At 36.6% G+C, this 71,293-nt stretch overlaps 11 protein-coding genes across 12 annotated transcripts; 5 read left to right on the top strand and 6 right to left on the bottom strand.

Moving 5' to 3' along the window:
- Positions 1-22,807: 22,807 nt before the first annotated feature.
- Positions 22,808-23,424, top strand: LOC129745024 (adult cuticle protein 1-like). Its single transcript, XM_055737847.1, has 2 exons — positions 22,808-22,856; positions 22,920-23,424. The coding sequence occupies exons 1-2, from the start codon at positions 22,851-22,853 to the stop codon at positions 23,364-23,366; spliced, it is 453 nt and encodes a 150-aa protein (XP_055593822.1). The 5' UTR covers positions 22,808-22,850; the 3' UTR covers positions 23,367-23,424.
- A 7,689-nt stretch (positions 23,425-31,113) lies between these two features.
- LOC129741210 (histidine-rich glycoprotein-like) lies at positions 31,114-31,647 on the bottom strand. The gene is made up of 2 exons (XM_055732919.1): positions 31,642-31,647; positions 31,114-31,572 (listed from the first exon to the last, which is right to left on the bottom strand). Exons 1-2 carry the CDS (start codon positions 31,645-31,647, stop codon positions 31,114-31,116), a joined length of 465 nt encoding a protein of 154 aa, XP_055588894.1.
- A 553-nt stretch (positions 31,648-32,200) lies between these two features.
- On the top strand, positions 32,201-32,855 carry LOC129745027 (histidine-rich glycoprotein-like). Its single transcript, XM_055737850.1, has 2 exons — positions 32,201-32,313; positions 32,382-32,855. The coding sequence occupies exons 1-2, from the start codon at positions 32,308-32,310 to the stop codon at positions 32,820-32,822; spliced, it is 447 nt and encodes a 148-aa protein (XP_055593825.1). The 5' UTR covers positions 32,201-32,307; the 3' UTR covers positions 32,823-32,855.
- Positions 32,856-40,059: 7,204 nt separating this feature from the next.
- On the bottom strand, positions 40,060-40,901 carry LOC129745016 (uncharacterized histidine-rich protein DDB_G0274557-like). Of its 2 annotated transcripts, none has more exons than XM_055737840.1 (2): positions 40,833-40,901; positions 40,060-40,603 (listed from the first exon to the last, which is right to left on the bottom strand). In XM_055737840.1, the coding sequence occupies exon 2, from the start codon at positions 40,583-40,585 to the stop codon at positions 40,127-40,129; it is 459 nt and encodes a 152-aa protein (XP_055593815.1). In that variant the 5' UTR covers positions 40,586-40,603; positions 40,833-40,901; the 3' UTR covers positions 40,060-40,126. The 2 variants fall into 2 exon arrangements, with proteins under 2 accessions (XP_055593815.1, XP_055593814.1); XM_055737839.1 differs by lacking the exon at positions 40,833-40,901 and adding an exon at positions 40,670-40,706.
- Positions 40,902-41,419: 518 nt separating this feature from the next.
- LOC129745029 (histidine-rich glycoprotein-like) lies at positions 41,420-42,027 on the bottom strand. Its single transcript, XM_055737851.1, has 2 exons — positions 41,988-42,027; positions 41,420-41,919 (listed from the first exon to the last, which is right to left on the bottom strand). The coding sequence occupies exons 1-2, from the start codon at positions 41,991-41,993 to the stop codon at positions 41,485-41,487; spliced, it is 441 nt and encodes a 146-aa protein (XP_055593826.1). The 5' UTR covers positions 41,994-42,027; the 3' UTR covers positions 41,420-41,484.
- An 8,079-nt stretch (positions 42,028-50,106) lies between these two features.
- On the bottom strand, positions 50,107-50,623 carry LOC129741209 (adult cuticle protein 1-like). Its single transcript, XM_055732918.1, has 2 exons — positions 50,618-50,623; positions 50,107-50,550 (listed from the first exon to the last, which is right to left on the bottom strand). Exons 1-2 carry the CDS (start codon positions 50,621-50,623, stop codon positions 50,107-50,109), a joined length of 450 nt encoding a protein of 149 aa, XP_055588893.1.
- Positions 50,624-51,393: 770 nt separating this feature from the next.
- On the top strand, positions 51,394-51,980 carry LOC129741208 (histidine-rich glycoprotein-like). The gene is made up of 2 exons (XM_055732917.1): positions 51,394-51,428; positions 51,495-51,980. The coding sequence occupies exons 1-2, from the start codon at positions 51,423-51,425 to the stop codon at positions 51,978-51,980; spliced, it is 492 nt and encodes a 163-aa protein (XP_055588892.1). The 5' UTR covers positions 51,394-51,422.
- A 6,580-nt stretch (positions 51,981-58,560) lies between these two features.
- Positions 58,561-59,159, bottom strand: LOC129745026 (adult cuticle protein 1-like). The gene is made up of 2 exons (XM_055737849.1): positions 59,116-59,159; positions 58,561-59,047 (listed from the first exon to the last, which is right to left on the bottom strand). The coding sequence occupies exons 1-2, from the start codon at positions 59,119-59,121 to the stop codon at positions 58,604-58,606; spliced, it is 450 nt and encodes a 149-aa protein (XP_055593824.1). The 5' UTR covers positions 59,122-59,159; the 3' UTR covers positions 58,561-58,603.
- A 790-nt stretch (positions 59,160-59,949) lies between these two features.
- On the top strand, positions 59,950-60,585 carry LOC129745015 (histidine-rich glycoprotein-like). Its single transcript, XM_055737838.1, has 2 exons — positions 59,950-59,994; positions 60,063-60,585. Exons 1-2 carry the CDS (start codon positions 59,989-59,991, stop codon positions 60,540-60,542), a joined length of 486 nt encoding a protein of 161 aa, XP_055593813.1. The 5' UTR covers positions 59,950-59,988; the 3' UTR covers positions 60,543-60,585.
- A 5,029-nt stretch (positions 60,586-65,614) lies between these two features.
- On the bottom strand, positions 65,615-66,203 carry LOC129741207 (adult cuticle protein 1-like). Its single transcript, XM_055732916.1, has 2 exons — positions 66,119-66,203; positions 65,615-66,061 (listed from the first exon to the last, which is right to left on the bottom strand). The coding sequence occupies exons 1-2, from the start codon at positions 66,122-66,124 to the stop codon at positions 65,615-65,617; spliced, it is 453 nt and encodes a 150-aa protein (XP_055588891.1). The 5' UTR covers positions 66,125-66,203.
- Positions 66,204-66,999: 796 nt separating this feature from the next.
- Positions 67,000-67,791, top strand: LOC129745014 (uncharacterized). The gene is made up of 2 exons (XM_055737837.1): positions 67,000-67,073; positions 67,172-67,791. Exons 1-2 carry the CDS (start codon positions 67,068-67,070, stop codon positions 67,715-67,717), a joined length of 552 nt encoding a protein of 183 aa, XP_055593812.1. The 5' UTR covers positions 67,000-67,067; the 3' UTR covers positions 67,718-67,791.
- The last annotated feature ends 3,502 nt before the right edge of the window (positions 67,792-71,293 follow it).

Below are 71,293 nucleotides of genomic sequence, written 5' to 3'. Positions count from 1 at the left end.
AGAACGCTGGTACAACGCCGGACGATATGTAAAACGCCGCTTGTTTTTGCGACAGGTTTGAGAAGCCCACTACAGCTTTCTCAAGCAGCCGTTCATCGACCGTTGAACCCGCCGTGACGATCCGGAAACCTCCCGAGACGACCCAGAACCCACCAAGGCAACCAGGAAACCGTCGGGTCGAAACAACACCCCGTAGCGAGCACGCAGCAGCGCCAAGGGTTTAGCATTTACAACCACCCACGCAAAAGGCTTCGAATCTACGAAATCTTCGACCAGCTGTGGCAGCCGGGAGATCTCGGCAAAAAGTTTTGCTGAACGCATGGGATCACATTAGATCCAACCACGCGTTCAGCCATTATCACCTGCATGATTCGTCATCTTCACCGATAGCCCGTCACCAGCACATCTGCCGGGAGAGCAAATCGGCGGTTCACCGCGAGTAGCAGCAGAACCGGGGAAACATCAAAAACCCCCGTTAGTATAAGGAAATAACGTGAGTACTCACCTATGGCCAACTTTGTTTATTAGCGATGTACATGTACATTTTTCATGAACGGCATGCAACTATAGCCGCTTAAGTTGCAATTTGCAAACTTCGTCCTATAACGATAATTTCACGTGCAATCGATGCAATTTGGACTGGTGAGCCGGAAAAGTAGCCTATTTCCACCCCCGCAAAGAAAATTCAAACCATTTGTATGGGGAAAATTTGAACGATCGAGCGCACCGTAAAGGGACGAAAAACCAAGCGTCTCCACCAGCACTAACAGTAGAAAATCGAAACAGACACACAAAATTGTAAAACGAACACACGACAGTAGAGGCCGAATAAAAAAGGATCCAATGAATGTACCTAACTAAATCGTCTCAGGTATTTGGACCGGAAACACTAGAGGGATGATGACATAATTGGGGCATTGGGAAGGGGGTCACAGGTTATTCGTTGTTGCTTTTTATTCGTTTACTGCGGTGATTGGCTGCGAATCCAATCACGGTCTTTTCTCATTCCTGATCAGGTTAAGAGGGTGGGAGTTCGTCCGTTAGTTTTCAGACTTCTCTGGTTCAACTTTTTAGCGAACAACGAATAATCCCCCTTTCCGTGATTTTGCGGGCTGTTCTCGTTTTCGGGGCGGATTCGAATTCGAAGCCGAAGTACGGATCCCTTTTCAGAGACCCTTCTGCTTCTTTCCCAAAATAGGGAACCAAAAAAGGAACTCACGTCCGAGTCTCATTCAGCTGGGCAAACCAAGACTAGGTGGGTGGTCTTCCGTAAGGAAGTGGCGCTTAAGCCACCCGCTAACGAAACGGAAGTGTGTCGGGGCTCTCGTTATAGTATAGACCAGCTTTCTCTCCATCGTACCACGCAGTTATCATAGAATCCGCTTTAGTCCCGCCCAATGCGCATCGGAAGGCGTCGCTTGGAACTTGCTGAATGCGCTGACCGCGGCACAAATGTCCGGCCTCGTTGAAAGAGCCAGATACTGCAAACATCCTGGTAGTTCCTTGAATGAATGATTGGATGTTTCACCATCCTTCGTCATCGCCCACAGCACATTAGGATCCATTCATGTACCTATAGGATTACTATCAAACATGCCAAAACGTTTAAGTATTCTCTCGGTGTAACCCACCTGAGAAATTTCAATGGTTTGTTTTTGAAAATCTCTTGAAAAATCCATTCCCAAGAAATGTTCATTAAGATCTTTCATTTGGAATAACCTTCCAAGTTCGGTCTTAATTCAGACCAGGCCATCTTTTTGCCAACGATGAGAAAATCGTCAACATAAAGACCTAGGGTTAGCTCTCTAGCCCGTGATTGACAGACGCAACAGTCACTTTTCAGCGAAATAAAACCGAGTTTCTTTACAACTTCGTCGAATCGTTGATTCCATGACCTGCTAGCATGTTTCAAGTTATACAGGCTTTTCTGCTGTCTGACGAGTTGTGAGTTACCCATTTCGTCGTTCGGAAGTCTCATATATATCTCTTCCTCAAATTGACCATTGAGAAAGGCTGTTTTTACGTCCATCTGGTGAATGGTTGAATCCAGACTGGTTAGCTAAGGACAAGATTGTATGAACGCACTCCATTTTAGCAACGGGCGCAAACGTTTCAATGTAGTCATAACCAGGTCGCTGTGAGCAACCTTTCGCTACTAATCTTGCTTTGTATCTTTCATCTTCTTTAATCGAAAATACTCATTTCGATGAGATCGATTTTCGTTCTTTGGGTAAGCGCTCGACCGTATTCCAGGTTATATTTTCGTTCAGGGCTCTCAATTCTTCGCTGATAGCATTTATCCACTTTGGCCAGTCATCCCTAATCTTCAACTGATCGTAACATCGCTATTATCTATTGCTATCTTGGCAGTGTAAAATTCTGGCGCTCTTCTATCGCGCGTACTTCATTTGATCGGCGAACCAAAAACGGGATTCGAGTCAAGATCTTGTGCGCTATCATAATCAGATTCATCATTGTCAACCACGATGACTTCGGGCTCGTCTTTAACATTCTCGTTACCCATGAGATGCTCATCTTCGTTACCCACGAAGTTTTCAGACGTTTCTGAACTTCTTGCTGGAGATTCGGATTCTATTGCTGGCGTATTTTGGGTTGCTCGTTGCGAAATTGTAGAATGAAGAAGATCATTTCGACGATCTTGCAATTCTTGCTCATCAAAGACTACGCTACGGCTAATCTCTACAGTACGTGAGGACTTGTTGTATAACCTGTAGCCGTTGTTTGCGTAACCCGCAAAGATTAGTTTCTTCGTCTTTGGAACCAATTCCAGGCTTCTTGTCAAGTCAGGCTTCTTGTATCCACAAGAGCTCGTGTAGGCGATCGATTTGTGAGATAAGCTGCGCAGTTCACAGCTCCTCCCCATAACGATTTCGGAATATCGCATTCGTAGAGCATTGCTAGTACTTTGCATCAACGTTCTGTTGATTCTTTCGCTCACACCATTCTGCTGAGGAGTATACGGTAATGTTAGAACTAATTGGACGCCTTTTGCCTTGCAAAATTCTTGAAAATCTCGTCCAACGTACTCACGGCCATTATTGCATCTAAGTTTAACTAATACTTTTGATTGAAATGCGCCGTTGCCATCGCTTCAAACTCCTCAAACTTCTCAAAAACCACGCTCTTGCGTTTCATTAGGTAGATTACTGTAAAATGTGAGTAGTCATCCGTGAATGTCACGAAATATCGATGAAACGTGGATTCTTCCATGTATTACGCAAACGTCAGAGTGCACTTTTTCAAGTGGCCTACTTGACCTCGGTATTTGCCAACTCTTGAACTTTTTGCTTGACTGTTTTCCAGCTAAACAGCTTTCGCAAACTTCGTTTTTGTTGAAAGTCTCGATGCAAAACTCTTCTTCTTCTACCATCTTCTGTGTCATAAGTGTGGTTATGCCAGCATTACTTAGATGACCATGTCTCCTGTGACATGTATCAAAATCTAACCGGTTCTTTCCAAGCAAAGCCTTGGAATTTTCAATATCCGAAACAAATTCCGGGGAATACAAACCATCAATTACTGTCCCTTGAGCAATGACCTACCCCAAGTCTGTAATTGTGACCTTACTGTGGGGTCAGCATCGGAGTAGAAATCCTTTGTTGAGCTCTTACCTGGCTGAGGGACCTGATCCGAGATATACTCTTATGGTAACGGGCCTACCTGTCGTGGTCAGCTGCCGCGCGGGAAAGGGGTGAGATCGCTTGCGCCCTGAGATATCTGGTTGCTGCTGTTGCTGCCTGTTGGACGAGGACTGACTCAAGGAGGGCGAATTGACTACTGACTGGCTGACTGATGTGACAGGTGAACGCGGGCGAAGGGTAGACATGCGGATGGGCGAAATATTGGCTGACGAGGGGCTACCTGATGGAAAACTATGCGATTTATAAATATAATCAAACTATGATATATCGGCGCTCCACATCCCCCTTCCACTCAATAAATGAAAGTAAAAAAAACTACAAGAAGACTGAAAATTGTGAACACCCTTTAGTCATTTTATCATCTGTTTAAAGTTCAGAAATTGTTATTTATTTTGAATCAATTATTTCCATGTATAACATTGATTCTGTCACACCGTAAAGGAAGGTGACGAACAAACACGCACACTATTCCAGATGTCCTTATCCTAAAAGTAAAAAGGTAAACAAAGTCTACGTCATGTGTTTATGTATCCTAGGCGAGAATCGTAAACAGCAGTTGGCAATGATTTTTTTTATACAGTTTTCGCTGTTGATGGTTGTTTGTTTGAAAAAAAAAAAGGCAACTAAAGTCACGAATTGCCATGGTTACAATGTCTACAAAAAAACATTTACTAACACTTAGCACGGGATTTTCATCGCCACCTGAAATATGTATACAGGTTGACCTGGCACCTCTGCCGTATTCAAATCTTTTTCGTGATTTTTAGACTAAAAAAATACTCAGCCGCATTTACACGTTTTTGAGTTGCAGCCTCGACTGTTTTTATTTGATCGTGCATATTTGTAAACAAGCAAAACAGTTCTACCCAGATGTTTCAAATGTTCGTACCTGCTGCAAAAAAAAGGGTACAAAACTTATCCGAAGTGTGTCGTACGGTTCACCTTCCAAAGATCCGCTGTGAAATCCTACCTCGACTCGCGTGTGCCATTCAAGGGAAAAAAAAATCAGCTCGTGTGCCCCGCTGTGCTAGTGGCAAAGTAGCTACACCGAAGCAAGTCTGCTGGATGATGACAAGCGCCGCGAAACAGCCATCAAACCCTTATCAAATTAGCCCGGATGATATCGAATTGGATGGCCACCGACAGAGAACTTGGAGAACTGTTCAATTTGAATCAGTTTATCAGACCTGAACTTTTTTGCCCTGGACATGAACACTTGACTGTTAAGTATTTGGGTACGTACTCAGAAATATACAAAGTTTATCTAAAGACTTCAAACTGATAAGACAACTTTAATCTCATTCCATTCAATAGAGTTGTGTCGGTGCCAGGGAAACAAAGGAACATCCCATTCTGGAACTCGTGACTGGTGGATCCTGGGGAGTGTTAGTCGAGATTCAGAAAGGGGAACAGGAGGATGAGGTGGTGTTGCAGGTCGCGTCCGTCATCCAGCTGGCACTCCGGAAGAAGAGCATCGATGCGCACATACCACCGAATGAGCAGAACCTACTGCCTTTCAGACTGCGATTACTCAAGAATAAAACAGGAAAATCTGGGAAGAACGCTGCCTCTGCCTGCGCTCTACCACCATTGCCGTGAACATCCGAATCTCGAGTCAAGCTGCAAAAGTTTCGTAACCCCAACCGACAGAAGCCCATCATTGTGGAATTGCTGAAGGTACTGACGATATCAGCTTCAAGTGTGCTATTGAGATCCGTCAGCCCAACTGACATTGGACTGCCTGGCCCCTCCCGCTGTTTACTTCGGAGGAATCCAACGACGAAGGAAACGAAGCATCAATCGCTCTACAACTACACTCGCTTCTAAAACCCCGTTTATCTCTGTTTCAAGTGCACTTTGTTGCAACAACTTAAAATGGTGAACATTGTCCCTTTTACTCGTCAATTATTACTGCCTAATTTCGTACTAATATTACTAAATTAATAATAGATTCATAGATCAAAATTAACTGCCTTATCTGTGCTTCGAGCAAAGACTTGCATCAGTCGCTTAAGTGCCAGTGGTAATTTTTGTCAAGGCATTTGTGAATAGTATAACTATAACATCATTTGATATCCTTGGAAAAATTTAGAACTGAATTTTGCTTTCTCTTTTTGAAGCTCTACAAACAAGCTTTTAAACACTTTTTGTTTCACTCCGAAATATAACAATGCTTTGTATTAATTTTTGTTTTACTGAAGGCATTATCTAGTTTACAGTCAAAACAAGTATTGGGGTAGAATTGGCATGTTCTAAATCATTTACACGTCGCTCTCTCTCTCTCGTCATGACAAAAAGCTATCGATAAAATGATTGTAACAAATATTGGGTTTAATTTTAGCATTTGTAAGCATTGATAGTAGCAGCTTAAGAGTTGATCAACATTGTTGAAAACCTTAAGAAAACATAGTCACATTTCCAGCGAATTACCAACAGGGTAACCTATCGAACTCAAAGTTCTCTTATCATACCGGTAGGATGAGGCTTAAGATCAAAGCATGATCCAAATACTCTAAGCAATAGAAGATATACATAAATCAGTCGCATTTCATTCAATTCAGGCTACGGAGTAAGGAAGATTTTTTAATTTTTGTTTGCTACATTACTACAGGATAAGTAAAAGCATTCTTTGAACATTCTAGTCGCTATCTTATGTTCATTGTTAGATTCCGTTTACTGCACTGTTCGAATCATTATTTTTTTAAATAAAGCTTTCAGTTCTGAAATTGACCTTCTTTCAGCAAAAGCTGGGGCATCAATATGCGCACCTGCATACTGACAAAGCTTCGCTTCTCGTTTGCGAGGGTTTTACTGTTTAAAGGATGCCTACCTCGATCGAACCAAGTTGCAAATAGCATTTTATAAGTGTCAAATATATCATGCGCAAATTTGCTCACATCATGCCAAGCCAAAGGCGTTCGTCAACCTCGTTTTACTGACAATTTCCGATTGGATAGTCATCAAACGTTTGCAAACAAATACTTGGTTGGTATAGGTGGAGATCTTCATCGTATCAAACCCAACACTACTTCAACTATTTAACTAACGGAAGCCTTCATCGCGTCAGATGTCTGTAAGACAAACTTTGAATAATCCAGGCGTAAGTCTGCATCGTGCCGCGATCGCTCTTTCTCTCTAACTGACGGAAGTTTGCATCGCGTCAAATATTTTGCCGATCTTGGCGGAATTCTTCATCACGCCAAACTCTACACTATTCTAACCATTCTACTGACGGAAGCCTTCATCGGGTTAATGTCTGTAAGGCAAATTCTTGCATTCATGATTGATCTAGGCAAAAGTCAACATCTCGCCGCAGTCGCTCTTTCTAAATGACGGAATTTTGCATCGCGTCGGAGATTTAAAACAACATTCAAATCATGCTAGGCTGGAGTCTGCACCGCGCCAAATAACTGTTTGTTAATAAAGAATTCTTGCTGACGGAAGTCTGCATCGCGTCAGAGATTTGAAGCAACATTCAAACCATGCTAGGCGGAAGTCTGCATCGCGCCAAATAACTGCTTATCAATCGAGAACTCTTGCTGACGGAAGTCTGCATCGCGTCAGAGATTTGAAGCAATATTCAAATCGTGCTAGGCGGAAGTCTGCATCGCGCCAAAAACTATTTATCAATCAAGAACTTTTGCTGACGGAAGTCTGCATCGCGTCAGAAATTTGAAGTAACATTCAAATCAAGCTAGGCGGAAGTCTGCATCGCGCCAAAAAACTGTTCATCACTCGAGAACTCTTGCTGACGGAAGTCTGCATCGCGTCAGAGATTTGAAGCAACATTCAAATCAAGCTAGGCGGAAGTCTGCATCGCGCCAAAAAACTGTTCATCACTCGAGAACTCTTGCTGACGGAAGTCTGCATCGCGTCAGAGATTTGAAGCAACATTCAAATCAAGCTAGGCGGAAGTCTGCATCGCGCCAAAAAGCTGTTCATCACTCGAGAACTCTTGCTGACGGAAGTCTGCATCGCGTCAGAGATTTGAAGCAACATTCAAATCAAGCTAGGCGGAAGTCTGCATCGCGCCAAATAACTGTTTATCAAGCTAGGCAAAAGTTTTAAATACTGATTACAATAATCAGTAAACATAAAAGTAAACAGATAAAAGGCCATATCACACCATCTCGTCTTCAAATATCAGTAATTTCCCAATTTGGCGGAGGTCTTCGCCGCGTTATTAATACACAAATCATGCTTTTTTAAAAAAAATTGCTACTGTAGAAAATTAAACATTGAGTCCGTAATTTGCATCAGGTTCAAATATTTGTGTCAACAAAATCATGCATTTTCTTTATTGATGGAGACTACGCGCTAGTTATTTGAAAATTACTCAGTCGAAAAAAAATCGTTTTGATTCCATGAGCAGTGAGAAAAACGAAGAAGGTACATATAATCAAGCCAGCGTCATAAAAATGGCGCCTATCGGAACTTTGAAATAAGATTTTCATTGGTTCATATTTATTGTTCCAAAAAAAAGAACAACCTGGCTGGATCGCCAATTGTGGGGTCAGCATCGGAGTAGAAATCCTTTGTTGAGCTCTTACCTGGCTGAGGGACCTGATCCGAGATATACTCTTATGGTAACGGGCCTACCTGTCGTGGTCAGCTGCCGCGCGGGAAAGGGGTGAGATCGCTTGCGCCCTGAGATATCTGGTTGCTGCTGTTGCTGCCTGTTGGACGAGGACTGACTCAAGGAGGGCGAATTGACTACTGACTGGCTGACTGATGTGACAGGTGAACGCGGGCGAAGGGTAGACATGCGGATGGGCGAAATATTGGCTGACGAGGGGCTACCTGATGGAAAACTATGCGATTTATAAATATAATCAAACTATGATATATCGGCGCTCCACACTTACCATCAGAAAAAGTAACCCTTAGTGGTAGCTTTTCTAACCGAAAGGAGATTTGTCTCTAGTTCAGGAATCATATACAATATTACATATTACAATATAGATAATACAATTATACAATATAGATAATCTTCTTTATTCTACCATTAACCATGGTCTTAAGTGCTACATTGACGTTCTTGTTAGCCCTCATTGACTCACCAGTAGACTGGCCCATAATGGAAAAAATCCTTATATTCCACGCGACACCCCCTAGGTTTGTGCCTTTAGGTGAAAAAATGACTTTCTGAAAGTTTCAGGTGATTTCGAAGAAGCACGAGCTGGCGCTAAGGACTTGAAACTTGTATGGAGATTTTCGGCAAAATGTATGAAAAATCAACATACATTCACTCTTTGTGTTCTAAAATATGTTTCCAGTGTGGTAGAAAGCTCAGAATTACAGGAATTCTAGTTCAAACAACGGCAATCGAGTTTGTTGAAGATTGGGACGCGTTACGAGTTGACTGTGATGAGTTATTCGCAATTGAATGTGTGATATAATAATGTAATATAAACGCCTAAAATTTTGAAGAAAGCTCATTCAAACCAAAACTCTTTTTTCCAATCACAAAACAATACAGCAGTTCATAGTTTTTCAAACCTTTCTTTCAACTTTTTGCAAAGCTTTGCAAAATAAGCTACAACTTTGCCGAGGACACAAACTTTTTTTTCTGTTATTCTTATTGTGTCACATTACGATTAAGTTAGTACTAATAACCCACTTATGCACCGTTCGATGAAAGCGAAAAAAATCACACATTCAATTGCAAATAACTCATCACAGTCAACTCGTATCGCGTCACAATCTTCAACAAACTTGTTTGTCATTGTTTAAACTAGAATTCTTGAAGTTCTGAGCTTTCTAGCACACTGGAAACATATTTAAGAACACAAAGAGTGAAAGTACGTCGATTTTTCATACATTTTACTGAAAATCTCCATACAAATTTCAAGTCCTTTGCGCCAGCTCGTGCTTCTGCCAAATGACCTGAAACTTCCAGAAAGTAATTTTTTCACCTAAAGGCACCAATCTATGGGGTGCCGTGTTGAAAAAAATGTTGTAAAAATCATCCCATACAAATTTGGGCCAGTCTACTCACCAGTTTTGGCTGTGGACAGCTCGATCGGTTTGGCCAGCTTCGAGATGTCCTCTACTAATCGTCCTGTACCGTCGCTGTTCTTATACGGCGCCCTTATGTACTCTCAGGCAGGGTGCCCTTATGGTGTTATTTAGAGATACAGTTATAAGAGAGCCAAATTTATTTGAGAAAACACAGCTTCAAGATAAGAGGTTAGCTGAGTGTGGAGATAGCCGCATGAAGATGGCTAGTTGAGACTGAACTTGAGAGTTCAGCCAGGTAAAGGAAACTTAACGCACAAGATAGTTTCAATGAAGCGCTACATTAACTTCATTCAAACTAAAAGCAGAAAGAATAGTGTCAATTATGATCTCAAAAACAACAACCTAATGTTTGTTAGTTAACACACGAAAAAATGGCGGCGCACCTAGAGGAAATCTGTAGTCAAATGACCATATTTGACCTATTTCCGCGTTATGCCATTTTATGACTTCTCTTGGAGAACCCATAAAATGACTTTTCGGGCAGAAGTTCAAATATGGTTATTTTTTAACCAAATGAGATGTCCTTTGATTTCGTCACACCGATGGAAGGGAGGGGGACTACGGTCTACGGCAAAACTTTTCGGAGTCAACAGTACAATCATCTTCGAAGGAACCAACTTTCAAAATTTTGGCAATTTTGTTCAAGTTGTGCAACGATGGGGCAGAAGACAACGATTGGCAAATCACCCTAGTATTCTACCAACTAAATAAGTCTCATATATTTACGTAATTTCAATTCTCGTGCTCGTTTTGCCATTATTCCTCCGGAAAGAATAACAAAATAAAAACCAGTTGTTCTGCGTAATGAAACCTCGAAAAATTTTGACGCTTCACAAGTTGCACAATCAAGAATAACTTTCCAAATTCTTCCAATGAATCTATTATATAAAAAGTAATTTCCGTTTGTTCGTTTGTATGTTTGTCTTCAATAGGCTCTGCTGCCTTAAGAGCTAGAGAGCTGAAATTTGGCATGGGTGCTCATTAGAACCAGGAATGATGAAAAATGTTTTTAGATTTTCGGATGACCCCTTTTGAAGGCGGTCGTCCATACAACAACGGTTTTATTCCCACGAACCAAAAGTCATGACACCCATTTTATGAACCGACTTTCGTTTCCGTTCGTTTCGTTGGCGGGATTATTTTCACCATCACCATGGGCAGGCTATTAGAAACGACCATCCAGAGCTCACATGTACTGGATAGCAAATCGAAGCTTGCTGAGCATTAAAAATTTGAAAGTTAAAATTTTGGCGGGTGTTTTTTGTACCTTCTACTGTTCAAAGCACATGCTACCAGTAGGTACGAGATATTTGGATACAATTATTATAAGCCTACATTTTGATTGAAAAATACAACTAGCCTGTTAGGAATATATTGACTAGAATAGTAGTGGCTTTCAAAGTGCTCTTTACCGCTGCTGGGGGGCTTTGGTCAACCATTTTTATATTTTTGGAATTCCTTATAGAGATAAAAAAAATTTTTAGATTCAAAGTTATAAGTTCAAGGCTGCGATTTTAACGCTTCAACTGGAGTTTTAATGGGGGATAGGAAAATGTATAAGATAATAAAATTTGAGGTTTTGAGGTTTATACAATTCGATTTCACTGGCCAATTTCTCACTTTTGAGTTATCATTGATGACCAATGTGATCGATTCTACCATCTACCATCTGGGATGTTTGTGCCCATGAAAAAAAAAACAGAACTCAAAATAAACCTTTTTCATAATATAAAAATGGTGTTTTCGAGATGAAATGTTTTCGATAACTTCAAAAAGCTATTAGAAGAACTTTCAACATTTAAGGTAAACTAATAATAAAACAGTGCGGAATTGAAAAGCGAAAAAATTCACACATGCAATTGAAAACATGCAAAGTGAGTTTTCAACGTGCTTCAACAAAGTTCGGATGTTTTTTAAAGAAATTTCAAAGTAAATGAAACTTAAATATACCATTTTACAGAGAGATCATCCATATTGAAAAGTGGGATGATCTTCAACAGATATTTTCAATAGATAAGGGATGAAAAAGATAAAAAAACAGTTCAATCTTTTGAAAATAAAACTATTAGGCCAAATCTATTCAATCTTCCTAAGAAATGATGGTTGTAAAAAAGTTTTTCATGAAAAGATGAATTAGCATACCAGGATTTTTTTCGAATTTCCATTAATTTAAATCTTATAACTATAAATTTTTCGATAATACGAAAACGATGAACAGTGGATATTCTCAAAAAAAAACTTTAAAAAGACTAACAAAACTAACGCGGCCAAACTTGGGCCAAATTTCTTATAATGATGAATATAAAACTTCAAAAGTTTTGAAAAGTCAAACGATTCATTTTGATTTATATTTTATGTGAACTCGAGCAAGGCCGGGTAAAATCAGCTAGTAATGATAATAAACACTTTGAATGACTGCACTGTTTAGAGGATAATTGGAACAACATTAAATATTTTTAAACAATAGAAATTCCTAAAAAAAAAAATGCTTCAAAGCAAATTTTTACATTTTTAACTTAGGGTCTTTCATGTCAGTATTCATTTTACCATAAATTCACAAAAGTTGACCAGTACTTATTTTTGAAGCCAACAACAGTGGAAGTTTTATGCCATTTTTTGTTAATAAAAAAAGTTTGATCTGAGTCCTGAATTCAATTCATCCGCCAGATTTTGTCTATCCTTTATGGTGACATAAAATGTAAATTTTAAAATTTAAATAATTCAAAACGAATAAATTTTAAAATAGATCAGTTATGAAGTAAATTCAATCTTTATTAACTGATAAACTAATATTCCTATATGAAAAGTTAAAACAGATTTTGAACCCATTTTAATTCTTCATTCAATCGGGGATTCAAACATCGATCGTCAAAATTCCCGCATTTTGCAGAGTTGAGAAAAATTGTTAGAAAGAAAATTTAAATAACTTATTTCTCAAAAGTCAAAATTATTCTTCGGGAGTCTTCGGGAAACCAGATCATTGAAGAAAATCCTTCATATTAAATTTCTTTAAATGCTTACAAGTTTAGCCAAAAAGGTCACAAATTAGTTTTTGTTTTAAATTTTCCAAAAATAACCTAAAAAAAACTGATAAAAAAAATTCATTGCATGTTTGGAATCAGCGCTCCTAAATTATTCAAAATCAGCTCGGAAAAATGAGAATTTTGTTGTCATGTGTTATTATTTGTGACAAAAAGACTATTACAATCAATTCCCCTATTTCAAAAATGTGGAAAAAAGATTTAGAAGGAACTTGTTTCAGATGATAATTTTTGGTAAACAAAGTGGAATTCCTCACACGCAGCCTAACAATCAAAAATTCAAATGCCATTCCTAGGGGTTATTCGGAACCATCTACCTACCACTTATTTGTTCCGCTCCTAAATTTCTTCATCTTCTTCAATCGCTCTGCCATCTAGTAGGCTATGCGGCCTCTGGAACTGTTCATAAATAAATATTCCGATTGAAATGGAAAGGTTGAATTAATGATTCAATCACATTGGTTGGTTAGTTGGTAAGTTCGTACCTGTCTTGTCTTGCCTTTCGTCGTCACCGGTCAAGCGCGCGAATCGCGAATCGGAAAGGGGATGGGCAAAACAATTCACCCGCGGAACGCCCTCTTTGCCATGTGTTCCATTGTTGCTGCTCTTGTTAAACATCGAGCATCGTGATTTACCTGCAGCTGCGCGAGGCGACCACGACGATGAGTTGGTTGATCTAACTAGGTAGGATGTGGGGAGGAGTTCGGCTAAGAATTCGAAAGGTTTAACGACTATCGGAGCAAATGATCTCTAGAACATTTGATCGAGTAAAAGAAGAATGGTTAAATGGTTACGCTCTGTAAGCAGCCGATTTTTTTTCGGGTGTAGTTAAATTAGAATCAGTGAACTTTTATATATACCTAAATCATGTAAGAATTGAATATACATATAATATTTTGCAATTCTAATGTATTATAAAATTTTTAATCGAAGTTTGAATGTTTTAAAATAGCGAAGTTGAAATTTTAAAAAGTTTTAATTACAATAATTAACCTTTAAACACAGCTCAGTAGAGCACAATCTGTGATCAATTCTGTGACCCAAAGACACACCGGCGATTGATTCGTGGTTACCAATTAATTAACCGGTAGAAGAAAATCAACTACTATAAGAGAAGTCAGCACACCTTCCTGTTGCCTTGATCATGAATCGTCCACTTGTCTCTGTGTGTCTCACTCGGTTTAATTTTCTTGAATGATCTGAGCGCACCCACCCGGAGAGCCTCAATTATTACGTTGTCGTTGTCGTTGCGTTATTGAATCATACGAAGCCGCGAGCGCATTATTGATTAGCACAATCACCAACTGAGTCCCGGGGGTGCTGATTACGACAATTAAGTAGTCCAGGCATTGATTTGCTCCAATTGAATAATACACCGGTCAACACTCAACAGCTGAGCAGAAACGAGCTCAACTATTCAATCACGTCACAAATTAGAATATGTATCGATGGAGAATTAATCAACTGTTGTTAGAGAAGAGGTAAACAACATGAGTCCGAAAGAAGTTGTCATTCTTATACAATGACCGATTAAAAAAAAACTGGGCAAATTGTCAAAATTGTCAAAATCGTCAAAATTGTCAAAATTGTCCAAATTGTTAAAATTGTCAAAATCATCAAAATTGTCAAAATTGTCCAAATTGTCAAAATTGTCAAAATTGTCAAAATTGTCAAAATTGTCAAAATTGTCAAAATTATCAAAATTGTCAAAATTGTCAAAATTGTCAAAATTGTCAAAATTGTCAAAATTGTCAAAATTGTCAAAATTGTCAAAATTGTCAAAATTGTCAAAATTGTCAAAATTGTCAACATTGTCAACATTGTCAAAATTGTCAAAATTGTCAAAATTGTCAAAATTGTCAAAATTGTCAAAATTGTCAAAATTGTCAAAATGGTCAAAATTGTCAAAATTGTCAAAAATTGTCAAAATTGTCAAAATTGTCAAAATTGTCAAAATTGTCAAAATTGTCAAAATTGTCAAAATTGTCAAAATTGTCAAAATTGTCAAAATTGTCAAAATTGTCAAAATTGTCAAAATTGTCAAAATTGTCAAAATTGTCAAAATTGTCAAAATTGTCAAAATTGTCAAAATTGTCAAAATTGTCAAAATTGTCAAAATTGTCAAAATTGTCAAAATTGTCAAAATTGTCAAAATTGTCAAAATTGTCAAAATTGTCAAAATTGTCAAAATTGTCAAAATTGTCAAAATTGTCAAAATTGTCAAAATTGTCAAAATTGTCAAAATTGTCAAAATTGTCAAAATTGTCAAAATTGTCAAAATTGTCAAAATTGTCAAAATTGTCAAAATTGTCAAAATTGTCAAAATTGTCAAAATTGTCAAAATTGTCAAAATTGTCAAAATTGTCAAAATTGTCAAAATTGTCAAAATTGTCAAAATTGTCAAAATTGTCAAAATTGTCAAAATTGTCAAAATTGTCAAAATTGTCAAAATTGTCAAAATTGTCAAAATTGTCAAAATTGTCAAAATTGTCAAAATTGTCAAAATTGTCAAAATTGTCAAAATTGTCAAAATTGTCAAAATTGTCAAAATTGTCAAAATTGTCAAAATTGTCAAACTTGTCAAAATTGTCAAAATTGTCAAAATTGTCAAAATTGTCAAAATTGTCAAAATTGTCAAAATTGTCAAAATTGTCAAAATTGTCAAAATTGTCAAAATTGTCAAAATTGTCAAAATTGTCAAAATTGTCAAAATTGTCAAAATTGTCAAAATTGTCAAAATTGTCAAAATTGTCAAAATTGTCAAAATTGTCAAAATTGTCAAAATTGTCAAAATTGTCAAAATTGTCAAAATTGTCAAAATTGTCAAAATTGTCAAAATTGTCAAAATTGTCAAAATTATCAAAATTGTCAAAATTGTCAAAATTGTCAAAATTGTCAAAATTGTCAAAATTATCAAAATTATCAAAATTATCAAAATTTTTAAAAAATGTCGAAAATGTCAAAATTTTCAAAAATGTCAAAAATGTTAAAAATGTCAAGAATGTCAAAAATGTCAATATTTTCAAAAATGTCAAAAATGTCAAAAAAGTCAAAAATGTCAAAAATGTCAAAAATGTCAAAAATGTCAAAAATGTCAAAAATGTCAAAAATGTCAAAAATGTAAAAAATGTCAAAACTGTCAAAAATGTCAAAAATGTCAAAAATGTCAAAAATGTCAAAAATGTCAAAAATGTCAAAAATGTCAAAAATGTCAAAAATGTCAAAAATGTCAAAAATGTCAAAAATGTCAAAAATGTCAAAAATGTCAAAAATGTCAAAAATGTCAAAAATGTCAAAAATGTCAAAAATGTCAAAAATGTCAAAAATGTCAAAAATGTCAAAAATGTCAAAAATGTCAAAAATGTCAAAAATGTCAAAAATGTCAAAAATGTCAAAAATGTCAAAAATGTCAAAAATGTCAAAAATGTCAAAAATGTCAAAAATGTCAAAAATGTCAAAAATGTCAAAAATGTCAAAAATGTCAAAAATGTCAAAAATGTCAAAAATGTCAAAAATGTCAAAAATGTCAAAAATGTCAAAAATGTCAAAAATGTCAAAAATGTCAAAAATGTCAAAAATGTCAAAAATGTCAAAAATGTCAAAAATGTCAAAAATGTCAAAAATGTCAAAAATGTCAAAAATGTCAAAAATGTCAAAAATGTCAAAAATGTCAAAAATGTCAAAAATGTCAAAAATGTCAAAAATGTCAAAAATGTCAAAAATGTCAAAAATGTCAAAAATGTCAAAAATGTCAAAAATGTCAAAAATGTCAAAAATGTCAAAAATGTCAAAAATGTCAAAAATGTCAAAAATGTCAAAAATGTCAAAAATGTCAAAAATGTTAAAAATGTCAAAAATGTCAAAAATGTCAAAAATGTCAAAAATGTCAAAAATGTTAAAAATGTCAAAAATGTAAAAAATGTCAAAAATGTCAAAAATGTTAAAAATGTCAAAAATGTTAAAAATGTCAATAATGTCAAAAATGTCAAAAATGTAAAATGTCAAAAATGTCAAGAATGACAAGAAAGTCAAAAATGTCAAAAATTTCAAAAAATGTCAAAAAAGTAAAAAAGGTCAAAAATGTCAAAAATGTCAAAATTGTCATAAATGTCAAGAATGACAAGAAAGTCAAAAATGTCAAAAATGTCAAAAATGTCCAAAATGTCAAAAATGTGCAAAATGTCAAAATTGTCAAAATTGTCAAAATTGTCAAAATTGTCAAAATTGTCAAAATTGTCAAAATTGTCAAAATTGTCAAAATTGTCAAAATTGTCAAAATTGTCAAAATTGTCAAAATTGTCAAAATTGTCAAAATTGTCAAAATTGTCAAAATTGTCAAAAATGTCGAAAATGTAAAATATGACTAAAATGTCTAAAATATCAAAATATCAAAATCGTCAAATGTGTTAAAAATATCAAAAATGTCAAAAATTTCAAAAATGTGAAAAATGTTATGAATGACAAATATCAATGCAATTCGAAAATGTATCCTACATTGCACTTCTTAAGTTGAAAAAGTAGGTTGAAATAGAAATAAACTCCTCTGCACTCTCCACAAATTGCGTGGGATCACCTCACGTTTCTTCATAAATTACTGAACGGTATTTCAGAATTTTCAAATTTTGTAGCCTCCTGGAAATTCTCCCGGATTGCAACATCAATTCAGAATAAATGAATGAGAAGGATTATGGCACCAAACTCACCAATTGCTGGAGTAGCATGTGTGTTTCCTCTTGTAGCGAATCATACATAGTTCGGCTCAAGCGCTCGTTGCGAGCAGACGCGTTTTTCTAGAGCTCCGAGTTTTCTACAGTTTTCGGCGTGTGCGTTTCGCACTGAGGTGTGATCTTTCTATAGTTTTTCGCGTCAGTTCTCTGGCGACAGTATTTTTCTTTTCACGTTCTGCTTTAAGCGTTCGGTTCGTGACAATGTCTTTTCGAGTGCGAGAAAATACCTTCAAAGTCGACCTGAGAAACTTTTCCAAGCGCCCGTCATATGAACAAATTCATGATTTCGTTCATGGACCTCTTGGTCTTTCGTTGCAACAAGTGATACGTTTACAAATGAATCATGCGCAAAATTGCGCACATGTGAAGTGTGTGGATTTAAAAACTGCTCAAGATGTAGTCATTGAGCACAACGAAAAACATGACATCGAAGTGAACAATAAGCGTACTAAGGTGCGACTAATTATGGATGATGGCGGAATCGAAGTGAAAATCCACGACTTATCCGAAAATGTCCGAAATGAAGAAATTATTTTATTTCTGAAGTCGTATGGTGAAGTGCTTTCTATCAAAGATGAAGTGTGGAACGAAGGTTTTAAATACAAAGGTGTTGTGTCTGGTGTGAGAATTGTGAAAATGATTCTTCGAAAACACATCAAATCGTTCGTTACAATCCAAGGTGAAGAAACGCTAGTTTCCTACCGAAGCCAGCCTCAAATTTGCCGTCACTGCCACTACCAAATTCATCCGGGTAGCACTTGTGTTGAAAACCGAAAACTAGTGGGACAAAAGAACGATCTCAACCAACGACTGGAAGCCGCGCGCGGGGGTGGTGGAGGAGGCAGCTACGCAGACGTGCTATGTGGCGCCAGCACCAGTGGAAATAGCTCTCAAGGCCGACCAAATTTGATGCCCAGCTTCGTCAACTCTAAGCCAGCACAATTACAAGAACAACAGCGAACTGTAAATGGCAACACCACCACGACGCCTCCCACCGACCAAAGTACCGTTACCGAAACCAACATCGCATATGAGCAGCAGTCAACATCATCGGACGAACGGATGGAGGAAGAAGGAAAGCGTGATAACTCGACACCACTGGACGTCGGACGTACTTCACCAAAACCAGTGCTCGAGCAAGCAGCAATCAACAAGAAAACAGCGGCGGCACGCAAGGCAGTCGACATCAGCTCTAATGTGGTGAGTGATTTCCCTTTTCCTCAACTCCCCTCCCATATTTCCCATCCCAGCAACACCCAGATTTCCGATACTGAGATGCAAGATTCCGCTGGTGAAGGTACAACTGACGACTCTTCAAATGAAGCAGCCCCGTTTAAAAAAGTGAAACGCGGGAAAGCTCGTCTAAGATAGATTTGTGTGCTAACCATGTCTACTAACACTAGTTTAAGCTACAATATCTGCAGCATTAACACCAATGCTGTTTCTAATACGAATAAAATTCAGTCCCTGATTTCGTTTGTCCGTCTCGTTGAATCTGATATTGTCTTGCTCCAAGAAGTTGAGAACCCCAGCTTTACTATTCCTGGTTATAACGTGATCACGAACGTCGACAGTGCACGCAGAGGCACTGCTATTGCCCTCAAAGAACACATACCGTACACAAACATACAACGCAGTTTAGACAGTCGTGTGATCACAGTAAAGCTGGGAGGTAGCGTTACTGTATGCAATGTATATGCCCCATCAGGCACACAAAACCTAGCAGCGCGCGAACATCTTTTTCGCCACACACTTCCCTTCTATCTCCAAAATGCTGCTCCAAATCTAATACTAGGAGGTGATTTTAATTGTGTGTTATCATTGAAAGATGCTACTGGTTGTAATAACCAAAGTATTTCGCTTAAAAGATTTGTCGACAACATGAACTTGTCTGATGCATGGGAATTAAAACATGGGAATCAAATAGCATACAGTTTCGTTCGCCCAAATTCGGGTTCGCGCATTGATCGCATTTACATCTCTCACTCCCTTGTTTCTCATCTACGTACAGCTGAACTTTCCCCTGTTTGTTTCTCTGATCACAAGGCGTTTAGAATTAGATGTTGTCTTCCTGATCTTGGCAAGGCTTATGGTCGTGGGTTTTGGTCAATCCGATCCCATGTTTTGTCAGAAGAAAACTTAGAAGAGTTCCAGCAAAAGTGGAACCGCTGGTTACGTGAACGGACACGCTATAGAAGTTGGCTTGACTGGTGGATTGAATGCGCTAAACCCAAAATACGAAGCTTCTTCAAGTGGAAAACTAATGAACTCTTCAAAGAGTTTCATACCAAAAACGAATTATTATATCGAAATTTGACGGTCGCATATAATAATCTTTTGAATAATCCCCAATCAACTACCGAGGTGAACAAAGTCAAAGCTGAAATGTTATTGCATCAAAACCGATTCTCAAGGTTTTTCCAGCGCCTAAACGATGTGTACATAGGAGGTGAAAAGTTTTCTTCGTTTCATCTTGGCGAACGAATGCAACGTAGAAAAAAGAGTAATATTTCTACTATCCAAAATCAAAATACAATTTTGACAGATCCAGCTGAAATAGAGAACTATGTTACAGAATATTTTCGTAATTTGTATAGTAGACAGAGTGTCACTACCAGTTCGAGTTTTCCTGTTAACAGGGAGATTCCGCCAGATTCTGAAACCAATCGTCAACTGATGCGAGATATTACAACTGAAGAAATCTATTTTGCAATTAAATCAAGTGCCTCTAGAAAATCTCCTGGAAATGATGGTATCCCCAAAGAATTTTATTGGAAAGCTTTTGATATCATTCATAGACAACTAAACTTGATTTTGAATGAAGCTCTAAATGGGAACATTACGGAAAGTTTTATGGAAGGAGTCATAGTGATGACCAAGAAGAAAACAACTGATGATACGATCAAAGCTTACCGTCCGATTTCTTTGTTGAACTTTGATTATAAGTTGCTGTCACGGATTCTCAAGCAGCGTGTGGAGATGGTAATAGAACAACATCATATTTTGAATTCATCTCAAAAATGTTCGAACAGAAATCGCAACATATTCGAAGCATTGACAGCAATCAAAGACCGTGTTGTAGAATACAACTGTCGAAGAAAATCAGGAAGACTCATCTCTTTCGACCTTGATCATGCCTTTGATCGTGTAGATCAATCCTATCTATTGTGTGTTTTGAGAAGTTTGCATTTGCACCCTTTGTTTGGTTCTTTGTTGGATAAAATCATGTCGAAGTCGACTTCTAAAATACTAATAAACGGAAATCTGTCCCCCTCCTTTCCCATCCAACGATCCGTAAGGCAAGGCGATCCTCTAAGCATGCACCTTTTTGTCCTGTATTTACACCCTCTCCTTGAAAAGCTCCTACCTATATGTAACCACCCACAAGAGCTGGTATTGGCGTACGCTGATGACATTTCGATTATCGTGGAGAACGACAACAAATTGCAAAGAATTTGGGACACATTTATCGAGTTTGGGCTATGCTCTGGAGCAGTCCTGAACACCAACAAGACAATGGCAATCAACATCGGAACACAACAAAGTACGAGATCCCCTGGATGGTTCAACCTCTGTGACTCAGTGAAAATTCTTGGTGTAATTTTCTTCAATTCTTCAAAGCGTACAGTTGAAGAAAACTGGGGTGATGTCATCAGAAAAACATCGCAACTCATGTGGAAATTTAAACCACGAATCCTGTCGTTGTTTCAAAAAGTAACTTTAATCAACACTTTCGTAACGTCGAAATTGTGGTTCATGGCATCAATCCTTGGTATCCCAAACGCATCAGCAGCTCGGATAACGTCTCAAATTGGAAACTTTATCTGGGAACGGCATCCAACCAGAGTTTCAATGGAGCAGCTTGGTCTTCCAGTCGAGAAAGGTGGTCTAAATCTTCATCTCCCAGTTCAAAAATGCAAAGCACTTTTGCTTAACCGATTTGTACGCTGTCGAGATCACATGCCTTTTGCTTCAACATTTGATGTGTTGCTGGCTAATCCTCCTTACCCTGGAGGTATTCCTGCATTATATCCGTGTCTCAAAATGATTTCTCGTGAGCTGTCGTACATCCCTGACCAAGTCCGAGCAAACCCATCTTCCACAACATTTCTAGAGGTCTTCAGAGGAAGAATAAAAACACCAAAAATCGTCGAGGAGAACCCAACGGTGGAGTGGAAACGAGTTTGGCGAAATATTCGAAATCGACATCTATCTTCAATGGAGAAATCACTATATTACCTGATGGTTAATCGAAGAATACCGCACGCAGAGTTAATGTTTCGACAGAATAGAGCGGATAGTGCTATTTGTGAGCATTGTTTGATAGCTACCGAAGATTTGGAACATAAATTTTCTAGATGTAGTAGGATAGATCACCTGTGGTCTTTTCTTAAGCCCAAATTAGAATCCATTTTGAATAGGAGAATAAGTTTCCGTGATTTCGCCATTCCTGAATTGAAAAATACTAGAGCAGAGAGTAGAAAGAAAGCGCTAAAACTGTTTATAGTTTATATAAACTTCATCTTAGGTGCTAGCAATGACTTAACTGTAGGCGCACTAGATTTTAAGTTGTATTGCGAAAATCTGTAAAATGTATGCTTAGTAATGAAGAAAATCTAAAATAAATCTGTTTACAAAAAAAAAATCATTCAACGATGTCCCCTCCTGGAGGTAGACGAAATCAACGATGAATCGGGTCTGGCACAAACCATTAAACATGCAGTTTTTGATCATTGTTTATAATCAACTTATTCAAGAAAAAATCACAATTTTACAATAAGAAACTACTCAAACATCAAAAATTTAATTTTTACCGCGACGGAACGAGAAAATAAACACGTGCGATACCAACAAATCATCGCCTACTTCAAAAATGACATCAATAACAAAAATGACAAAAATGACAAAAACTTTATCTAAGCTCTTATAATATTAGAGTTTACTTAAAAAATATCTTGAGACCAAAACAGAGAACTCATCATTGAAAATTTGTCAAGAAAGATTATTCCACAGTTTTTAGAAGCCACAGTTTTTAGAAGCCACTTTAATATTTATGATAATAATATTATCAAACAGTTGAAGCCCATTACCAAATCCTGGTCAATCAACTTTTTTACCGCCATCCAGGAAGCCAGAACCTCGTCGAGTACAATGAATCCTGTTTTGACCGACCACAAAAACTAACCTGATTTGATTCTATATGAACTATTCATGCGTCAAAAAAGTTGCCGAAAAAAAACTCTGGAGGTGTGTCCGGAGAGAATGTTGCCTATCTGTATGACGTAGTTCTAGTTGGGTGGAAATAAATCGAGAGATATAAAAAGGCATCGCTGATGTCCCAAAATCACTCCCAATTTCAAGTTCAAACCTAACAGAACAAACAACTCCAATCAGCAATCATGAAGGTGAGTTGTAAGGTTTTAAATTTTTTGGAATTTTTCTAACGTTTTTTTTTTTTTAATTTTCAGTGCATCGCAGCTGTAGTCATGATGGCCTGTGCCGTCGCTGCCAACGCCCATTACGTCCCATCGGTCTACGCCCAGCACGTTGCCGTTGCTCCGGTTGTGACCTACGCTGCCCACCATGCCCATGGACCTACCGTTGTCCAGTCCAACGATCAGCACCATGGATGGGTTCATCATCATCAGGCTCCGGTTGTGGCTTACAGCAACGGACACTGGGATCACCACAATGTCCACCACCATCAGGTCCCAGCTGCCGTCAACGTTGTCCCAGTTGCCTACAACAACCACTGGGCCGGCCATCATGCCCATGCCGTGGCCGTTGCTCCAGTCCACCACCAGGAGGCCACCTATGTTGCCGCCAACCGAGGAGCTGTCCACAAGGCCCCACTTGCCGGACACATCGTCAACCAGAAGTCCCTGAACTTGGCCCCAGCTCCAGGAACTCTGTAAACAGTTTATTTTAAAACTAGCCAAAGCCCCAAGAAGTTGTAAAAATGTATAAATCCAATCGAAAAAAATTAAATCAAATATAAAAAAAAGTGAAAACTGCAAAAAATACTTCAATCATTTGATTTCGAATTCTAAAATTTGGTTGTAAGGAAAAACAAAACTTCAATCACTTCTAGATGGAATGAGCGGTATCGTTGACACCTCTAATTTAATCCAAATGGATGTGTTGACGCATATGCCAGTTAGCTCAACCCACAGCAAAAATTTCCGTATTAATGGCCCCCCTCCTGCCGGATTGTCTGTCGGCTTTGTGTAGGTTGCTTGTGTTATGGGACTTTGAATTTTTCTGTGTGGAGTTTGTTTGCATACACATGGTAAGGTAAGGTAGAGATCTAAGCAAGCCTTGGTGGAGTGCGGTCGTGTTTTTTCGCTCGTGTCAATTTTCCTTGCGTTTAAAGAAAATTATCCTAAAAATTGAATTCAAATGGATAATTAAGGATTATTTCGGAGTTTTCTATTCAAATAAAGTGAATTTAACCAGATCAGGAGTTGAGCCTTGGTCGTGGGCGGTCGTTTTTCTCTCGTTCTCCCGTCTAGTCGTCGCGTTCCTGTTTGTTCGTTGGAATCGGGTTATGCTGTGTTTCCTTGTGTTTTGAAAACACGAAAATTTTCTCAATCATTTAAAGTGACCTAGCTTTGGTTCAATGAAAAGGAAATGGCCTTTGGAAGAAAATAATTAACAGAAACTGTTGCGGTCGGTGATTGTATTTGGCAATGACGCGAAGTCAAAAAGTGAACAGGGCAGTGGTTCTTTGATGTTTAAATTATCATTAAGTTGGGAATAGAAAAGAGTATTAGCTTAGCATTGCCCTCGAAGGAATATTTCGATGTGAAATATTTGAAAATTTCAGAAATTATGTTTTAAAAATGGCACCTGAATTTTTTTTTGTGATGCATTCGTAAATGGTTATGGGTTATGAATTAGGAAAGAAGAGAAATTGTGAAATCGGAGAAAGAAGTATGGTTGCTGTGATGTGTTTCTGGTTTGATTCCGTTTTAATAGAATGGTTCACTTTCATCAATCGGACAACTGTATGGACGGCATACGGATTTTCACATTTATGCTGACACTACCAAATTAAAGCTAAGTAGTGTAGAATAATTTTCATTAGTTCACCTTGAAAGATGAATTATTTGTTTTAATGTGGTTTAGATTAGAGTGTTGTTCAAGAATTTTTAAGGCGACCCAATAATTATTTTTTATAGTTTTCTAGAGCTCCACAGAATGGACACCCTAAACACTTGCCTTTTGTGTGACTATCCATCTGTCTTGCTATGTTTTGAGCCGGTCTACTTTTCGGTCTACTTCTGCTTTATTTTATACTCACCACACTGTTCACCATTATGTGGAACGCAGATTCTGGCAACCGTATACAATCCGTGTGGAGCACATCTCTCAGATTTAGGTTTTTTTTTGTCAGATTTAAGTTTTTTTCACAGATTTAAGCTTTTAATCTCCTATGCTATAAAGTCAAAAAAGCTGAAATCTGCAGAAAAGAATTTTTAAAGCGAGATTCACCAACACTTAGTTAAAAGATGTTGGTCACACGATACATAGACAAATCCTAATGGAATTCATACCGTCGATGAAAAAAATGGATTTTGACTGTATACATATATTTCTCATTGACATTTTCATAGCTTTTTCTTTTTAAACACCACTTTTATTGCACAGCTGAACAACGTGACACTTGATTTTCCATAATTTTGTGACCTTTTATTAATCTGATAATTCTAGTAGATGCCAACCGAATTGTTTAAATATATATACTGGAAACATTACGCACAACTAATGATATTATGTATTGCGCGCAACAAACGTTGTTTTAATCATTGTTATTAAATCTAATCATAAATAATTGTTTATAGAATTTTGCTTTTGATATTTTTAGTATGTCATAATGTGTATGTATTCCTTTTGGCGCTGAAATCTTTTAGAATGGAAAAATTCTAAGGATTTCGGTGCTGTATTAATAATTTCTCTGCTCTTTCACATCTTTTCAAAAGCGGGCAATGGCGCTATAACCAGGGATCCAGAACTAAACAGTGTATAATGATTAAAGAAATTTCTTTAATTATTGTATTGTTAAATTTTGGACTCCATGTAGAAAACCTCATTTCCATCCCCTGAAGGAAGAATCGCAAGGCCCAACACCAAGGAGCATAGAAATATCTTAGCATCTATGCTCCCAACGAATAAATATTAAATGAACATGGGAACGTATGGTACTGTTGTCCACGTTTCTTCCTCCCCTGGTTCCAGTCGTCTCTGCGTCCAATACTGCACAGTGGGCCCGGCCTTGATAAGATGAACAGTAAATGTATTTTTACTATTCACCGGGATGCTGACAAGATCTGGCTGTGTACGTATCATAAGCATAAGCATAAGCATAAGCATACACATGGTAAGGTAAGGTATCATAGTAGATTGTATTATAATTACTGTAATCACTCATTGCGTTTTTTTTAAATAGGTCGTGTTTGGTTGAACCATCTGCATCAGATCACTTATTTCAATACCGAACTTGACCAGATAAAGGTAAACTCCTTAAATGAGGCATAAAAAAAGGACTTAATTTCGTTTCGTTCGTTTTTTTGTCATTTTTGTAATTTTTGTCATTTTTGTAATTTTTGTCATTTTTGTCATTTTTGTCATTTTTGTCATTTTTGTAATTTTTATAATTTTTGAAATTTTTGTAATTTTTGTAATTTTTGTAATTTTTGTAATTTTTGTAATTTTTGTAATTTTTGTAATTTTTGTAATTTTTGTAATTTTTGTAATTTTTGTAATTTTTGTAATTTTTGTAATTTTTGTAATTTTTGTAATTTTTGTAATTTTTGTAATTTTTGTAATTTTTGTAATTTTTGTAATTTTTGTAATTTTTGTAATTTTTGTAATTTTTGTCATTTTTGTAATTTTTGTAATTTTTGTAATTTTTGTAATTTTTGTAATTTTTGTAATTTTTGTAATTTTTGTAATTTTTGTAATTTTTGTAATTTTTGTAATTTTTGTAATTTTTGTAATTTTTGTAATTTTTGTAATTTTTGTAATTTTTGTAATTTTTGTAATTTTTGTAATTTTTGTAATTTTTGTAATTTTTGTAATTTTTGTAATTTTTGTAATTTTTGTAATTTTTGTAATTTTTGTAATTTTTGTAATTTTTGTAATTTTTGTAATTTTTGTAATTTTTGTAATTTTTGTAATTTTTGTAATTTTTGTAATTTTTGTAAATTTTGTAATTTTTGTAATTTTTGTAATTTTTGTAATTTTTGTAATTTTTGTAATTTTTGTAATTTTTGTAATTTTTGTAATTTTTGTAATTTTTGTAATTTTTGTAATTTTTGTAGTTTTTGTAATTTTTGTAATTTTTGTCATTTTTGTAATTTTTGTAATTTTTGTAATTTTTGTAATTTTTGTAATTTTTGTAATTTTTGTAATTTTTGTAATTTTTGTAATTTTTGTAATTTTTGTAATTTTTGTAATTTTTGTAATTTTTGTAATTTTTGTAATTTTTGTAATTTTTTTAATTTTTGTAATTTTTGTAATTTTTGTAATTTTTGTAATTTTTGTCATTTTTGTAATTTTTGTAATTTTTGTAATTTTTGTAATTTTTGTAATTTTTGTAATTTTTGTAATTTTTGTAATTTTTGTAATTTTTGTAATTTTTGTAATTTTTGTAATTTTTGTAATTTTTGTAATTTTTGTAATTTTTGTAATTTTTGTAATTTTTGAAATTTTTGTAATTTTTGTTATTTTTGTAATTTTTGTAATTTTTGTAATTCTTGTAATTTTTGTCATTTTTGTCATTTTTGTCATTTTTGTCATTTTTGTCATTTTTGTCATTTTTGTCATTTTTGTCATTTTTGTCATTTTTGTCATTTTTGTCATTTTTGTCATTTTTGTCATTTTTGTCATTTTTGTCATTTTTGTCATTTTTGTCATTTTTGTCATTTTTGTCATTTTTGTCATTTTTGTCATTTTTGTCATTTTTGTCATTTTTGTCATTTTTGTCATTTTTGTCATTTTTGTCATTTTTGTCATTTTTGTCATTTTTGTCATTTTTGTCATTTTTGTCATTTTTGTCATTTTTGTCATTTTTGTCATTTTTGTCATTTTTGTCATTTTTGTCATTTTTGTCATTTTTGTCATTTTTGTCATTTTTGTCATTTTTGTCATTTTTGTCATTTTTGTCATTTTTGTCATTTTTGTCATTTTTGTCATTTTTGTCATTTTTGTCATTTTTGTCATTTTTGTCATTTTTGTCATTTTTGTCATTTTTGTCATTTTTGTCATTTTTGTCATTTTTGTCATTTTTGTCATTTTTGTCATTTTTGTCATTTTTGTCATTTTTGTCATTTTTGTCATTTTTGTCATTTTTGTCATTTTTGTCATTTTTGTCATTTTTGTCATTTTTGTCATTTTTGTCATTTTTGTCATTTTTGTCATTTTTGTCATTTTTGTCATTTTTGTCATTTTTGTCATTTTTGTCATTTTTGTCATTTTTGTCATTTTTGTCATTTTTGTCATTTTTGTCATTTTTGTCATTTTTGTCATTTTTGTCATTTTTGTCATTTTTGTCATTTTTGTCATTTTTGTCATTTTTGTCATTTTTGTCATTTTTGTCATTTTTGTCATTTTTGTCATTTTGGTAATTTTTGTAATTTTTGTAATTTTTGTAATTTTTGTAATTTTTGTAATTTTTGTAATTTTTGTCATTTTTGTCATTTTTGTCATTTTTGTCATTTTTGTCATTTTTGTCATTTTTGTCATTTTTGTCATTTTTGTCTTTTTTGTCATTTTTGTCATTTTTGTCATTTTTGTCATTTTTGTCATTTTTGTCATTTTTGTCATTTTTGTCATTTTTATCATTTTTGTCATTTTTGTCTTTTTTTTCATTTTTGTCATTTTTGTCATTTTTGTCATTTTTGTCATTTTTGTCATTTTTGTCATTTTTGTCATTTTTGTCATTTTTGTCATTTTTGTCATTTTTGTCATTTTTGTCATTTTTGTCATTTTTGTCATTTTTGTCATTTTTGTCATTTTTGTCATTTTTGTCATTTTTGTCATTTTTGTCATTTTTGTCATTTTTGTCATTTTTGTCATTTTTGTCATTTTTTTCATTTTTTTCATTTTTGTCATTTTTGTCATTTTTGTCATTTTTGTCATTTTTGTCATTTTTGTCATTTTTGTCATTTTTGTCATTTTTGTCATTTTTGTCATTTTTGTCATTTTTGTCATTTTTGTCATTTTTGTCATTTTTGTCATTTTTGTCATTTTTGTCATTTTTGTCATTTTTGTCATTTTTGTCATTTTTGTCATTTTTGTCATTTTTGTCATTTTTGTCATTTTTGTCATTTTTGTCATTTTTGTCATTTTGGTAATTTTTGTCATTTTTGTCATTTTTGTCATTTTTGTCATTTTTGTCATTTTTGTCATTTTTGTCATTTTTGTCATTTTTGTCATTTTTGTCATTTTTGTCATTTTTGTCATTTTTGTCATTTTTGTCATTTTTGTCATTTTTGTCATTTTTGTCATTTTTGTCATTTTTGTCATTTTTGTCATTTTTGTCATTTTTGTCATTTTTGTGTTTTCTGTGATTTTTGTCATTTTTGTCATTTTTGTCATTTTTGTCATTTTTGTCATTTTTGTCATTTTTATCATTTTTATCATTTTTATCATTTTTATCATTTTTGTCATTTTTGTCATTTTTCAATTTTTGTAATTTTTGTCATTTTTGTCATTTTTGTCATTTTTGTCATTTTTGTAATTTTTGTAATTTTTGTAATTTTTGTAATTTTTGTAATTTTTGTCATTTTTGTCATTTTTGTCATTTTTGTCATTTTTGTCTTTTTTGTCATTTTTGTCATTTTTGTCATTTTTGTCATTTTTGTCATTTTTGTCATTTTTGTCATTTTTGTCATTTTTGTCATTTTTGTCATTTTTGTCATTTTTGTCATTTTTGTCATTTTTGTCATTTTTGTCATTTTTATCATTTTTGTCATTTTTGTCTTTTTTTCATTTTTGTCATTTTTGTCATTTTTGTCATTTTTGTCATTTTTGTCATTTTTGTCATTTTTGTCATTTTTGTCATTTTTGTCGTTTTTGTCCTTTTTGCTATTTTTGAAATTTTTTTATTGAGTATTCCTTATAGTCTAAAAATAGAAAATCAATCACCCGTTTCCATAAGAATGTGCGATAGTCAAGTTAAGAAAATTCCCAGAGTGGGTTCACATGTACGCAATTATTCAATTATCTCACCGCTCGGGATAAAATCAACCTTCGGGGTGGACATATTATCGTGTCGTAATATTTCATTATCGAGGGCAAGCTTTTGATCTCTGTCATTTGCAAATTTGCATACAAAACGCGTCATTGGGATAAAAATCTCAGCGATTCCGGTATTAACAAAGAAAAAGACGACGGGAGCGAGGTTTAAAATCGATTGTCAAGGTAAAGGGCGAACTGTACCTGAAGTTCCTACAATCTGATACAAGTGCTTATTACGATATGAAAAAAAAATCCAAAAGTTTCACACATGTTCGCCCAGCGCCTTCGAAATTGTCACCAAACATAAGAACGAACTCGCCCTCTGACGGAATCTTATTTTCGTATGTTAAGTACCGCGTATTACGACCACAAATGGTATTCCTCGAGTTAGTGCTTGAGAGATGACGTCCATAAATTGTGACATATTCTGTAAGTTTTACCTCGTTCAAACGAAAAGGACGCTCCACAACAAAAGCGATCCGAAAGAGCAACAACAAAAACAAAAACACAGTTCCTGCATATTTATGAGCCACTCGCACTCGTTACACATATTTTAGCAGCAGCAGCAGCAGTCGTTCGCTCTGGCTAAGTTCGTTGTGTCGTTGTTATAGATGCAGGGAGTCAAGAGGTGGTTCAATTTAGGTACCGGTTCTGTTTTCACTTTCGTGCAAATCTGAGCTCCCCTCTCGCCAAGTTCGCTCCCAGCTCATATGATTACCCACCTTCGACAAGACGCAATGATTAATCTGGATATCGATTGTGTTATATGGAGCTGTTAATGTATTAGCACGAAGCTAATCGACGCTTAACTGGATTTTTTTTTATTTTTATAAGCACATTACCAGCATCACAGAGAACAGATGTACAAGCTCGAACAAATAATCTTCAAAATAGTGTGTAAAATTTCAAATGATATCATCAAAACATACGTTAAAAATAGTCTTGAAACAGTGCCATCTATTGCTTTGTTCAAAAGTAACAAATCAACTTTCAAAATTCTCAGTTTCCTAGAAGGTGTGTAATCTAGGTTGCCAGAATTGCTCATACGATCTGTCCAAAACTAACTAAAATTTGTTTTATTTTTCTCAGCTTTGTTTTGACAGTTCTCTTTGGTGCGTTTGTACACATCTGGTGGCCCAGCTAAAAATCAAAAAACAGTTAAAAAAAAATCGTTGGAATTTTAACACAAGTTTCGTAGACTAGCTTGTACCTATGTTCTCTGTGCCACCTTACCGGGATATTATGAATTTTTTTATATCCCTCGAAATATTATTGGAGAGTTCAGCAAAGCAAAGTTTTTTTTTCAATTTTTGAATACAAAAAAAGGTCACAGATTATTTTTAATTAGAATTAATTCCTCAATTTAATGCCGTCTGTCCAAATATGTACATTTTGTTTACAACTCTACTATCACAGAATTTACAGAGTTCCTGGAGCTGGAGCCAAGTTCAGGGACTTCTGGTTGACGATGTGTCCCGGAAGTGGAGCCTTGTGGACAGCTCCTCGGTTGGCGGCAACGTAGCTGGCCGAGTGATGGACGGGAGCAACGGCCACGGCATGACCATGAGCATAAGCATGATGGTTGTGATGATCCCAGGTGTTGTAGGCAACTGGGACAACATTGACGGCAGCTGGAACCTGATGATGGTGGACATCATGGTGACCCCACTGATCCCAATGACCGTTGCTGTAAGCCACAACTGGTGCCTGATGATGGCCGGCCCATCCATGGTGATAATCGTTGGACTGGACAACGGTTGGTCCATGATGGTGGGCGGCATAAGTCAGCACTGGGTCCACCTGGTGGGCGTAGACCGATGGGGCGTAATGGGCGTTGGCAGCGACGGCACAGGCCATCAGGACTACAGCTGCGATGCACTAGAAATAATTCGAAAAATTTCTTACTTTAATTACATGATAAGAATTTTAGAAAATTTTTGTCATTACCTTCATGATTGCTGATGGTTGGTTATGAGTTGTGTTTAGCTTGAGCTAAGAGTTCAATATGCTTCCAAACAGTATTCGACTTCGTTTTATATCGTGAAGTTCCATTCCAATAAAATAACAATCCATACCAATAACAAGAAAAAAAATCGGATCAATCGACACACCTTCAAAAAATTCAAACATACTCAACTAAATCAGGATGAATTCACTCGATTTCGGTTAGGTGTTTCAATTGATCACACATCGATAACCAGTTCTCGGGATATCAGTTGACCGTTTTGTACATCGAAACATTTTAAACGGCGTAAGAAAAACTAGACACCATAACGACAAACCTGCTTAAAAATCAATTAAATGACGAGTTCCCTCTGCATTGAATTTAGATTTATTATCCAGTGAAGCGTATCTAAGTGTCATAATTGATCTTTTTATTTTGATAGATATGCTGAATGAATGAATAAAGAGCTTTGATTACTTAGTCGATTTATTTTTTATCAAAAAGCTAGAGCAAAGGATAATTTGCTAGAGGTTTAATGAAGTCGACATTTTTTGAGGGGTGTATCTATCAGCAATTTCGTGGATATAAAAGTTAGTCAAAGGTTGATCAGAATCATATCAATCATTCGGTTCAAGCTTAACGCAACTCACAACCAACCATCAGCAATCATGAAGGTAATAACAAAATTTTCCACAATTAATATCGTGTAACTTATGTGAGAAATTTTTCGAATTTTTTCCAGTGCATCGCAGCTGTAGTCATGATGGCCTGTGCCGTCGCTGCCAACGCCCATTATGTCCCATCGGTCTACGCCCACCATCATGGACCAACCGTTGTCCAGTCCAACGATTATCACCATGGATGGACTGGCCATCATCAGGCACCAGTTGTGGCTTACAGCAACGGTCATTGGGATCAGTGGGCTCATCATGATGTCCACCATCATCAGGTTCCAGCTGCCGTCAATGTTGTCCCAGTTGCCTACAACAACTACGCCTGGGCCCATCAGCACAACACTTGGGATCATCACAACCATCATGGTCATGCCGTGGCCGTTGCTCCAGTCCATCACTCGGCCAGCTACGTTGCCGCCAACCGAGGAGCTGTCCACAAGGCTCCACTTCCGGGACACATCGTCAACCAGAAGTCCCTGAACTTGGCCCCAGCTCCAGGAACTCTGTAAATTCTGTGATAGAGGTATTGTAGGCAAAATGTTCATAGGGGAGAGATGAAATAAATGAGTAAAATTGATTATAAAATAATGCGCAATTGAGTTCTCAGTTTTGTCGTGATACTCTCTGAGTGAGCAAAAAATCCAATGTGTGTATACAGGAGAAGAACGGCAGTTTTTCAGTGGCTATTGAAAAGAAAGGATGCTTCTAATTCACGTGAGAAACATTTAAGAGTGGATTAACGGGCGGATTCGTCAATCATATTTTACTTGAGAACTTGAGAAATCATCCCGAATCTTAGTTTTTGACTAATTTAATTCATTGAACGTTGATTAAATTACTTCTAAGTTTCCTTATACAGTGATCAAAAATAAAAACATACTGTTGAGGAAATATCGTAAGTTCGGCATTGTAAGGTGAATCCTGTGTTGATTTTAAACAGTTTTTTCATCAAAAGTAACCTAGAAAAATCTAAATTTTCTATTTTTGTCAGGTATTTTTACAGCTATATAGATATTTTTAGTACAATTTTATTGATAATTCTAAAATCTTCCTCCAAGTTTAAATTTTTTTTACAAATTTTTGTTAAATATCTTTTATGTCCATATTTTCTGAGTTATTATAGATTTTTGAAGGAATCTTGATAATAGAGCCAGAAAATAGATATCATGAAATTTTTAGGAATAATTTTTAGATTACTCTAGTATGTTGTTCGTAAATCTTCAAAAAAAAGTTGTTCTACACCACCCGATCGATTTTTTTCCTTAAAAGTACGTTAGATAGGGCAGAGTGTCCTCTATAATGCGTAAAATTTTCAGAGATGCCGAGTTTTTTTTTATTGAAATTGTTGTAAAAAAGACACCGTGATCTAGTTATTGAAGTTTATTTGAAAAAATGCTATGAAAATCAAAGTTATCACGGTGGTCAAAGTTTCCCCAGTTTACAGCACCTATACGAAAATGATGAAATCGTTTCAGTTAGTTTTAAATCAGATTTTCAGGGTATCTCCTCTCAAAAGGAACGATCCGTTTTTAATAAAAGATAAAGTCTTTATTATTTTATTTTTGTTATTGGTGTAAATACTGCCAAGATATGGTCACCAGATGTTTACTTTGAGCTCTTTCGTTCATCTGTATTAAATAAAACATTCATAAAACTGACTGCGAATTTTTTGCAAAAAAAATTGCAATAAGTACGCTGGCTGGGCGGTCAGCGCCAGAAAACGGTAATAGCATGTCCTCCACTGCAGGTATGGGTTCGATTTAAATCTTGGATTTGAGTGTTAAAAGTTCAGGCTTAAGTTGTCCACGTTTATAAGTCAGTAAAGCCTAAATTGGCTAAGACGGTGTATGTTCAAAACTTGTATAGAAATTAGTATCTATGGAAAAAAATATTGTTTTGGTCAAAAAATCTACAGCTTCACTGTTGAACTAAATTCAAATTCTCCAAGCTGCGTCTTATCGCTGGAAGAAAAACTTTGCCCAGGATTTTAAATCTCGAAGATGCGTTAATAAAAAACTATGACTTTTTTCACATATTTTCAAATGGCTTCCCTGTACTGTACACGCTCGAATTTGATTAACCATTTATGTTTAAAAAATACCCATATTTGATCTTTTTTCGCGTTATGCCATTTTATGACTTCTCTTAGAGAACCCATATAATGACTTTTCTGTGAGAAGTTCGAATATGGTTATTTTTTAACCGTCAGGTGCAGCACTCTAGTAGTAGAAAAATGGTTATTTTTGAACCGTAATTCTGAAAGCAGTTTGGCAAATCCGTCAAACTTCAAAATAGTAGGTAAATAATATTTAGAAAAATAACGAGTTTTCATTATTTTATTTTATGTTTTGTTCGTTTGACATGCATGTTTACTGTAGGTCTTATATAAATGTTTTTCAAAAATCTTCAAAATTAAAAATCATGATATTAAAATACATGAATATTCGAAGTAATCGGAATCTTTTTTGGGCCCTTGGCCTATTTTCCGCATTGAAGAGATCAGCTGCCGAACCTTGGCAAAATTCGGATAGCTCCAGATGATCTTCGTGATGTTCTCGGCTTTCCGGTAATCGGCAATGAAGAACTTTTCTACCGGATGATCTTGTTCGCATCCCGTTTGATGACCTTCCACTGATGCTAATCTTCTTCATCGGGAGGTTTTCGAATTGACTTAATTTCCCTATTTTCAATTTTTTTAGACACAAATATTCCGATAGGCTAAAAAAAATCAAATAGTTACATATGAAATAAAGAAATCAAATACAAGAAAAATAACCAGTTCCATTTTTTTGCTACTTGTGGCTAAATGAACCTGGGAGGTTCTTGAGGAGGCAGCTGCAGCACAGACTCTATGTTGACCGCAATTCCAGTACGGCCAGTGGGTGAAGCTTTTCGGGCAGTCCGACCCGCCCCACGGGGTCTTGCCGGTCCATCCGAATATTAAGGCATCCGACGGAACAATTGAGCCGTTGCCATTTTTTCCCTGGAACTGAATCCAGACTGTAGCTGAGTCATCCTATTGATGCGCTGTAATAATAATTTAGTTAATTGTAAGATTGGAAGAAATTTATGACCAAATCATTACCTTCGGTTTGCTCCACACGGATACTTCCAAAATGGCGAAAAAAACGTCAAGTTATTCAACCGTTTTCTGGGTAATACGCAAGAACTACCAAAATGGTTAAAATTTCGCAAAGAAAAAATCCTAAAAATTAACCAAATTGATAGTTTTGGAGCAAAACCCAGAAAATGGTTATTCTATAACCAATAATGGTTAAATAAAAACGAGCGTGTAGGTACGTTGACTAGGAGGCATCATACGTTGGAAACTAGCTGGCGTGTTTTTCCATATGCAGAAGTGTTTTCAGGTCATAGGTTGGTTCGATTGCCGTGAAAGTTGGTATAACTGGTTATTTTGGGTCAGAAATTGTTTCTGATAAACAACAAACTTCTCCCACAACGATAAAAGGTGGCTCCCATAGCAAATCAACGCAAAATATGACACAAATCGATTATTTTCCAGTGATTTATATCAAGTTTGATACAGATGGATGTTTGCGAACAGCAGAATCACTCATAATTTCAAATAATCCCCTCAATATCTAAGACTCAAATCTAGTTTAATTATTTAAAAGTGCGCTTTCCAAATCGACGGAACACAATAATTCACTAAGAATTTTATGGAATCTTAACTACTTGTAAAGATAGAAAAACTTAGCGTTATAATTAGTTACGTGTAGCTTTTTCGTCTTAAGTGTGTAGTCAACTTCTCGGGCATACCACATTCGCCAGATCACGCTCCACTTGGAACCAACCACCTCGCTCGTTGCGCCCCTGCTCGTCTGGTTCCTACAGGATTGGTAGCGAACACCGTTTTGCAGGACAGTCGTCCGGCATTCTCGCAACATGTCGTGCCCAGCGTAACCGTCCAGCTTTCACCACCTTCTGGATACTGGGTTCGCCGTAGATTCACGCGAGCCCGTGGTTCATCCTTCGCCTCCACACTCCGTTCTCCTGTACGCCGCAAAAGTCAGTCCCAAGGCAGTCAATCCTATCAATACATAGAGTGAAAAAGAAACCAAAGATGCGTATATAATTTAAAGAGTGTAAGCTGTCAAACAAAAACACATAGAAAAACATAAACAAGGATCAAAACAAAAGCGTACAGTGATTCAATTCATAATAGCCGTAAGTTTCGTGCCATCCGTTACATACAGCAGCTGTAGCTCGTAAAGGGCCGGACCATTCCGCATCAGGTGAAAACGGTGAGCGAATACAAATCGGTTAGCACGGGTCGGTTAGTTTTTCCCCGACTCCTCAGCAGTTGCGATAACATCCAGCCCCGACGGATTGAAGGCCAAACCAAGCAAAGCTTGTTTTTGTTGTTTTATTTGGGATTTTAAACCAAGCAAAGCTTAAGGTAAAACCAGCTTATCAATAAAAATGGCCTCAGCTGGATGAGCGAAGAAATAGAGTTGCAGAAATTTTTGAGAAACAATATTTTTTTTCAATAGGGCCATTGATGAGGAGCTAACTTCCCGTCCTGAGCCAATCAGCTATTATGAAGCCAACCGACCCAGTTGCTAGCATTCGGAAGTGCTCCAGGCAGTTGGTGTCCGTGGAGCAGTGTTGTCAGTTCCTGTGATAGTCGTCCCGACGCAAAAGCTGTGACATTCCAGTGCCGAACCAGCTGTGATATGGATGTTTGTTCGTCTTGTTTGTCAGTTTACACAATGCATGAAGTTGCTGGGAAAAAAATACATGTGAACCAACCAAATTTGTTCGGAATCACATGGAAAATGACTGATTTGTTTTATATTTTACGTCAATTTTATATAAGAATCGTCTTTTTCGAAGTGTCACTTATCAGAAACAATTTCCGACCAAAAAAACCCGTTAAACAAACATTCACGACAATCAAACTATTCAATGATACGAAAACACTTCTGTATATGGGAAAATACGCAAACCAGTTTTCAACGTATAATGCCTCCCAGCATTGTCAGATCTGCGGATTTCTCCGTAGATCTACGAGTTTTAAGCACTTCTACGAATCTACGGATTGATGCTCAAAATCTACGGATTTTAAAAATTTTCTACGGATTTTCTACGAATTATCGAAAAAGATATAGGGAATCTGTGGATAAACGAAAGTTCTATCAGACGATCGAAAAAAAGGTCATCAAGTTTCATTTTTCAAAATCAGTACATTTTTCGTTTTTAATCAAACCTACGGATTTGAGCGGTTTGCAATCTGGCAACGCATCTTCGAAGTTCCAGCTTGGAGAATTTAAATTCAGTGCAACGGTAAGGCTGTAGGATTTTTGAACAAAAAAGTTACTTTTTCATACTAATTTACATACAAATTTTGAATTTTTTGCCACAGCCCATTTCAATTCCTACAGCCACAAAAAAACTTGCACACTTTTTATTGGTCATAAAAGGAATCTGATACTTTATTGGCCCGATTTTGACCAGTCTAATTCCTAAGTAGACTCTATCAGCTCAGAAAGCAAATACCGTGAAGGCACCAATGGCCGCTCATTTAAGCTATGATGAATGTTCTCTGTGCCGTACAAAAATCGTTTTTGTGCGATTCTGAAAAGGAAGCCTTTAAGGGAAAAATTTAAAAGCGAGAGATTTCATTTTTTTTTTCGTTTTATTTGCCAAATAAAGTGAAAAAATCCGGGAAAATTCGGGCATATTTCAATGAAATCCGGGCAACTGGGCCGGGCCGGACTTACTTAACTATGGGGCAGTTCCATACAAGGAGGCGGCAAAAAGTATGATTAGGTGTTTTGGACTATTTTGAATTTTTTGAAAATTTTGTATGAAAATTACTATTTTAACTAACTTAAAATAAATTCATACAAACATTTTTTATAAACAACTTTTAAAGTAGGATGCTTGGTGTTATTTTTGACCCATTTTTTTATTTCTTTTGAAAACCGGGATTTGGACTAATTGATCAGTAAATGGTAAACTTTATCAAGACATTTCATGAGTAACATTTTTTTCGACAAACCAACATAAACTTTGTTGAATTTATACTCATTAATGGGTAAAAATTACCCATTTGCATGATATTTTCAGCTTTATTTGACTATAACTCAAAAAACGGTGCTTTAAGGTTCCTGGAATTATTTTCATTGTATTTTAAGGACCTTAAACTAGATTTTGATAGTGAAAAGAGTATGGAGAAATGCGGAGATTTTTTTGGGCAAGACTTTAAAGTTTTTGACTTTTGAAAAAGAATAATTATTTACTCATTTTTATCATAGATCAATTTAGTGTGTAAAAATTTTGAAAGGTTCAAATGATAGCTTTTAATATAAGCTTTCATATGGTGTACTTTAAATTTAAGAAAAAAAATGTTTTCCATAGAAATATATGTGATTTCAATTTTTTTCTTCATCATATAAATTTTTCAATTTTTCAAAGTCTGATGTTTGTGGTGCGTTCAGTATCCAAGATAATGAGTTGAAAAACTGGGAATCTCTTACACAAATATTAAATTATTAACTAGTAAAAATGAAATAGCGATCCGATAAAGTTCAGTTTTTGACTTTTTGCCGCCTCAAACCCCATAGTGCAATGGCCGCGCACTTCTTAACTTGGTTTAAACAGTGAATAAGGTATCCAACCAGTTTAAAATGTTGTTTACATAGCTCTCAGGCTCATTGCGAATATTCTTAGGTAAGGATTTTCAAGATTCACACTTCAAACATCGATTTGTCTCCATTGTTTTGTGAAACTAGTCTGGTGCAAAGTTAGTATGAGACGCAATTTTTACAAAGCATTATTTTCCCGGAAGATATATTGGAACAATGTTTTCGGTCGCGATTTCGATAAATCATCACTAATTCGGCGAGCTGTCCGAAAATCCACGAGGAAACTGACTAACTAAAACAAAACAGATTCGAATTGCTATCTAACCTCAAATTTCCAACACTTTGTAGCAATTTTCATTAGACGATCGTTTCTTCTGATATAGTTTAGTAAAATTGTGTTTTTTCAGCCGGTTATATGATGGAAAACATTGATTGAAAAGCTTGCCTGTGAATCTTACACAACCTTTGTGAAGTTCCGAAGAACTTCTCTACGTTTAACTGCTGATAAATACTAGAAGACTTTCCGTGCGCGGCGTTAGAAACATTCAAAAATTAGGTGTACCAATGGCCGTGCACAATAAAATTGTTATATGATTTTAATCGCCGTAATTTGTATGATTATAATTTTAATGGCATGCCATTAAAATTATAACAATAAAATTGTCATTTTTTCCGCCACAGAACCTTTAACTGTTCACTTTTTTTCACAATTGATTCATTATATAACCACAAATAACTTACGTTCAAAATTTTTGCCAAGATGTTCGAGTTTAACGAAAAAGACTTAATTACAAAAAAGGACCCGCTTAGCTCACTTGCTAAGGACAACAGACAAAATGGCATCCGGCAAAAACGATGTTTGTTTTTATTTTTTCCTGACCATAAAAAGGAGAATAAATTTATTTCTAGTATGGTAAGTGAAAGATACTTAGTATATAAAAAATGCGAAACATAGAAATTTTCGTTGTTGAATTTCGGAGAAAATAAAGATTAAAGTTGAAAGTGCGCCACCATTGGTGCTTTCGCGGTATTCTTCCAACTGAGTTTAACGCGTGATCCATAAAATCGGGAACGTTTGCAGCAATTTTTGTTGTCATCAAAATTCATTGAAATTTTAATCAGTACTGATTTTTATTATTCTTTTCAATCTTAATTAGAGTGTTTTTAACATAATCGCAAAGATTTACGCTTCATTGGAACAACTACCAGGTACCTTGGGCTGGCGCCAGGTTCAGCGAATGTTGGTTTACACTGTGCCCCGGAAGTGGAGCCTTGTGGATGGCTCCCGGATTGGCCGCAACGTAGGTGGCCGCTGGCATCGAATGCTGTTGCTGATGATGAGTATGATGATGTTGGGCTGGATGGCCTAGATTCGGAAGCTCCGATGGATGGTATTGATGATGATGCAGCTGTTGATAGAGTACATTTGGGGATGCTGGAACTGGGTGGACATTCCATTGGTGGTTGTGAGCTAGAAACTGTCCATGATGATGATTCCAGTGATTGGCCCAGCTATGTTGGTGATGATCGTTGGATTGAACTACAGTTGGTCCCAAGTGAGGATCGAAGACGAATGCCGGCGAATGAGGAACTCCTCCCTGGTGCCCGTTGAATGGATTTATGTAGAGGGCATCACTTAGAGCGGAAATGGCGACGACCATTAGAAAAATCAATGAAGTCTGAAAGAAAAATTAAATGTTTATCAGACGTTAATTTTTAACTTAAGTTTAATCGAAAGAACTAACTTTCATGATGACTCAAGCTGTCTTTTCAATTCCACTCTTGAAACAGTTATGATTAAGCAAATTTGTTAATGCTCTTTTATAAATACAAACCTAAGAGGTCATTCTCGGAAAGAAATCCCTAGCCAATCAATCAAAAGTGCAGCCACTACTGATTAAGACTCACCTTCAGCTAATTACATCTGCTCAACTCAACACCCGAAGGGTGGTTCAATTTTTCCAAACTGATGTTCAGATAGGTACCTAGAAGTTTCATCAACTTGTCTCAGCAACGAACCAGTTAGAGCGCAACGCACAGAAGTCATCAACGAATCACGATTCGTGCCGAATGAAATCGATCGTTTCCCCCAGCTGGAACATTAACTACTTAAAAGTTGATCACCGGCTTGATTTGCCCCGCGAACAAGGGGGACGGACAGCACGCTTTCAACAGTTTATCGCTTCTTAATTAGTGAATACATCTCCCAGTTATTCAAACTCCGCGGGGTTTGAAATTTGCGCCGATGCTGCTGACAGTAGGGTTCTGAATATTCATTCAATCTGTCAGAGGAGGTGAGAGAAATTGATAAATTAGAAACAATTAAAGCATGACTTGTTGTTACAACAGCTTCATTACTATTTGTTTTGCGACTTTAAGGATTTGACAGCAATCGATAAATAAGTTTGATCAATATTTTGGCTTCATATTTCGGATCTTCAAAACAAAAAAAAATTGTTAAACTTTATCGGTTGAGTTAAATATCATTCGTCTATTTCGTTTGCCGTTCACTAGAATATGTACATTTTGTCTACAAAGGTGTGATTCAGTGATTCGTTATTTACAGAGTTCCTGGAGCTGGAGCCAAGTTCAGGGACTTCTGGTTGACGATGTGTCCCGGAAGTGGGGCTTTGTGGACAGCTCCTCGGTTGGCGGCAACGTAGCTGGCCGAATGATGGACTGGAGCAACGGCCACGGCATGATGGTTGTGATGATCCCAGGTGTTGTGCTGATGGGCCCAGGCGTAGTTGTTGTAGGCAACTGGGACAACATTGACGGCAGCTGGAACCTGATGATGGTGGACATCATGATGAGCCCACTGATCCCAATGACCGTTGCTGTAAGCCACAACTGGAGCCTGATGATGGGCTGCCCATCCATGATGATAATCGTTGGTCTGGACAACAGTTGGTCCATGATGGTGGGCGTAAACCGATGGGACATAATGGGCGTTGGCAGCGACGGCACAGGCCATCATGACTACAGCTGCGATGCACTGGAAATAATTTGAAAAATACAAAATAAGTTTACATGGATTACAAATTTCAAAAATATCATCACCACCTTCATGATTGCTGATTGATTGTTTTGAGTTGTGTTGAGGGTGGAACGTAAGTTTGATATGATTTCAAATTGTCCTGAGCGCCTTTTTATATCAACAACAAATCGTTCGTCTGACGGCACAAACCGGACACACCTCCAATTATTTTTGGGCTAGTACAAATACAAGAATCTATCAACTGGATCGTTACCTAAAAAAACTGCAATTACTGATAGGAACCTAGTAGCATAAAAACGGTCACACGTCAGTAACCAGTTTTCGAGTTGATTAGCTGCATAGCTGCTTGATATTTGATCAAGCGGTAAGGCTTCCCCATTCCAAATCAAAACTAATGGGCTGAAAATAACTTTGCTGATAAATTTTGAAAAGGATTGACTGTTTGTAAGGAACCTATTAAAAATTGCCCGGAAATTCAATAAGAAAAATGACAAAAATGACAAAAATGACAAAAATGACAAAAATGACAAAAATGACAAAAATGACAAAAATGACAAAAATGACAAAAATGACAAAAATGACAAAAATGACAAAAATGACAAAAATGACAAAAATGACAAAAATGACAAAAATGACAAAAATGACAAAAATGACAAAAATGACAAAAATGACAAAAATGACAAAAATGACAAAAATGACAAAAATGACAAAAATGACAAAAATGACAAAAATGACAAAAATGACAAAAATGACAAAAATGACAAAAATGACAAAAATGACAAAAATGACAAAAATGACAAAAATGACAAAAATGACAAAAATGACAAAAATGACAAAAATGACAAAAATGACAAAAATGACAAAAATGACAAAAATGACAAAAATGACAAAAATGACAAAAATGACAAAAATGACAAAAATGACAAAAATGACAAAAATGACAAAAATGACAAAAATGACAAAAATGACAAAAATGACAAAAATGACAAAAATGACAAAAATGACAAAAATGACAAAAATGACAAAAATGACAAAAATGACAAAAATGACAAAAATGACAAAAATGACAAAAATGACAAAAATGACAAAAATGACAAAAATGACAAAAATGACAAAAATGACAAAAATGACAAAAATGACAAAAATGACAAAAATGACAAAAATGACAAAAATGACAAAAATGACAAAAATGACAAAAATGACAAAAATGACAAAAATGACAAAAATGACAAAAATGACAAAAATGACAAAAATGACAAAAATGACAAAAATGACAAAAATGACAAAAATGACAAAAATGACAAAAATGACAAAAATGACAAAAATGACAAAAATGACAAAAATGACAAAAATGACAAAAATGACAAAAATGACAAAAATGACAAAAATGACAAAAATGACAAAAATGACAAAAATGACAAAAATGACAAAAATGACAAAAATGACAAAAATGACAAAAATGACAAAAATGACAAAAATGACAAAAATGACAAAAATGACAAAAATGACAAAAATGACAAAAATGACAAAAATGACAAAAATGACAAAAATGACAAAAATGACAAAAATGACAAAAATGACAAAAATGACAAAAATGACAAAAATGACAAAAATGACAAAAATGACAAAAATGACAAAAATGACAAAAATGACAAAAATGACAAAAATGACAAAAATGACAAAAATGACAAAAATGACAAAAATGACAAAAATGACAAAAATGACAAAAATGACAAAAATGACAAAAATGACAAAAATGACAAAAATGACAAAAATGACAAAAATGACAAAAATGACAAAAATGACAAAAATGACAAAAATGACAAAAATGACAAAAATGACAAAAATGACAAAAATGACAAAAATGACAAAAATGACAAAAATGACAAAAATGACAAAAATGACAAAAATGACAAAAATGACAAAAATGACAAAAATGACAAAAATGACAAAAATGACAAAAATGACAAAAATGACAAAAATGACAAAAATGACAAAAATGACAAAAATGACAAAAATGACAAAAATGACAAAAATGACAAAAATGACAAAAATGACAAAAATGACAAAAATGACAAAAATGACAAAAATGACAAAAATGACAAAAATGACAAAAATGACAAAAATGACAAAAATGACAAAAATGACAAAAATGACAAAAATGACAAAAATGACAAAAATGACAAAAATGACAAAAATGACAAAAATGACAAAAATGACAAAAATGACAAAAATGACAAAAATGACAAAAATGACAAAAATGACAAAAATGACAAAAATTACAAAAATTACAAAAATGACAAAAATGACAAAAATGACAAAAATGACAAAAATGACAAAAATGACAAAAATGACAAAAATGACAAAAATGACAAAAATGACAAAAATGACAAAAATGACAAAAATTACAAAAATTACAAAAATTACAAAAATGACAAAAATGACAATAATGACAAAAATGACAAAAATGACAAAAATGACAAAAATGACAAAAAATACAAAAATTACTAATGGAATAACAATTTCAGCATTTATCTGAAGCAATCTGTTTTGAAAATTTTGATTTGTTTGTTTGTTTTGTTTATTTTTATAGAGATTTAAAAAAAAAATTTTTTTTTTGATTTATTTTATCAGTCAAATTTATTATTATTTTTAGTTTGTGTGGTATACTCATGATACCACACAAACTAAAAAAATAATAATGTTAGAAATCCATTTCCTAATCTATTGTATATTTTCGGTACTGTTATTATTTTTAGCTAAATTTGAATTTTGAACCCCCCCCATGGACGAGTCCTTCGCACGGGCCTGATCTGAAGGTGCATTTCTATCATCATGTTTGACAAAGTTAGAAGGCAAGGTATCAAAAATATTAATGCTTTCAATTAACTTATTATCATTCGAAAACCTTAAACAACTCATCAATTAATTCCAGCTTTGTTTTAAACTTTAATCGCAACAATCAGTGTTTATTGAGCCGTATTATTTATGTTGATGGATCTACATCACTAAGTGCAACGACAAACAAGCCGGCACAGCCGGTAAACCAGTTATCGACGCACCACCGATTTGAACCAGTTATCGCGGCAGAAATTTTTTGTTAATCATTTCGGTTAAGTATCTCTTTACTATGTCGTTTAGCCAGGGGGTGTGTCAATTAGCCGAAAATTTGTTCAGTCTGTAGTTTTCGGAACTTTACGAGCGTACGACCCCACCTTTCGATATAAAAGGAAACCGTGAGCTCTTCAGAACCATATCAAACATTCAGTTCAAGCTTAACGCAACTCACAACCAACCATCAGCAATCATGAAGGTAGTGACAAAAATTCTTAAAATTGTTATCAAGTTAATAAGTAATAAAAAAAATTTCAATTTTTTTTCCAGTGCATCGCAGCTGTAGTCATGATGGCCTGTGCCGTCGCTGCCAACGCCCATTATGTCCCATCGGTCTACGCTCACCAGGTGGCCCCAGTGCTGAATTATGCCGCCCACCATCATGGACCAACCGTTGTCCAGACCAACGATTATCACCATGGATGGGCCGCCCATCATTAGGCTCCAGTTGTGGCTTACAGCAATGATCATTGGGATCAGTGGGCTCATCATGATGTCCACCATCATCAGGTTCCAGCTGCTGTTGCCATCGCAGCTCCAGTTGCCTACAACACCTGGGATCATCACAACCATCATGCTCATGCCGTGGCCGTTGCTCCAGTTCATCACTCGGCCAGCTACGTTGCTGCCAACCGAGGAGCTGTCCACAAGGCCCCACTTCCGGGACACATCGTCAACCAGAAGTCCCTGAACTTGGCTCCAGCCCCAGGAACTCTGTAAATTCTGTGATAAATGTGAATGGTAGACAAAATGTACATAATGTGATGAACGGCACGAATAGTCTAATAATAAACAAATCTTCAATCCAATATTTATATGGTTTTCCATTAATATGGTCATGATGTAAAGGAATATTTTTTTGGCTTTGGTGCCACTAAATAAATACGCAAACCTAAACATTATGGCAACATCAATACGTAGCTTAATTCGGAAAAACCCATTTTATTTCCTTCAAATAAAATGCATTTAAAAGAGCGACTTACATCATATCATTGCTGCGTATTTCTGACCCAACTTCCGGGTACTTTTCATCGAAGTACCTCTCCGAGTGCCATGAAATCTGGAGGCTGTCCGGACCAAAGTCGATGATGCCTGCCTGTTTGTCCTGCTACAGATCGTTGACGAGCGATGGCTTGATGCACTCTGTGCCAATCTCGCTTCACACCCATGCCACCCAACTCGTAACTCGCTAGCCTGTGCTGTCTACCCTGCACGTTTCGGCATGGGCTGCTGAACGCGCAGATCCTCGAGCTGGATGACAATCCTGTCGTTCCGGTGAATCTCCGGAGAAAATGCTCCTGCTGGGTTGTCATCCGATGACCAAAGATATTTTCCTCGCTAGAAACCGGGAACGCCTTCCGCTTCCCGCACGTGGTTTTCCTGATTTTGCCGATCCCTCGATACTACTCGCTCCTCTCGCACGTACCTTCCCTTTGGGTACCTTTGGTGCTTCTCGGCGCCTGATGTGCGATTAGCACCGCAAGAAAAACTGCGAGAGGCAGCCAAAAACTCGCTGAAGAATGTCCGGCAAAGTTGCTTTCTGACCAAAAAAACGCTCCCACGACTAGCGAGAAGAAAAGCGCACCAAGTGATGAATCCGGGAAGCAAAGTATCACCAAAGGGTGACAAAGAAGAAAAGAGATCCTATTGGGATGGAAAAGGGGGGTTAGGAAAACGTGCTTCGATGGAATCTAACCTCAGCTTACTTCCGAACCCTTTTGGATGCTGATAATGCCTCCTATTGTGTAGTGCTTTTCGGCACTTTTCCCTTTCGGAAATTTTGCTTAAGCCCTGTGTGGCTAACGTGTGAGCGCTACCTTTCTCCGGGTGGTCCTTCTTGGCCCTTCTCCCCTCGGGGAATTTCCGATGCGGTTGGACTTTTGCGTCGGTTGTTTCTCCTGTGCCTTACGCACTTTGTCCCTCTTGGAGGGAAGCTTATAAATCCCTTTTGTGTCCTGGTGGCGGATGCGCAAGGGACGACGAACAGGAGTACTTGGCACCCCCTATCTATTCGTGCTTTTTTGGCACCACGGAGGAATCACTGCCGACGCACGCGATCCTTTGCAACGCCACTCTTTCCCGGTGCGATATTTCGCGGTTCCGTCCCGAACTTTTCTGACCGACGCGTCAGTATTGCCAACTTGCAGAACAAATGGCCGATATTCGTTTTTTCAATCCAACAGTGTACCGATGTTTGGCTGACAAGCCTTCATCCCTCTGAATTTCCCGCAGCTGTGTTGGCTCAGTGTCTTAATGTTTGTTTATTATCCCCTAGTGGGGCGATCCTGTGCCTTTCAGGTGGACACGCTCTTGTGCTTTATATATATTAGCAAAAATATTCAAAATCCGTGAGAAATATTGATTATTCAGCAACCAAATTCGATGCTAAATTTCAAAACAACTTTATAATAGGTTTATTACACGAACTTGTTGAAAACGCAGGTTTCAGCGGTGGAACTAAATTAATTTTGTATGGGTAGATGGGTATGTTTGCCAATCTTTGCACAGCTGAGTCCTTAATTTTAGGTTTTATACTGTATTAGGATTATTTCAACCAAATTAGGTTTATTTTTAGTCGATTGTGCTCAGACAGAATTGGTAAACTACATCCAAAAGCTATGGTGGTTGGAAATAGTTGCATCAAAATCCTATAAAATCGATGAAAAGGTTGTCTGTGCCCAAATTTAAAAAAAATTCAAAAAACGAATAAAACGAGAAATAAAATTAAACGTTTGAATACCAACATTGAGAGAACTTACATGGATTTGGTAAACCTCCACTGTTGACAATCGTTCGGATTTTGGCGGCTAGGCTTCGCCGCCACGAGTTTCTGGGCCTGCCTCTCCTTCGATGTCCCTCTGGATTCCATTCGAGCGCCTCTCTGCAAATCTCGTTCTCATCTTTTCGCAGCGTGTGCCCAATCCATCTCCACTTACGTGACTAAATCTCAATTTCTAGCGCCCTTTGATGACACCGCCGACGTAGTTTTTAATTTGAGATCCAGTTGTCAGGGCAGATGATACACCGCAGGCAGCGATTCACAAATACTTGCAGTTTTCACCTTGTTACCTCATATGTGCACCAAGTTTCACACCCGTACAACAATACGGATTCGACGTTTGAGTTGATGATTCGCATTTTTGTTCGTAGAGAGATCTGGCGTAACCGCCAGATGTTTCGGAGACTCCCAAATGCAAATCGGGCCTTTCTAATCCGGGTTTCGATGTCTTTTCTGGTACCACCATCAGGCGTTATCTGGCTACCAAGATACTGGAAGCACTCTTCTTCCTCAACTTGTTGCCCAGCTACCATGAAACTGGAGGGATTTCATGTGTTGATCTCCATCGACTTGGTATTTCCGACATTGACTTTGAGACCTGCTGCCTTGGAGCTTCCAGTGAGGTCATCGAGTTTGCTCTGCATGTCTTGTTGTCTTTGGGCAAACAAAACAATATCGTTTGCCAGGTCTAAGTCGTTCAGCTGCTCCATTGTCGAAGGATTCCACGGCAATTCTCGGTTTGGTCTACAGTCAATCGATCCAATCAAGATCTCATCCATTACGATGGAAAATAGCAGCAGAGATAAAATACATCCTTGTCTCACACCAGCAGTTACCGAGATAGGATCGGACAAGACATCGTCGTGTAAGACCCTGCACGAACATGCCCCGTACTATGGTTCGATGAGATGGACTAGTTTCTCTGGGACTCCTCGTCGTCTAAGAGCAGCCCAGATGTTTTCATGGTTCAGTCATTCGAATGCTTGTAGAAATCAACGAACACCAACAGAAGAGAGCCCTGGAATTCGTTGATTTGTTCCAGTATGATTCGTAGAGTTGTGATGTGGACCACACATGATCGCCGTAGTGTAGCGTCGATTTTCTCCTGGATCCTGTTCAGAATCACTTTGCAGAGTACTTTGAGGGTTGTACAGATCAACGTTATGCCTCGCCAGTTACCGCACTCTGCCAGGTCTCCTTTCTTCGGGACCTTTACGAGGATACCCTGCATCCAGTCAGCCGGGAATGTTGCAGTATCCCAGATGTCAGCGAAAAGACGGTGCAACATTTGTGCTGACAGGGCAGGGTCGGCTTTCAGTATTTCAGCAGGGATGCAATCGATCCCAGGTGCTTTGTTGACTCGGAAGAGTTGTTCGAAGTGCTCAGTCCATCGTTTGAGCTGATCTGTTCGATCGGTCAATAACTGACCTGCTCGGTCTTTCAGCGGCATTCTTTCATTAGTCCTTGCACCACTGAGGCGGCGAGAAATGTCATAAAGTAATCGGATATCTCCATTGGCGGCGGCTCTTTCTCCCTCTTCGGCTAGGGAGTTTGTCCAGGCTCTCTTGTCTCGTCTACAAGCTCGTTTAACTGCCTTTTCCAGCTCCGCATATCGTAAGCGGGCGGCTGCTTTGGCTGACCCGGTACATGCCTGCTCAATTCCGACATTCGCCTTTCTCCGATCATCGATCATCCTCCAAGTTTCATCCGACATCCATTCACTTCTTGTTCCACAAACTTTACCGAGAGTACCAAGGCTCGTCGTGATAAAGGCATTCTTGATTCTTGATTTGTGTAGAAAGCTCAAAACTGTCTTTCTTGTTGACTTTTGCTCTTCACTGACTTTCTTTCTAAGTAGAAGAGGCAAGGCAATCGCAGCCTTCATTTTGTTTTACTAAATATCCCAATTTTCACCTACCTTTCTACCTTAGAAATCATCTCGACGCAATGCTATTAAAACATTTTTATCAATAAACCGCTTGAGGGTTTGTTTTGCTTGCTGATTAACAACTGTGGACATTATGCTTATTAATTTAAACTGCAGATAGTCCTCCATTATAAATTCTGATCCAGCAAACTGTTGAACAATCCTCGGATATCATTTCAAAAATTATTATCTTAGGATCAACCAAAATGCATTTATGTATAACACTCTTTCCCAAAGCTCTTGGAGTAACAGAACTATGTCTTAGGAAATCAAAATCAAAACTTTATACGAAATTCATTCATCTATTCAATGCTATTCGTTTCACTATGTACATTTTGTCTACCATTCACAGTTATCACAGAATTTAAAGAGTTCCTGGAGCCGGAGCCAAGTTCAGGGACTTCTGGTTGACGATGTGTCCCGGGAGTGGGGCCTTGTGGACAGCTCCTCGGTTGGCGGCAACGTAGCTGGCCGAGTGATGGACTGGAGCAACGGCCACGGCATGACCATGAGCATGAGCATGATGGTTGTGATGATCCCAGGTTTTGTAGGCAACAACAGCTGGAACCTGATGATGGTGGACATCATGATGAGCCCACTGATCCCAATGACCGTTGCTGTAAGCCACAACTGGTGCCTGATGATGGCCGGCCCATCCATGGTGATAGTCGTTGGACTGGACAACGGTTGGTCCATGATGGTGGGCGGCATAAGTCAGCACTGGGGCCACCTGGTGGGCGTAGACCGATGGGACGTAATGGGCGTTAGCAGCGACGGCACAGGCCATCATGACTACAGCTGCGATGCACTGGAGAAAGATTTGCAAAATTTTAATTGTTAATTTGATAACAATTTTGAAATTTTTTGTCACTTACCTTCATGATTACTGATAGTTGATTGCGAGTTGCGTGACGCTTGAACTAAAAGTTTGATATGGTTCTAAGTCACCCTTGCTATCCTTTTATATCAACAAAATTGACCTGCATGAAGAATGAACAATTGGACAACCATTCGGAAAACTTCCAATCTCTGACACACTACCCGAAAAGATTTAACCTAGGTAAATATTCATTTTTTGAGTCAAAAAAATTATCTCTCAAACAAGTTTATATTATTCATTTATCGATCAATTGTATTTGAGTTCTCTTTCGTGTATTCGTACCAACTGATTCAATTCCATCCACTGTTGATTATTGTTAATTTCCAATATGAATGAACAAAAAAGAAACTAAAATATATTTTTTTGGAATGCGTTTTATTTTTCTTAACACCTCTCAAATCACATTCCGATACGTTTCACTTGATCAATTCTGATTTAGGTACCAGCGTTTTTTAATTGATTTTTAAGCTGGTTTATCGTTATGGTGTCTAGTTTTTCTTACGCCGCGCCGGCCGGTTCAGATGTTTCCATGTATGTACAGAACGGTCAACTGATATCCCGAGAACTGGTTATCGAAGCGTAATCCATTTAAACACATTTCCGAAATAGATTCAATATGTTCCTGTTGAGTTTTTTTGGGGGGTGTGTCAAATGTTTTGATTTTTTTTAAGTTATCGTAATCGATCGGTTCCATTCCTTAACTGCCCTTGGACTATATAAAAGACAGTCAAGAATGGTTTGGAATCATATCAATCAATCCGTTCAAGCTAAACGCAACTCAAAACCTACTATCAGCAATCATGAAGGTAGTCAAAAATTTCCAAAATTGTTATCTTGTAACTAATGTAAGTCATTTTTCGAATTATTTCCAGTGCATCGCAGCTGTAGTCATGATGGCCTGTGCCGTCGCTGTCAACGCCCATTATGTCCCATCGGTCTACGCCCACCAGGTGGCCCCAGTACTGAGCTATGGCGCTCACCATCATGGCCCAACCGTTGTCCAGTCCAACGATTATCACCATGGATGGGCCGGCCATCATCAGGCACCAGTTGTGGCTTACAGCAACGGTCATTGGGATCAGTGGGCTCACCATGATGTCCACCATCATCAGGTTCCAGCTGCCGTCAATGTTGTCCCATTTGCCTACAACAACTACGCTTGGGCTCATCAGCACAACACCTGGGATCATCACAACCATCATGCTTATGCTCATGGTCATGCCGTGGCCGTTGCTCCAGTCCAACACTCCGCCAGCTACGTTGCCGCCAACCGAGGAGCTGTCCACAAGGCTCCACTCCCGGGATACATCGTCAACCAGAAATCCCTGAACTTGGCTCCGGCTCCAGGAACTCTCTAAATTCTGTGATAAAAACAAAGTAGACAAAATGTACATATTGTGACAAACGGCAATGCATAGACAAATAATAAATTAATCTTCAATTGAATATGTTTATTATCTTTCATTAACGGTGGCAAGAATTTAAAAAAAAACTATACCAAAATACTGGAAATCAATTTGAAATGCAAAAAACCGCTACCAATGAAGTTAAATAACAGGAAATCAATATTTAAAATGCTTTTTACGAAAGAAAAGGGCGTAGTTTTGAGGGAACAAAAAATATGATAAAAAAACTGGCCTTAAAAAATTCTAATAATTTCCAAAATATAGGTATTTGTGATGATTGCGACCAGCTTTGGCTCAGTCGGTTACATTCTAGCCGTCTAAGCTTATGTCCATGAGTTCGACCTTAGTAGGCGATGAAGTCACCTATGCTCCTCTTCTCATAAGTTTCCTATTGAAACTTCTGCATATTCTTAAAAATGCCATTATTTTAAAAATAATAAGGGAAGAGTGGGGTATCATGGACCCCTGTTTTTCCTCTCTGCTCCATAAATTCTTTATTATTAAAGATTAAATGAAAAAAGGCATTTTTTTTATATATTATTTTTCCGGAAATCTGACTTTTTTATAAGTGTTTTTTTTTTTAATTTTTAAAAATGGTAGGGAACTGTGGGCCACCAAATTCAAATTGGCTGAATAACATGCAAAGTTTATGAGTTGACCCAAAACTGTAATTTCATGATTCATTTAGTTGTTCTGAAGAAATTTCAGGTGAGGAAATAAAAAAGAGGTATATGTATGATCGCATACTTTCAAAAACCTGACTCACGAAAATATTGGCAAAATTCCTACTATAAGATTTATGTTCGCCTCTATCGCATTGAAAAAAATTAACAGAATATTTTTCATAACTCATCCTTTGTCTTTGGATACAGATAAGATAAATGTATTTTAAATAATGAATGAGTGTAAAAACACAAAAATATATGTAGCCCATGATTTCCCAGAAGGGATAATTTGCAAATTGGTTGCGTTTGAGTAACTTATTGGTAATTCATAAAAAAAATCCTGTTCCATGTGAAAGAGCAAGACATAGCTAGGATCATAAGCATACGAGCATTAGACCGCTGCAAAAAATGACTTTTCACTTCCATATGTTTTTTCGATGCCTCTTGGGTCACCAAGCATCAGTGTAAAATTTGATATGATTTGGTTAATTCCTGAGTTTGTACAACGCGTTTCAATTTTGTATGGAAATTTGTATGGAAGAAGAAATTTTTGCACATTAAATAATCCAGAAAACTTCTTTAAATGAGCTTGAAATTTAGTTGGTCTTTGATTTTTGGTTTTGACTATTCTTAAGCTTCATTTTTTAACAGAATTTCTTAAAAAAATTATAACCATTTCAAAATGAAAAATCTGAATTCATTGAAAAGTATTTAAAAATGGCAGACTTTGCTTGCTAGAGCTGTTAATAATTGCATGAAATGTTTTTGCAAATGTTATATAGATCAATACATTTTTTGGCAATGCAAAGTAGTTTTTTGAGATTTTTTATTTCCATCACAGCTTTCAAATAAGCAGACTAAAACGCAAAAAATAGAAAACAAATTTTTGAAATTTTTTTTTGTAACATCGCATAACTTTTCTGGGGAACAGGTTAGGTTTGAATGATTTTTATCCAAAGTTGAGTTTTTTGGAATTTTCAGTCCATTTTTGAATGAAAAATTTTGTTTTTCCATACAAATTCCATACAAATACAAATTCCATACAAATGAAAATATTTAAGAATATGATATTTCCATACAAAGCTTGCAGCGGTCTAATTAGCATTAAAACTTCATGCATCAAATAAAGGTAAAATTGTATCACAAATCCACAAGCTTGAATAAAAAATAACGTTTTTTTATATTTAAAACTATTAAACTTTGAGCGGTATTATCATCGTGATTTAACATGAAAGTTGAAAATTATTGAAAACAACGCGTAAAATCCTTTCATGAACACAAATCAAAATGAAATAAGAATAAGGAAATAGATCCGTTGATACTAGAATGAAATGCATAGTGAACCAATTTTTTATTATTAGCAAAATCTTCTATCATAAATAATCATGAGTATTAACATCATGTATACAATCATTTTTCACCGACATGATACAACATTGAACGGTTTTAACATCTAGTCAAACTCTTTGCATCGCAAAATTCACGTAGCAAAATCACAGCAGGCTAAACCTTATACGCAACAGATGTCACGCATGGAAAAATACAAAAAAAAACCTCTCCCGATCGGTTAAATTCATCTATCTTTTCCCGTGAATATTTGAATTTTCACGAAATCATTCTATGAATCAATTTTTGGTGCGTGAAAGGATTATCCTGATAATTGTGATAAAGTTAATAAGGATCCCAGCATACTAAAAAACTGTAGCTTGAACAGTCTTAACGATACATCTACGGCTTCAGAAATAGTGACTGTCTCTGTAAACGCAGCTGTTCTATTAAACTATACATCGAAATCGAAAAGAACGAAACATAAACGTTCCTGTGGAAAAGTGATGGTATCAGGAAAGGTGATAGAATGGTATGGATGATTTCCTTCAATTTATCTTTAATCGTTAAAATGATTGCCAAGCATTATCCTTTACCGTTCTTTTCTTCTGTCATTCGCACGTCAAAAATGAAAAGAACACTGGCCAGAGATGCCAAGTGGTTTAGCTAGAAATCAGTACACATTTATGAAATTATCTTTGAATTTTCCTACGACTCTATATAGAGAAGTTTCAACGAAAATAATTGATCTTGGCAGCTACATATTACATCACATAGAACAAAGGTTGATGATTTAATTACACAACACCATACTCATTATTGTATGAATAAAATGCGTACTAAGCATTCTAAAGGTGTTAAGCTCGGACTCTCAAACATGCTGTTTTTATAAATGTTTTCTTCAGCCATCTTGTTTTTAAGTTGTTTGCAAGAACTACCAAATAACGCATTGAATTTACTCACATTCGTTAATAATTTACCACGATGCCAACTATAGTTTTTCAAACACCTCCATTTAAAATAAGAAAAAAAACATGACCATTAGGCTTACCGATCAGTATCTCTTTTTGACAATAAGTGATAAATTTTTTGCTTCCACTCCTCATTTGATAAGATTTTGCATAAAAGAATAGATCAAGTTTTTTTTTAATGTATGAAAATATTTGGAAAAGTCTACTAAGTTCATCAAAGATTTAGGAAAATCGATACGCTCGGCACCACTGCCCAGAGTCGAAAATTTTGCTTCGCCAGATTTGTATCAGCCATCTTACACTGCGCGTTTTCCATAATTTTCTGGGATAAAGTATTCCCATTTTAAGTAATAAACAGCGAAGCATTAATTTCAATAAACATCACGTAAGTTTTTTTTATGAATTTTCATAACTTTTTGTAGTTTTTCACCGTATTTGATTTCCAGATAATTTGTCGCTTCACGGGAAGAAATGGCTGAAAAGATTTGGCCCCGCTGGGGGAAAACGAATGCATCTCAGCAAACACTACTGTCGGTCATCAAATACGACAAGCTCCATTGGCGGTGTCCCTGTTACGGCGTTCCAAAACGTGTGCAGAACACACCCTCAAGCCCCTTGCCACCTTGCAATTAGATGGACTCATTTCTCCTCCCGGAAGCGGTCAGCGGTAATACGCTGCCAATTGTCATTCCAGGACGAGGGTATAACCACTGGTAAAACGATGTGTGATGTGATGTGATAATTGTGTGATGTGATAATTGTGTGATATTAGGAATTATAGAGTAAAAATAAAGAAATCAATAAAGGTATTATTTTTGAAATCTTTAGTTCTGTGTTTCCATTCAGCTGAAAGTAAACAAAAAATTTAAGCATGTGTGCGTGCTTTTTTCGCGCACGGTTCAGAGAAAAGTATGAATAACGTTGGAAGAACACTGTGTCGGATCGTTACAAAACCATTACTGTAAATGTTTCGTGCTCTTTCTAGAAACAGTTCAATGCCCCGAAAACGTTATTCATAAGGGTTTTATAAACCATACCCTAACGGTTTCTAGAACAGTGTCTCAATATACAAGTTTTAATAGTTTTAAACAGTAACATAACTTAACGCCATATTCAACAGACCGTCGTTTTGGAATTCAAGATAAGTGCAATGTTTTTTATGGTTTCAGGTATCATTTTCTAAACGTTTTTTTACACTGTCTCTAATCGTTTTATAACTACAACAGGAACGGTTCTGTTACAATATTTTCGTATTCGAGTCGAGCTCACCATAATCAAAGCAGCGACTACCACAGCAACATGACTGTTAAACACTGGACCTGGTTATGTTTCACTTGAATCGAACCTGATCGGAAGGTTCTTACTGAGAATACGTTCAATAGACAACAGGAATTCCACGTTCCGGAAGAATGAGCACAAAAACCTAATCACATCAATTCTATATGAATGTTAGAGTTTCGAAATCTCCACGATTGCTTATGCTTATGATACATACACAGCCAGATTTTGTCAGCATCCCAGTGAGTAGTAAAAGTACATTTACTACCCATCTTTACTTGGCCGGGCCCACTGTGTAGTATTGGACGCAGAGACTACTGGAACACAAGGAGGGAGAAACGTGGACAACAGTATCATACGTTTCAATATTTATAATAAAATGTATACGTTGGGAGCACATATGCTAATTGTTTTGTGCTCCTAACTAGACGGTTGTCCTTAAGAATTTCGTCCTTCTGTGGATGGAAATGAGTTTTTTTTGCACCAAAATCCAAAACTTGATGCTCTTAGTGATTGACTTAAAAATAAGAAAAATTGCTTTATTCCGTCAAGTTACGTTTCTGAACTCTGTTAGTCATTTATGAAAAAATAGTAATTCTGGATTTCTGTGCATCATCATCTCTGGTCTTTGACCTTGGATATAGCGCCTTTGCTCGCTCTTGAAAAGAAACATAAAAAAACAGAAAAAAATAATGCTCTCACGAAATCTTTTGAAAATTATTCTTTCAAAAGATTTCGTGGTATAACCATTCAAGTTTTAGCTCCAATATGAGTAACAAAAATGTATTGATCATAGTAACCCAAAATTCAAACGTGTCGTTTTAGCAACAAAAAATCAAAAGAAGGAAAGCTGAAAAATGGAAATTCCTCACCGAGTTTTTTTCCAGCTCTTGAATTAACGTTCGAAAATGTCTTGAAAAGCAACTTCGTCAATCATCTATATGTGCTCACTGATAGCACACTTTATGTAGCTAGTAAGCTACGACATATAATTTTCAAAAGAATTTCGATGATTTTCACCACATTTCATGTTACCTAACTTTTTCACATATGCCTCATTTGGTGCTGTTTTCTGAGACAGTATTATTCCACCTTTCACTGTTCCTTCAAAGTCGCAGCAATCAAAAACAAAAACCACGCGTGTCTCTTACCAGCATCAATTTTTTTTTCTATAAAAACAAACACTTAATAAACTCTTGGCTTTATAATATTATTTTCCTTTTAAACTTTTAAACAATTTGTTTAAAGCTTTGTACAGCTGGAAATGGGTTCCAAATGTCCTCCAATCACAATGCACTTCACAAGGAATTTTAAATTGCCCTCGATCTCTAAGTGCTGCTTCATATAAAAACTATTGAAATCTGATATTCCACCCTTTCCGGCGATAATTTGTAAGACATTAGATTCACTGAACACCTCTTTTGGTAAATAAATTTAGATGTTTCGAAAGTTTTTTTTTCAACTTCCACATGAAAATTAATAGTTTTGAAAATTTTCCACGAACGCGACGAAAAAAAATGCGTGCGCTCCGAACCAGTCAAAGCCTACTTCCCAGGCAACTTTCTTTCTAAAAATTATACAGAATCTCCACAATTGAAAAAAAAACACGTGCCGAATGTTTAGCCCTAGCCTACTTTTTTTTTCGTAGAAAAATGTTTATCCAATAATTCACTAAAATTAACAGACAAATTCGCGAGTAATGTGATAATTCCAGGCGCTGCTATTTTAAAATTTTGAGTTCAATTTAAAAAAAATTACATTTTTGAAAAGAAGTTTTCAAAAATAATTGAAAATTATTTTTCGGCATATCGGTGAAATGTATATTCTTGGAGAAAGAAAATCAGAAATGAAATTGATGAAGATGGATAGAAAAGTGAGAAGAAAATTTACAGATGTTGAAAACAGCGAAAGAGCATTTTTGCGAGGAAAACTTATTAACGTACACCATACATTACCCCGCAACATTTCATTATTTAGGAGAAGTAGTACCGGGATAGAGGTGGCACTACAAAAACAGGTTTTAAAAAACCTGAACTCGAATTATAGGCCATTAGAAATTCCCATTTCTGCTGAGATGTTTCTAATAAAACCTTGATACTTAATTTTGAGGGGTCGAATATAGAACAAAATTTTTACTGTTTCAACGATGAGCGTCTAGGAAAATGGATATCAAAAAATGTAACAAAGTCTTTCAAAGATCTTTAAACTACCCTTCGACTATCATAAATTTTTAAATCAGTGAATATCTAAAGAAATATCATTAAAAATCATTCATCTATTCAATGCCGTTCTTCTAAATATTAACATTTTGTTTAAAATTCATTTGGTACAGAGTTTACAGAGTTCCTGGAGCTGGGGCCAAGTTCAGGGACTTCTGGTTTACGATGTGTCCCGGAAGTGGGGCCTTGTGGACAGCTCCTCGGTTGGCGGCAACGTAGCTGGCCGAGTGATGGACTGGAGCAACGGCCACGGCATGATGGTTGTGATGATCCCAGGTGTTGTAGGCAACTGGAGCAGCAATGGCAACAGCAGCTGGAACCTGATGATGGTGGACATCATGGTGAGCCCACTGATCCCAATGACCGTTGCTGTAAGCTACAACTGGTGCCTGATGATGGCCAGTCCATCCATGGTGATAATCGTTGGACTGGACAACGGTTGGTCCATGATGGTGGGCGGCATAAGTCAGCACTGGGGCCACCTGGTGGGCGTAGACCGATGGGACATAATGGGCGTTGGCAGCGACGGCACAGGCCATCATGACTACAGCTGCGATGCACTGGAAATAATTCGAAAAAATTCTCACGTAAGTTACAAGATAACAATTATGGAAAATTTTGTTATTACCTTCATGATTGCTGATGGTTGGTTGTGAGTTGCGTTAAGCTTGAACGGAATGATTGATATGATTCTAATCAACTCTGAACTACCTTTTATATTAAGCAATGTTCTGTTTAAGAAAACGAATAAGAATAAAGAAGAAATAGGATCACATCCCCAAAAAAACAATTATATACTTAACAGTAAGCACTTAGTTTCTGAAACAAGCTTAAATGGAACACGCATTGATAAACAGGTTCCGGATAATCGGTTGAAGATATAAAAAAAATGGGTCGTTTTGTGAAGCACTATGACCAAAGACATTGATAGACAAAAAGTCAATTATATTTTTCTAGTTCATCGATCATGACGTCGATTTCAGTTCTTTTCCAGTGAAGCGTTCAGGGGATGGAAAGGTTCATCTTTCAACATATCTACTATTGAATTCAAAATCCTTCAATAGAAATGGTACAAAAATTCTTCCAGGGATCAATAAAAAAAATTATGAGAAAAACATACCGAATAAGAAATGATTCGGTACGAAATTATTGATACAATTCCTAGCTTTAGTTTAATTAAGAGCTGATCATCCTTAAACGATTAACATAACTGCAGTCGTCCTCTAATTCGAGTGGGAGACAAATTCTCAAAAATATAAGCAATCGATTCGAGACCCGAAAGAACTTGCTTACGAACCAGATCTTTTATGTCTTGAATTGTATTCGGTATTGTTTTCTTTTTTTCGGGGGGTATGTCGTCTTGACGAAGTTTTTTTTCTACTTATCTTCTGTCCGTTATAGAGCAAATTTTGTGAATATAAAAGGTAGTCAACGATTGTATGTTATCATATCAATCATTCCGTTCAAGCTTAACGCAACTCACAACCAACTATCAGCAATCATGAAGGTAGTGAAAAATTTTCCAAAATTGCCATCTTGTAGCTAATGTAAGCCTTTTTGATTTTTTTTTTTCAGTGCATCGCAGCTGTAGTCATGATGGCCTGTGCCGTCGCTGCCAACGCCCATTATGTCCCATCGGTTTACGCCCACCAGGTGGCCCCAGTGTTGACTTATGCCGCCCATCATCATGGACCAACCGTTGTCCAGTCCAACGATTATCACCATGGATGGGCCGGCCATCATCAGGCGCCAGTTGTGGCTTACAGCAACGGTCATTGGGATCAGTGGGCTCACCATGATGTCCACCATCATCAGGTTCCAGCTGCCGTCAATGTTGTCCCAGTTGCCTACAACAACTACGCCTGGGCCCATCAGCACAACACCTGGGATCATCACAACCATCATGCTCATGGTCATGCCGTGGCCGTTGCTCCAGTCCATCACTCGGCCAGCTACGTTGCTGCCAACCGAGGAGCTGTCCACAAGGCCCCACTTCCGGGACACATCGTCAACCAGAAGTCCCTGAACTTGGCTCCGGCTCCAGGAACTTTGTAAATTCTGTGATAAATGTGGTAGACAAAATTTACATATTGTGGCAAACGGCATTAAATAACTAGATGTATGATCATTTAATTTTGAATTTAAATTGTTTTATATTTGAAGAAATTTCTCCAGAAAAATTTTTGAACGGTTTAGGCAGGAATCTTCAACTCAAAAACAATCTGGGAGTCAAATAACCAATGTTGAAATATTCTACCGTATGATCCATACAAAAATGCGAAAATTTTTAGCAGTCGTTTTTGGGTTGTTTTTGACAATGAGAATTTCTCATTGAGTGTGTATTAGCTCTAACCTTCATCTGTCAAACGTTAAAAATGCAGTTTACGCTATATCGGCCAGATGTACACAAAGGAAATAGAGACCAATTTGAAAGCAAATCGCGGCGGCTTTTGGATGCCATCTAACGACTGTTTATGGCGTGAAACGTTCTCTCCATGATGGACCATGTTTACGGAAGCCGGGTAGTGGAAATCCACGGTCTGCACGCACTGTTAAAGTGGTAAAATCGATCAAGACGAAAGTAAGGCGGAATTCAGTAAGATCAATCCGAAGGCTTGCTCTAAAGCGAATATCTCGAATTCTTCCATGCAACTGTTAGTCAAAAATGACTTGAATGCATCATCAAAGGCAAGGACAAAGCGTCAACAGTGGAGTATCTGGAACTTTCAAATTTTTACAACTTTCAAGTAACCAATACACATGTAACTAGACCCGCTAGCGCTAATATTCTGGATCATGTAATCTGCTCAGAGAAGATTCATTCTAGGATTACAAATGAAACAGTTTACTCTGAAATTAGCGACCACTGCATAATAATTTCTTCGATCGGACTACGCAAAACTGTGTTTACCCGCAAACTTCTCCAAGTCGTTGTTAACAATACCCTGATTAGCGAACACTTCGTCGAAAAAGCTTACCCAACAAACATTTTCGCTGATTAAAAACGCCAATTCTCTGATCGTATGCTGTGTTAAGGTGCTGATTGCTGTTTCAGCTTTCTGGCTGAAGAAAGAAATACTTCAGCGCTGTTTCAGCATGTAAGGAAGTTTTATACCAGCCGATAGAAAGTGGGGGAAATTTGGTTGAAGAATTACTCGTTCAGCCTTTGTCCAACCATTTTTGACACCTTTCAAATTTGACAGCCGTCAGCTGTACAAAGGTAACTTTGAAAGTGCCTTTCAGCTACATCAAACTTTCTGTTTTTCAGTCATTGATCAATCAATGCATGCATGATATGGATCGGAATAAGGATTTTTTAATCGTCACTTTGCTTGATAAATGGTCTAGCCGGAAAATTTACTTTTCATCCTCGAAGCTTTTCAATTTCTTAATATGAAATTGACCTAGGTTGAGAGATATATTCCGCTCGCTTAAGAACGACACAATTCTGATCCTTCGCAGAATGCATGGTTGGTTCTGCATTCTGCGGCGTGAAACCAACAAGTCGTAGGTTCATAGTTCGAGACAAGTTTTAATGAAGAAAAAATAACACGAGAGGGGAAAATTAGCTGGCAAACATCAGACATACATCGGTCATCATTCTTTTTGTTTTTTTTTGTTGATCCGTCAATTGACGTTTCATGTCATCTTCGCTGATTAATTTCTCCAAATCTCGATGTTTAAGGGCTGAACAGCAGCTTCTCCCTGAACTTTGGTTGCCTTCTTTCAGCATGATAGCTGATTTAAAATTAGAACTAAATAATGTTTCAGCGGTTGTTCAGCAAAAAATGTTTGTTGGGAGCTTCCGTTACGTTTCCAAGTACATGGAAGAAATCTATCGTGACTCCTATCCCGAAAATAAGTAATCCTACGGCTGCTAAAGATTGCAGACCAATAAGCGTCCTTCCAGCCATGTCCAAGATACTGGAAAAAGTACTACTGGCACAAATAACAGAACATCTTAACCAACACGATCCTCCTCTCCTGGCTAAACATCACTCTGGTTATCGTAAAGGTCACTCAACTACAACTGCCTTAGCCAAGGTGGCACACGACATACTCAGTAATCTCGACAATGATCATTGCACAATTTTGGTTCTTGTTGACTTCTCGCTAGCATTCAACTGCGTCAATCATCGCACGCTAGCAAGGAAGTTGATATCCGAGTTTTGTTTCTCGTCACCCGCATGTAACCTCATATCGTCTTTTCTCACGAACCGTTGTCAGGTCGTGCGCTGTTCTAATGCGACATCAGCTGAACTACCACTCACAGATGGTACACCTCAAAGCTCATGCCTGAGTGCCTTGCTCCTCAGCTTATATGTAAATAGTCTCCCTACCATCCTAAAATGTAGCTATCAACTCTACGCAGATGACTTACAAATTTACATAAATTGTCCTATATCTGAAGTCGATCAACTTGTCCGAACCATCAACGAAGACCTGGCGAGAATTGAGCTGTGGAGCAAGAATAATTATCTCTCACCCAACCCCAGTAAGACCCAAGCGATTGCCTTCACCAAACGAGATAGTATCAGTCCTAACATTGACATTATCTTCTGTAATCAAACCATCCCCCTGATGAAAAAAGTGAAGAACTTAGGACTTACAATGGATCATAACTTGAATTGGACCAACCACGTGAATAGTATTTCATCAAAAATTTTCCTCACTCTCAGAACTTTCCGTAAATTCCAATCCGTTCTCACTGTTCGTTTGAAACTGGTCCAATCTATTATTGTTCCCATCTTTTCATTTCGAGCCGGCTCCAGTACAACTACTTCGACTTATGAGCTTTTCGCTGATGTGTACAGTGGTTTAGATGAGAAAAAATCGCGGGATTCCTCTTTTTGGATCTGAAAAAAAGCGTTCGATACTTTAGACCATGAGATCATACTGAGAAAACTTGCATATAGAGTGTCCATTTCCCGGCCATTATTCCGTTCCCGGGAATCGGGAAATCTGGTGGCCTGTTTCCCGGGAATTCCCGGGATCCCGGGAAATTTCTAAAACATTAATAATATATGCACTTTGATTAAAATATAGCCTATCGAACGTTTCGTGTATACAAGCCCATAATTTGTTCAATATGTACTCTTCATAATGTTGTTTCAACTCATTTTTAATCAAATAAATCAAACTGTTTTCAACAATGATAAATTAAAAACAGTCAAACGGACTATAAAACTACCTGAATAAGTCAAATGAAAAACTCATTCATGCAATTAGGGGTTAATAAAAAAATATATCTATTTATTTGTTTGATAACTCCAACCTTTATTCGTTTTTCTGAACACTTTACATATTTGCTTTTGATATGAATAAAAACGATGTCTTCTTCATTTTTAAGTTTTGAAATTCATCTAGCTTTCAAAGCTAGAGAGAAACAAGTGCATAAATGTTACTTTCAAGAATACACAATCCTTGCGTGATTTTTTACATATTTTTCGAAGCGTTGTGGGTTTTCGTTCAATGAAAACGGTGTGGAAATACAGAGGGGTGCAAGTTACATCTGGTGCCAAACTCGATAATTTTGTTTAAACATTTTTTCTATTGAATTAAACAGCTCGAATTAAATAGCGCAATAAGTTTTAATTTTGTATGAAAAATTGTATGGAAAAACAAAATTTTTCATTCAAAAATCGCCAGAAATGTACAGAAAGTTTAAAGAAAATATAACTTTGGCTGAAAAGTATTCCTTGATTCTTTCAGTATAATTCATGAGAACAAAACACAAACCTAACTTATACCCCAGAAAAGATATTCGATGTTTTACAAAATTTTTGTTTTTAAAATATTTTTTTGAAATTTAAGCGTTTTTGACTGTTTATTTGAAAGCTGTGTAACCATGAGATGTGAATGAAAATCACCAAAAAATTGCTATGCATGGCCAAGGAATTTATTAATTTACATAACCTTTGGAATAACATTTCATGAAATCATGAAAAGCTGTAGCAAGCAACGTCTGGCATTTTTAAATACTTTTCAATGGATTAAGATTTTAAATTTTGAAATAGTTATAATTTTTTTTACTAAATAAGGAAGGTATTCTAGATTTGACAAATCAAAATTTCTTATTTAAGAAGAACCTTTTTTCGTTGACGGTTTCATTTTTGTCATTTTTGTCATTTTTGTCATTTCTGTCATTTTTGTCATTTTTGTCATTTTTGTCATTTTTGTCATTTTTGTCATTTTTGTCAATTTTGTCAATTTTGTCATTTTTGTCATTTTTGTCATTTTTGTCATTTTTGTCATTTTTGTCATTTTTGTCATTTTTGTCATTTTTGTCATTTTTGTCATTTTTGTCATTTTTGTCATTTTTGTCATTTTTGGCATTTTTGTCATTTTTGTCATTTTTGTCATTTTTGTCATTTTTGTCATTTTTGTCATTTTTGTCATTTTTGTCATTTTTGTCATTTTTGTCATTTTTGTCATTTTTGTCATTTTTGTCATTTTTGTCATTTTTGTCATTTTTGTCATTTTTGTCATTTTTGTCATTTTTGTCATTTTTGTCATTTTTGTCATTTTTGTCATTTTTGTCATTTTTGTCATTTTTGTCATTTTTGTCATTTTTGTCATTTTTGTCATTTTTGTCATTTTTGTCATTTTTGTCATTTTTGTCATTTTTGTCATTTTTGTCATTTTTGTCATTTTTGTCATTTTTGTCATTTTTGTCATTTTTGTCATTTTTGTCATTTTTGTCATTTTTGTCATTTTTGTCATTTTTGTCATTTTTGTCATTTTTGTCATTTTTGTCATTTTTGTCATTTTTGTCATTTTTGTCATTTTTGTCATTTTTGTCATTTTTGTCATTTTTGTCATTTTTGTCATTTTTGTCATTTTTGTCATTTTTGTCATTTTTGTCATTTTTGTCATTTTTGTCATTTTTGTCATTTTTGTCATTTTTGTCATTTTTGTCATTTTTGTCATTTTTGTCATTTTTGTCGTTTTTTTCATGTTTGTAAAACCGGTTCTGAAAGTTTAAAAAAAACTACCATCCCCATTTGACAGGATTTGGGATGGTGAAAACTCAATAGAAGCCAATATCCATTATTGTTTCATTTGTCTATTCTTTACAATTTTCTGAAAATTTACATAACATCTATAAATACCAATAATTACATGATTTACAAAGTTCCTGGAGCCGGAGCCAAGTTCAGGGACTTTTGGTTGACGATGTGCCCTGGAAGTGGGGCCTTATGGACAGCTCCTGGATTTGCGGCAACATAAGTGGCCTCCTTATGGTGAACTGGAGCAACGGCTACGGCACCATGAGCATGCGCATGATGGTTGTGATGATCCCAGGAGTTGTGCTGATGAGCCCAAGCGTTGTTGTTGTAGGCAACTGGAGCAGCGATGGCAACAGCAGCTGGAACCTGATGATGGTGAACATCATGATGAGCCCACTGATCCCAATGATTGTTGGCGTAGGTAACAACTGGTGCTTGATGATGGCCTGCCCTTCCATGGTGATAATCGTTGGCGTAGGTTATGGCCGGAGCTACAGGAACTTGGTGGGCGTAATGGGCGTTGACAGCGACGGCACAGGCCATCATGACTACAGCTGCGATGCACTGGAAATAATCGAAGATTTTCATTAAGTTACAAATATCTGTAAATGTAAACTTTACCTTCATGATTGCTGATTGAATGCTTTGAGTTGTTTTAAGCTTAAACTGAACGAATGATATGATTCCATACAACACCTGACAACCTTTTATATCACCGAAATTGCTCCGTTTATAAAAATGACAAATTTGACAGTGAGACGAAGAACTTCGGCTGTCCGACAAACCTCCGAGAGAAACCAAAATTGATAATTAATTGAAGACAGAAAAAAATCGAAATCGGAAACATGATTAAGTCACGCGCTCATCGGTGGTGACCTGTCTTCGAGCAGCCTTGCTGGGGTTCACACTAATCGGAAAGGTGACTTATGCCGAAACTCTAACGGATTAACAGTTGCTCCAAATCGATTGTCAGTGAATCGGTATGATGTTATGATTGATCGATCATCATCGTTACTTTAAATTTTGTATATTTTCACTCACTCACGAGTTGAAGATTTCTATTGGATATTGTAACTGGTAAGTTGTAAGTAAAACTTGTTGCTCTTGAGTGTTATTACAATTCAACACAACTGCCACCTTGGCTAATCGGTCCAATAAGGAACGAAAGTTGTTATGGCCTACCTACAACAAATTGTTGTGAGCCTGCCTATGCTAATCAGCTTCCACAATCAAGCTCCTAATAGAAGATAATGGACCACATTAGATCGCCATTGTCGCTACTCGATTCCCCTTTTGAATCATACACTCGAAGCTGATCAAGCTGCTCAACTCCGGGTGGTTCAGAACTTCAGAACGCCCTAGAATGCTTACTTAATCACGGTTTGTTTCCAAACAGGTAGAACAAGGTAGATCGCGGACAATTTCTCTAGCAAGAAAATGCGGAACGTTGGCGGTCCCCAGAACAAGAATGCACCTCGATTGTGCTAATTAATATGCTCGGTATAAAAACGCATGTTTATCGAACCGCTGCAATCAAAGAGTGATTGCCATTTGGAAAGTGACAACAGAAATGAAGGTATTTGTCGAGTTAATTTTGCGCCCTCCCTTTATAATTTAAACGTGGAACGTTGAGTGATTTCTAATCCTTTCACTTGTTTCTCTCCTGTGGGGCAGATTTTGGTTGCCATTGCCATTTTGACGGTCGGAGTTGCCCGGGCCAGTTACTATCCGGCATTCTACCCAGGTTACAATCCGTATGCGGCCCTTTCAGCGTTAGGTCTGTACCATCCTTGGATAGCTCCACCGGTGGCTCCACCTGTGCCGTATTCTGGAACCTACTCGTACCACGATGGCCACCGACCAACGGTAGTTCAGGCCAACAATGATGGGTACGCGTTCCCGCATGTGGCCGCCAAGAGTGCCTACTCGTGGGATCCCTGGACCCACCATGGACACTCGGCAGCTGCAGCTGCAACTTGGGGAGTTCCTGCTGCAGCGATCGCCACTCATGTGCACGCTCCAGCAGCAGCAGCAGTCGCAACAACGCAAGCTGTAGCAGTTCATCCGGCGAATCCGTACCAGAAAACGGTGGTCCAGGCCAATCTGGGAGGAGTAGATCCTTGGAAGTATGCCTCCTTCTACGGGACCGGTATCTACGGTCATGGGTGGAACAACTATATTCCAGCTCCGGCCAAATATTGGTACGGAGGACACTATTGAGTGGAGGTAGGGAATTCGAGAGCGTGCTGTTGTTTTAATTTATTAAACGGAACGAAGAAGTTGATTAAAGATGGCTGTGGAAGGTACACAGGTTTACAGAAATTCAGTGCAGTCAATGGGAGAATTTGAAGAACGGACAATCTTGACGAAACAATAAAAAGTTACTATAAGTTCCAATTCCAAACCAACCGTGAGAGAAAAAAGCAGCCTTTTTTCAGAACACCTCAATAGCTTCATTGTCAAACAAAAAGAATGTTTTACATCCCACATACCATATAGACTCTTCAGATTACCCACAGGTTTGTTCCCTCTGGAATATTTAGTTTATATATTTATTTTTATATTGAAACACATTTAATCTGTCGGCAAACTTATGGGATTCGAACCCAAAATTTTGTCTAGACAATATCGGGAATCGAACCCAGTACGCCGGGCTTACAAGACTTGAGCCAGCCTATACGCTAGACCACCTCAGTGCTTATTACTTTTTATTTCAATTTAATACAGAAAAAGATTCGCAATGCAACCAGTCAACGAGTCACTTCTATAATACCTAAACAATTTTGGAACTTCATCAGAAGAACTATTGAATTGAAAGTAAATGCGAGGAAACATTAAAGAAGCAGGAAATTTCACGTAACGCCTTTGTCTAATAGTTTTTGTTATTTTTTTAAAGAATTTTCAGAATATATTTTGGTAATTTCAAAATTCTTTAAAACAATTAAGTTGTTTGGTAAAAGCTGCAAACTTGTTGCTCTTAGAGAAGAGTGCTGATCTCAATCGATATAGATGAAAACTTTTGATTACAGAAATCGATTTGAATTTTAAAAGTTAATGATTGATATGAAAAAGCGCCAGAAATTGTTGAGCCACAAACACAATTATATTAATGGATATGCGATTAATGCGTGTGATATATTAAACAAAAATTTGAATAAACGAATTCATTGAATAAAACATTCGCTGAAATGTTTAGTGAATTTGTTTCCGTGCGGCTAGAAGTGTTGCCCAGCTCCTAGGTCAGGCAAATAGACATTCGCTGCACCATTTTTGTACTTTACCGAAAAAACTGAGCACTGTTTGAAAACAGGGTTACTGATAATCGCTTCGTTTGCCTCAAAATTTCCAATCGTTACCGATGCAACCACAGTAACGACGCTGTTTTGCATTACTCGCGAACGAATCTAAACATACAACAGAAAAGCGCCGTCTTAGTGGACTATGTACGATGATTTTTCGTTCTGTTTGTGTTGCCTAGCGTTTCTTGCTGATTTTCTCCTCCCGGTTTTCAGTCCTTGTTTACTCCAGCAATCATTCACTTCGCAACAGAATCAATTTGTTAGCGAGTTGATTCGGCGCGAGTTGATGACGATGTTGTTCATTCATGCCCAGACCTTCAAGGAAAAATGCTACTAGGGATCAATTCCCGGGATAAAAACTAAGACCCATTTTTGATAAATAATTAACATAACTTGAAAGGAAAATAAGCCAATATAGGCATAGATTTGGTTTTTGGGCACCTCTTGCGTTCCTCGAATTAAATCGCTTTGCTTCATGAAGCGTTCGCTGCGAAGCTTGATCGTCAGCGAGTCGAGTAAATGTCGAATAATTCGACGCCGTCCACGCGCAATGTATTCATTGGTAGCGAATAATGATTGTTTGATGGTTACCAATAGTAACTCAGAACATAACTAATCACTAAGAGCAAGTTCACTGGTGTTGGGAAAAAGTGGTTGAAATTTTGTGACATTTTGCACATTTTGAAAATTTTGCCAAGCAAAAACATTTTCAAGATCTGTGGCCTTCAAGTTTTTTTTACATAATGTGTTGTATTTTCGCATGCTGTGATGCAAAAATAGCAATATTTCTATCACATACGGCTGAAATAGAAACAGTGTTGTAAAAAAATACAACATTTTTGCATGATAAAATTTTCAAAATGTCAAAATTTCTACCACTTTTTTCCAACACCAGTGAACTTGCTCTAAAGAGGGGAAAAAAAAACAAACTACGTATGCGTCGTTCGATGCTGAAAAGCGTCGTTTGTAAAGAAAATAAACTTTCTATGTTGTGGGGTAAAATCGTTGGTGACTAGGATGGGAGTTAAAACTCATTCTGAGTGAAGATCAGCAACCTTGTTTGAAAAGAGTTGTAATCTTTAAGATAAAAATTCGTGCCAGATTTAATAATGATAATTACAATGATGAAACAAAATTTGTTACCTGCTCAGATGATTTAATCAGAACAACTTGACGTTTTGAGCGTTTTTTTTAGCGTTCAGTGGGGGTATTGGAGGCCGGGGAAGGTTCTTATTATGTTTTGAGACCCCTCCCTCCATCATGAAGGGAGGGAGGGGCCTTCCAAACAAAAGACAATTTTTTGCATAACTCGAGAACCAATCTAGCAAATGGTATCAAATTTGGCATGGGGTGGTATTTGAGAACTAGGCATATTTTTATGATATTAAGGTACCCTCCCTCCTCTCAGTGAGATGATAGAAAGGGGGGAGGTGGACTAGCTTTCTATTTTTCATAAAAATAGAAAACCAATCAAGATATTGGAACCAAATTTGGCATGGGAAGGTGTTAAGATACGAAAAATAGTTATCAATGATTATTTGAGACCCCTCTCTCTTTCCAGTAGAAAGGGAGAGGGGGCCTCTTTCATAATTTTTTACCTAACCCAAAAACTAATAACCAAATGAAACCAAATTTGGCATGGGAAGGTATTTGGATACGAAAACTATTTCTATGATTATTTTAATTCCCTTCCTCTTTTCAGTAGGGATATATAAAAGAGGAGGGTGCCTCTTTTAAATTTTTTTACATAACTCAAAAACTAATTGAGCAAATGGAGCCAAATTTGGCATGGAACGAAATTTGGGTACGAGAAATGCTTCTATGAATATTTGCTTTTCATCAGTCCTTCAAAGAGGTGGATGAAAAGGGGGATGAGAGGACTCCCTTACATTTTTCAGTATAACTGGAGAACTCATCGAGCAAATGGAACCATATTTGGCATGTGGGGGTATTTGGATACGGGAAATGTTTCTATTATAAATTGAATCCCCACCTTTTCAGCGGAAAGACCAAAATCCAAACCAAATGGAATGGAACCAAATTTGGCATCAAAATGTATTTGAGTTCGAAAAATACTTTTATGAATATTAAGTTCTTACCTCAACATTCAATGGGGAGCACGGAAGAGGGGATGGTACTTCCTTTCAAGTTCATGCGTAACTCAAGAATTTACTACGCAAAAAAAAACAAATTTGGCATGGGATGGTATTTCAATGCGAGAAATTTTTCAATGTGAAACAATTCCTTTCTTGCAGTAGGAGGATAGGATTGTGAATATAGGAAGGGAATAGGAAAGCTTACATTTAACTTTTTTTCACAAAATCCGAGAAATGGACAAAACTTAACTTGGAAAATCATTTTGGTACGATTCTATGATTATCTGACACACCATCCTACTTTCAGTGTGTTGCGGCATCGGTTTAGGAAACCAAGCGTCGCCTGTAGCTGTCAATCGGACTTTTCTATCGAGGCCGACTGGCAACCGGGGTGAAAAATA

The sequence above is a fragment of the Uranotaenia lowii genome, chromosome 2 (genome assembly GCF_029784155.1).
Source record: "Uranotaenia lowii strain MFRU-FL chromosome 2, ASM2978415v1, whole genome shotgun sequence".
Taxonomy (NCBI): Eukaryota; Metazoa; Arthropoda; class Insecta; order Diptera; family Culicidae; genus Uranotaenia; species Uranotaenia lowii.
This window is presented reverse-complemented; position numbering and strand designations above follow the sequence as displayed.